Below are 72089 nucleotides of genomic sequence, written 5' to 3'. Positions count from 1 at the left end.
ACAGATGATGCATTAACCTTTTGGAAAACTTTCTCCTCATGCATAATGATAATGAATGTTATTTCTGGTATGCAAGTCTACCCTTAAGTAATTCTGGCTTGGCCATGAGCCGTAAATCTTGGATGAAAATAATGATTTCTCCCAGGCATAGTCCTTGTATGTATGGCTACGTTTATGAGAGTTGAGTATTGTGTAGATAAAGAATGCTTAATACAGTAACTGGTAAGCACTCAGGATACGTAAAATTTTATTATGGAAACTTTGATAGTCAAAATACAGAAATCAAGATGCATTACACATTAGGAATTAAACTACAAAATGTGAATGTTTTATTTTATTTCCCCAATGACACTCAAACTACAGTCAACATGAAAAGACAACATTATAATTGAATGATTATAAAAAATATATTATATTATAAACAATAATAAAAATATTAAGAAGACAGAAAATCACAGGTTTTGGTATTATGCATACCTACCTGTTTTAAGTACAACAACAAAAAATTAAGCCTAACAGAAACAACATGTTTTATTATTTTTAGTGGTATAGCAACATTTTCAATATATATAAAAATATACTCCAAACATAATCTAAATAGATATAGTTAGAATTGTTTTTAAAGCCTTAAAGAAATAAGTATACGATTATAGAAAGAAGTAAAGGAGAAAAGATATTGAAGTTGACAGAAAATGTTTGCATAGACTATTAAACATTTTTATTGTCAGGACTTTTGAATCTGGCTGGTATTATATTCTGTGAGAAATCAACTTTGCTTTCTCATGTAAACTAATTTTCAAAACAGATATCCATATATCATGTTACTATCACTGTGAAGAAATCAGATTATTTTCTATCAAAAGCTAAACCAAAGCATAAGATGGTGACTTTCTTTTCACTTGGTCCTAAAGATGTGAAGGCTATATAAAACATAAATATTGAAAATCTATTCAAGTTGAAAAAAATAGAAGTTACCAGTCCATATTATCTGCTAGCATAATTTTATTATTTGTAATAAATACATTACTAATGTCAAAAACTCAATCTCACTCAATTGCGTTTATACTGAAGAATGATAGCTAGCTATCATTGAATATATTTAGGATTGTGAAAGACAAATAAGACTATTAACATATCCAAAGAGAAAAATGACTTTTGGGCTTGCTACAGCAATGCTTATGTAAATGGAGGAAAGATTTTGGACTTAAATAGGTTGAGAAAGAAGACAATAGTGTCTCATTCTTGACTTCTGAATTAACATACACTTAAGAGAATGAAGGCAAAGAATGTCAAAAAGGTCCTGACTGGATGGTTGGTAGCAATTGGAGTGGGGAAGAGTAACAGGAGAGGGTATAGGAGGGTGAATATGGTTAGAATATTTTAAGTACCTATGTGAAATGGAAAAATAAAGAAGTAAGTTTGGGAAGGGCGAGCAGCACCGAAAGACAATGATGCTTGTGATGAATCAGATCAAGGTATACTATCTACATATATGGTCTTGTCAAAAGGAAATCCCTTCTATAACTAATTGATATTAACAAAAATTGGGGAACAGAAAACATCTCAATTAGCAAATATCGGCATGCCAATGATAGTGGTTTTATTGTTATCTCTAGTGAATCGTACAAGACTAAAGCTCATCCAAGTTATTTAACAAAGAGTTGTACAAATGCACTGTGGTTAAAGTATAGTCTTTTGGCCAGTTCTGGGCTTGATCTCTTCCTGGCACTGTCCTTGAGCTTCTTTTGTTCAAGGCTAGTACTCTACCATTTAAACCACAGCATCACTTCTGAATTTTTCTGTTTATGTGGTACTGAGGAATCAAACCCAGGGCTTCATGCATGCTAGGCAATTCCACTATCACTAAGCCACATTCACAGCACCAATGACTGTCTTTTTTTAAAACATTTTTTACCACACGTTCTGACAGTTTTATGTGACCTTGTTGCTACACGTGAAGATAGCATGGTAAATCATTTGATTGGGATGAAGGTTCGTGTGCAAAAAATATAAGAGCTATGTTAGCAAGTTGAGGGATAAAATTTAAAAGAGGTACCAACGATAAATATAGTTGTGCTGATAGCTTTAGTGTGGTCTTGTTTGTGATCATGGGGGTAAAAGCCCAAAAGTGTGATTGCTGGATCATAGGGGAGCTCTTTGTGGAGACTTTTGAGGGAACTCCATACTGCTTTCCAAAGTGATTGAACAAGATGACACTCCCATCAACAATGCAGTAAGGTTCTCTTCTGTCCACATCCCCTCCAGCATCTGTTGTTATTAGAGTTCTTGATTATAGGGATTCGAACTGGGGTGAAATGGTATCCTAATGTTGTTTTGATTTGCATTGCTTTTATGGCTAGGGAGGTTGAGCATTTCTTCATGTGTCTATTGTCCGTCCTTCTTTCTTCTTCAGAGAAGTTTCTCTTTAAGTCTTTAGCCCACTTATTTATTGGGCAGTTGTTTCTTTGAAGATTTGTTGTTGGAGGATTTAATTTTTTGAGTTCCAAGTATATTTTAGATATGAGATCCTTGTATGTTGTATGGCTAGGGAAGATCTTCTCCCAATCCATGGGCTTTATATTAATCTTGTTAGCTATGTCCTTTGCCATGCAGAAGCTCTGCAATTTTATGCAATCCCATTTGTCCAACCTTTTTTTGATTTGTTGTGTTTCTGGTTCTCTATTAAGAAAATTTCAGCCTGTGCCAAGGAGACCTAGGGTTTCTCCTATTCCATCCTGTAATGTTTTCAGAATGTCTGGTTTGACTCTGAGGTCTTTGATCCATTTGGAGTTGATTCTATTGGAGTGTGACATATAAGGATCTAACTTTAGTTTTCTACAAGTAGTTAACCACCAGCACAACTATATTTATTGCAGCATTATTTACCATAACTAAGATATGGAACCAACCCAGATGCCCCTCAGTAGATGAATGGATCAAGAAAATGTGGTATATATACACAATGCAATTCTATGCTTCCATCAGAAAAATGACATTGCTCCATTTGTTAGGAAATGGAAAGATGGAAAAAATTATATTAGTGAAGTAAGCCAGGCCCAAAGAAAAATAGACCCCATGGTTTTCCTTATTTGCAATAACCAGTGTATGTCTTGAGTCAAGCAGAAAACGGCAGAAAAGTTCATCTTAAGGCAATAAACCCCAAGAAAAGTAGTCAAATGTTTTTTTTCTTTCCTGCGATTGTATCTTACATATTTATAAAATGATTTCTTTGTAGCTTTGTATGTCTGTCCCCCATCCTATAACCCCTGCTTTGACTGTATTTGATGTTGGTATAATTTGTAGAGGGGAAGGGAAAAAACAAATCGTTTAAATAGGGATAAAGGTGGACCCATTGCAACAATGCGTCGTTATGTAGAAAAATGAACTTTACAACTTTAGTGGGGGTGAGAGGGTTGGGTAGGGAGGGCAGGGTGGGGGTACAGGAAGGGTTGGGAAGGGGAAACAAAGGAGGAGGCAACAATACTTGATAAGAAATGTATTCATTATCTTGCATGTAATTGTAACCCCTCTGTACAGTATTTTCTCAATAAAAAATTAATTATAATTAAAAAATTAAAAAAGAGATACCTACAAAGCTAAACAATGTGATTCACACATTCACATTCCAAATATAAAGACACAACACTGGACATGTGCATGTATTGTAGTACCCAGATTCTTGGAGGCCCCCGTAGACCACCAGAGACCTTGGACAATGCAAGTGGCAAAGAGTTGTTTATTAAGGAACTCACGACCACGGACCTCATGCACACCGTTTTAGGGGTGTTAACAAGAAGCCCTGAACACAGGGTTACAGCACTTTTTATACATTTTAAGGTAGGGGCAGGGCCCAGGTAAACACTCACAGCAAACCACTATGCCACACGGGAACTTTTGTAACACTGTAAAATGATTGGCGTGGGGTGACTCAAGGGGATGGTTGCTTTGGATGATAAGGGTTAGGGGGAATTCCCATAGTTACAGGCTTGCGATTGGTTGACATTTGGCCTAGTTTGCTGGTCCTGCCAGATTGTCATTATCTCGGGGTCCAGTTCCCAGAGGAGGATCCGGAATATGTGTTAGCCATTGTTCCCGACTCTGGGAATGTCTGGGCCCGAGGTCAGCAGTTAGTTTTCTATCATGGCAGTTACATTCTTTAGAGTTTGTGGACACAGACCTATCTTTATACTTTAACATTAGCAAAAGCAAGTTACAGAAGCGAAGTCAGCAGTTAGTGACTACAAAATGGTGAATATAATTTTTAGTTCTTCAGTTCTTCATTCCCCCCTTTTCTAGAGCATCAGGGACCAATCATGGTCCCCTACTTGGCACAATCTTTTATATTTACAGTTTGGTATTGGGATCTCAGAACTAATAGATGGACTGCGCTGATCTTTTTCTTTTACAAAGGTCACCAGTGTGTTGAGTATACAAGATCCAATTGTGACAAAATTAACAGTACCAAAGGCCCTTACATTCTTTTCTTCCACCAGTCCTGAGTCTGTATATCACAGCTAATTTAATACCAGCTATATTCATAAGCTGCAATTTCAAGACATACTCATACCATTTGCTACATATTTATACTTTTTGAGGTTTGTGTCTTCTTTTTTTCTTTTTCAAACATTTAAAGACAATCCTTACTTTTCATATCCTTTCTTATCCAGAGGATACCAATTTTCCCCCAATTCCTTTCCCAAGGCTTTCTTTACCACCCTCCTCTTCTTTTCAGTTAAGAGTAAGGCTGGGGTCTCATTTACTACCTCCATTGATAACACACTCAGGTTATTACCATACCAGAGCCAAACCAGGCTGTAATTGTAGAGTGGATTTCCAGTCACTATGCACTGAAGTGCCTAAGGTAAGCAAGCCAGTGATATCCTTGTCCCCAATATCTACTGTGGGAATAGAGAGGGTTTTTGGATATCACTCAAAAGAATGTCCCACAGATCTTAGTTTTAGCAGCTTTTAACAAGGATGCAGTCTCAAGTGATGGAACCAGGCAGGAGTTCAGTCTACTTTTACCACGGTGGAGGTGGTCTCGATAATGACATAGATTTCCTCCAGGTGACTGTGAGGCTGTCTTCAAACTCTACCCATTAGGATATGCAGGAACAGCAGCAGCAGCAGGATCTCCCAGTGGCTCCAAGGGACTGTCACACCTCATGCTGCACTGTAAATTCCTACACAGACTGGTTTAGGATACACTGCATAGGCTTGACAGGCTTTGATCCTGCTGGTATTTAAGACCTTTAAACAATAGCCCAGGACAATTTACCAAAATTACAACTTTTTTTTAACCAGATATTTTTGTAAACAGACACAGAAGGATTATTCTTGTAACCATCTCCTACAGATGCAGTCTCCACACTTGCACACCTGTTAACATTATTTTTTATGCTTTTTTCAAAAAATTTTTTTTATCTATTTTGTCTCATTTTTCTCAAACTGACTCTGGACTCTTGATCTTAACAGGGGGTTGATGGGCGAAGGTCCATCTTCTGTAACTTCTTCAAGCTGACTTCAGGGGCGTTGATCCTACCTAGCCAGGAACCTATACCCTTAGCCTATTTTACAAAGAGGCTATCAGGGTTAGATGTCATTAAGAACAATATTTTAACTTTTGACAACTGCACAGACCTTTTTTCTGGCTACAGCAGTGTAGCTTGTTTAGCACTCTGGTTTGCAAAAGCATCTTTCTAGATGGCTTAGGAATGTGATCTCTAATGATCCCAACAATGCCTAAGTTATCTTTGCAGGCCTCTAGACAGATATCAGTAGAAATACACTCTCAGGTTTACAAACATTTTCTGAGCAGATGAATTTCATGTAGCTGGTGTCATCTCACTAGTTACTGCCAATTAGAGCTTTTGGCACATAAAGGGGTTGAGATTTAAACTATTCCCCACATTTTGTAACATTAGCTTTTACTATCACAGAGGACTGGCAAGTTCCTGTTCCTTACAAGGTAGTCATTAGGCATGCTTACAAACTATCTTTCCATGACCTCCCGGCTCTGACCAGTTTTGAAGGGCCACACACAAATGACTCTAGGATCTGGCATTTCTGCCATCCAAGCAGTGGCTTACTGCCTGTAGATGTTCCTCCATTGCTTTTGTCCCAGGAGTGTCTTCTCTACATTGGGATAAATGCCTCATTGGCATTTCCCTTTAGCTGGTCGCTGGACTTGAACTCGGGGCCTGAGCGCTGTCCCTCAGCTCTACAGTTCAAGGCTAGCACTCTGCCACTTTGAGTCCCAAAGCATATCTGCTTGCTCTTTCAGCACTCTGCTGGCTGAGTAGAGGTGACAATCTCACAGGGATCTTTTTCTGCCCGGGCTGGCTTCGAACCAGTTTCAGATAAATGAGTCTTACAAAAGGCCATCTTACTCCAATTAAAAGCAGAAGGTGGTCAACATAGAAGTAGCTTTTAAGCATGTGCTTACCTGAAACTTATTAAAAGTCAAAGTTACATCTAACAAACTTGTAAGAATCCTCTGTGCTTTGCTCTGGGCTTTGCTGGAAACTTTTTAAAAAAAAAAAAAAACCTATAAGAGCAATCTAGAATAGCAATTCTTTTGGTAATCCTAATTTTTTCTTTGTGCACTTTGAGACAAATGTTAAAAACAATTTTACTTTTAAACTTTACATCCAAAATCCATTCCTAATTTTTAAGCTTCTTATTAATCTCCTTTACTATTTTATACTTTAGTTTTCATTTGCATTTTGAAAAGATCCCTTGAAATCTTGAAGCCAAGTGTCACTCATTGTCTCTTGGCTGCTTGTTTTAAAACAGATACACATTAAAAATCTTGAACTCAAATGACAATTTTTTCCTTAATGCAAAAATTACAATCACCATAACTTTACCAAAAAGGTAGGCTTAACACCTTTATAACTTTTAAAAAACATCCTAATTGTAGAACATAATTGAAAGCAAGTCACATTATACAAATCAACTTTTTAACTCTCTTTTTAAGTCCAAGGGGCAGTTTTAGCAATACTACAGATCATCACATCACTAATTTTAACCATAATATTTCCAGTGTCTATCTACAGGGAAAAGGGACAGAACAAAGATGGGCCACTTGGCTCCTCCTATGGAATGGGCACGTATCCAATCTGACTCTTTAGGGTTAGATGAACTGCATTTGTGCCAGCTTGCCCTCTTTCACCATGCATGGATTCCTCCCAGGGCCTGTCCCACCATGCATGACCAGCTGAACTGCACTTCTGCCTGTTCACCCCTCACCCCTAAAAATAGGTCTTCTGTTGGCTTCTACATTTTTCCCTTTTCTTATCTCTTGGTTCTCGAATGAAATACACAGTTTTAGACAGACAGAAGAGGTAACATTTTTGACAGTGTTAAATTAACCTTTACACTTAAATTTCTAATATTTATCCCCAAATTTTAGCCAAGGGACCTGAATCCCAAACTGCCAATGCATTTTTGTTAAGCCAGATAACTTGCTTACACTATAAACAGTCTTATGCATTCTCAAATACCAGATTTTCTATTTTTCAAGGTAAAGAATCCTTAAAAAGTCATTTAAAACACTATAAAGATTCTTTAAAATTTTGTTAATGTCCAAACCTCATAACCTTTTACATTTTAAATTTAAACTCACCCAATTGTTACAGCATGCTGACAATTCTTATCTTCGAACATGTTTACAAACACATACAAAACACTTATACAGATCTTAAAGCACGCATAAATCAAAATCAGTTGTACGTACACTTTCTAAAGTTTTTAAACAAAAAATTAAGACACTATTTCTTTTAAACTAGGTACCTTTGTTGGGCTTCATTTTCCCAGAGCTTGCTTGTTTAGCAAGGCAATTCACTAATCAGTCTTTTGAATCCCTTCTGTTGGAGGAGAGCTGGGGAAGGGGTCACCTGAAACTAAACTGGCCTGATTTTTTTTTTACCCAATTTTAGACAAGAGCACTTTACAAATTGTTAAGCTGTCTGGAGCAGCTGAAAGTCCAGACCAGGCTCACTGCTATCTACACCCCTGCTTCTCCTCCAGCAGCCTCCACTGGAAGAAGGTGCAGCCTGAGGCTTGTCCATGCCCCACCTCTTGGCTGCTGTAACACAACGGGGGGATTTAGCAGGTCTGTGACCAAGCCCAGTGGGAGGCTGGAACTTTTATTCCACCAGAGATGTTCAAATAAATAACAAAAACAGATAAACACAAAAACCAAGGACCACATTTAAAACTGGTACCAATTCTAAAACAAGACAAGACAAGAACTGAAGGCTGAGTTGGGGACTAATGGGAACCAGTTTATACTTACCAGAACTCTGTACTGCTCCCACTCAGCAAGCTTAATCCAGAGTCTGCTGAGTGAGCCTGCCACATTCACCCAGAACTTCCCCACCTCAGAAAACATAAAAGAAACACACACAGTGATGTAAACAAGACAGACAAGTGGCTACAAAGACAAAATCAGGTCTCAGTGAACGGGGTGACATCTCACCACTTACCAGGATACTCAAACCCCCTCTACTCATTCCAGAGAATTTTTCTTTTTAGATTCTTCTGAGATTTCCAATTATACTCAAATTATACTCCCTCTCTTTAACCTCTTTGAAATGACCAAGCAGGAGGTTGAGAGGAGTAAGTTTGCTTTGTCCTTGCCCCATCTCTGCATCAAGGAGTGTCCAAATTAGTAAAACCGAGATGAGAAAGAAAAAGAAGTAAATTAAAATTACACACACACACACTGCGTATGGGGATTGGTAATATACGTGTACTTGGTCATACTTTCTTGGGGGAGGGGGGAGTGATCCTGTCCACTGGCCCCAGGGCTGCATGCCTAAGATTCAAATTAGAGTTAACAGAAGACATATATGCACACTCAAGACAGACAGCAAGCGTGTCAGGCTGCTGGTCAGAGAGTTTGTCCAGAAGGGCTTCCAACCAGAGAGAATTGGCCAATCATGGGGACTCGAACCCCCTCTACCTGATCTTGAGGACAGCCCCACCCAGGGTTCCAGGGGACGTCCCCCACTGGCCCCTCTGGCAGTCTTATAGCGTGTCTGCCAAGACTCTCCGCCAGCCCCAAGACCACACCTGCAGGCTTTCACCAATTCCCGAAATATGAAAGTGGCGCCACGAAAACTCACCGATTTGTTCCTGAGATGACTCACTATGCCGGTATCTGGATAGTCTACAATGGAGGGCTTCCCGGCCAATGTACCAAATGTAGTACCCAGAATCTTGGAGCCCCTGTAGACCACCAGAGACCTTGGATAATGCAAGCGACAAGGAGTCGTTTATTAAAGAACTCGCGAGCACGGACCTCATGCACACAGTTGTAGGGGTGTTAACAAGAGGCCATGAACACAGAGTTACAGCACTTTTTATACATTTTAAGGTAGGGGCAAGGCCCCGGTAGACATGGTAAAACTGAGGTGTACTTAGTACTGGCAATAGCTAGTGGTCTTGTTTGGCCTTCTAGTGTAGAGAACAGAAGGAAGTAAAATGATGAAATAATAGTTGAGGGCACAGTATGTATATCACATTATGCCATGACAACATATTTGTTCTTAACCTGTAGGCAAAAGAGAAAAGGTACATGCTTCCTATCAAGGATTAATATCACCTCAGCAGTCACTTCTCATTCCTCTTTACAAACAAATCCTGATTTTTTCCCATCATTCAAAACTGTTGGTTTCTGTGTTTACATAGGATGTCTGGTGCTGCAATAGCCAACTTGTGATGATGAACTTTAGCTGGGGAGAATATACCCAATATGGTCAATTCAAAAGATAGTAGGAATATAAATATAAGAAGACAGGCTGGGTGCCGGTGGCTCATGCCTGTAATCCTAGCTACTCAGGAGGCTAAGATTTGAGGATCACGGTTCAAAGCCAGCCCGGGAAAGGAAAACCTGTGAAACTCTTATCTCCAGTAAACCACCAGAAAACCAGAAGTGGCACTGTGGCTCAAGTGGTAGAGTGCTAGTCTTGAGCTGAGTTGCTAAGGGACATTGTACAGGCCCAGAGTTCAAGCCCCATGACCGACAAAAAAGAAAAAAAAGAAGACAGTACTGAGCCATTGAATTAATGAATTCTAGAGTTACCCTTGTGCCATGGTTATTATTATGTGAAATAATAAATCTTCCTATCACTGAAATGAGTTGGACCTTCTATTAATTATACCTAAAAGCAGCCAAAATTATGCATGAGTCCTAAAGGAAAATAAAAGGCACCTAGAAGTAATATGAGAAGAAAAATATAGGTGAAAAATAAAAATAAAGACTAAAATACATTAGGTGCATAGGGCCCTAAAAAATTCTGCCAGGTCGGCAGAAACTCACCTGGAGTTTCAGAAGCTAGCTCCAATTTACATGTAATCATCTAAGTCTATCTGCTATCAAGTTCTTAAAGGCAGTGATCTCTTCCTCTGGGAAGAGGAAGAAAAATGAAAGGGAAATAAAATTGAACAACTCTCTGTGGAGAAACCAGCTGTACATGATCAATTTCCTTCCATGGAAGCTCTATTTATCAGAAGGGAATTTCTTTATCAGAAGAAGGTATATGAGGAGGAGACAGAGCAGGGCAGCTTAGAGATGGACAGTGACTCATCTAGGATGGAAGCAAGAGTTAGCATGTGTCAGACACTGAGCCCAAAGCTGAACCTGACTCTGAATCCAGAACCTTCCCAATGCACTATCACGCCAGAAATGAAAGCCAAGCTGCAAAGCCACCAAGAGCTGCTTCTAAGCCATTCTGAACACAAGCTGGTATTTCTGTTATTAATAATAATGGACAGTGAGACCAGGGTGGCCACTGTCTTCTGTTCCTCCTCAAATGGCCATCACCTGAGAGAAAGTACCCACATTCACCCATGTGTTTTACCAGAAACTCCAGATATAGTGGAGCAGAGCACTTGAAAGCAGTAGCCCAAGAAGTAAAGCAGATGGCCTGCATCCAAATCCAAGAAATTTAACTCACTGAATTGTCACTGTGGCCAGGCCTGAGCTTTTCCAGCCAGTCACTTAGACTCTAGCCTGAGGACACTATCTATTAGGATGAGATCATATAAAACATGGATGAAGGCCCCATCTGACTGTCACTGCCATTAAGAACAGTATTGTAGGATGGGTGCCAGTGGCTCATGCCTATAATCGTAATCAGGAGGCTGAGATCTGAGGACCTCACTTTGAAGCTAGCCTAAGCAGGAAAGTCAATGAGGATCCTTATCTCCAATAAGGCAAAAAAAAAAAAAAAGCCAGAAGTAGAGCTGTGACTCAAGTAGCAGAGTGCTAACCTTGAGCAAAAAGCTGAGGGACAACTTCTGGGGTGGGAGTGGAGGGAAGACTTACAACAAGGCCCTCTAGGACAGGTACTCTCGCTTTTGCCCATTTCCTTCAGAGCACTGTAGAGCTCCACCTTACTGACTTGCCTCTCCCTATTTTAACACAGGATATTCACTTGGCCAGTTTTCCAGGGCTACCTGGCTATCTTGTAGCCTCCACAGCAAAGAAGCTTTTTCTCTGGGATTTAACCAAGGTGCCAGTACTGTCTGTGATTGGCTAACTGTGCACATTCCAGAATCAAGGATACCTGGGTCCATCTGGCTTGGCAATCTACTGTTGTGGCTTACAGCATATTGTTCAACACCTCTGTTTTCTTGTAATAGTTCTTACTCATGGGTCATAACAGTCACAATAAAACAACTAATAGGGTTACTTGTATACACACACACACCATGCACACTGCAACAGTACTACAAAGGAAACAAGGCAACTCAACAGGGACCTTCAGGACTCAACATCTACCACATCCTAAGTATTTCCTGCTTCTTAAGTAACTATTAATATTATTCCTATTTTGGCGCCAGTACTGGAGAGAGAACTCAGAGCTGGGGCACCGAGCCCCACTCAGCTGGGGACTGACCTATCCCTTAGCTTTATCTGCTCGAGGATAGTGCTCTACCATTTGAGCCACACCTCCTGTTCTGGCTTTTTGAGGTTAATTGGAGATAAAGACTGTCCCAGACTTTTCTTTCCAGGCTGGCTTCAAACCAGGACCCTCAGATCTCAGACTCCTGAATTGCTAGGATTACAGTACTGAGCCACCCGCACCTGGCTGCAATCTTTTTTTTTTTTAGCTTGAATGTTTTTTATATCTCTTAGATATGGAGATCAGTAACCTCTGCTGCCCTCATTTTTCTTAGCTGCATTTTCTTTTTCTTAGCTCCTTCCTTAAACCATTACTTTTTATTTCTTTATTTTTTATTTATTGTTTATTTTTTGTCAGTCATGGGGCTTGAACTCTGGGTTTGGGTGCTATCCCTCAGCTCTTCAGCTCAATGTGAGTGCTCTACCTCACCACTTCCGGTTTTCTAGTGGTTTATTGCAGATAAGAGTCTCATGAACTTTCCTGCCCAGGCTGGCTTTGAACCAGATCTCAGCCTCCTGAGTAGCTAGAATTACAGGTGTGAGCCACCAGCACCTGGCTCTAAAATGATTTTTGTAGGAACTTCATTTCCTATCTGGTAAGAGGAACAATAATTTCACCTACTAATAAGTAAGTTGTCACAGATAGCAGTCTGAGTATGAGGCCTGGCATATAATATCTGCTTACTGAAACAGGCATGTCCTGCAAGGGCAGAAAGAGAGGGGGCCAATGAATGGGACCCCAGGAGTACAAGGCATCTCTTCCCTGATCACACTAAGAGCTCCCTGAAGACAGGGATAGAATCCTCAGATTTATTACCCCACATGGACAATAGGCTGATTCTATACATGACTGATGTCACAGAGACCTTAGTACCCAGGACTGATGTCACAGAGACCTTAGTACCCAGGGTAGCTCCTCTGTGCCAGGACAGGAAGGAAGGAAGAGGACAGGGGGCCTCATAGACCGGCAGCTCTTGAAGCAGCTCACCAGGAGACAAAATGAAGACAAGAGTGTAATGAGGAGACCATCACATCATCTGGAAGCTTCTCCCACCAGAGGTTAAGACTCCAAATATCAGCTCTGACTTTTACCAATCTTGAGATTGCTCCTCATGAGCCTTAGTTTCCTCATCTGTACAAGGTGGAAAATTATTGTCTTGATCAAATACGAGGACAGGGGAACCCTTGTTCCACAGAAAGGGAGAGATTTTTTTTTCTGAAGGTAAAAACTAACCTCCTAGCCAGCTACTAGTGTTTCACACCTGAAATCCTAGCTACTCAGGAGGCTGAGATCTGAGGATTATGGCTTTCAAAAAGCTCAGAAAGAATGGTAAGTCCTTGAGTCACATAACTCCAAATTATCACTAAAAAGGCAGATGTGGAGCTGGGACTCAAGTGGTAGAACACTAGCCTTGAGGGAAAACAAACAAATGAAATCAAACAAAAAATCTCCTGGCATTGCATGTAAGACCTTGGCCTGCATTCATGCCATAGGACCAGCAAGAAGGATAAAAAAAAAAAAAAAAAAAAAAAAAAACTCTCCTCAAACAAGAACAAAACCTAAGAGGCTTTCAGCTGAACGCAACTAAAATAAAAATGGGAGAACCAATTGTTTCCTGATGATGACTATTTATGAGGCCAATTTCACTTTCAAGTGATAAAAAAAAAATGAGTCCCCAAAGCAGCCTATGTACAGCCTCGAGTCCAGAAGAGAGGGAATGCACCCAACCCGAACTTTGATTAACTCTGATTAAGTGTCACAGACACTTGTGGCACTTAACCAGAGTGATAATCAGAGTGATAATCCAAATAATGATCAAGATAAAGTGTGGCAGAGGGGAGGAGAGAGATGTAGGTGGAAAGTAATAGCTCTTGTTTTTTTTTTTTTCTCAAGAAAAACTTCTGCCTGGAATAGATTAATTCTATCTACATATTAATGTGGATTACTAATTAATGACTTGAAAATGCTTTCAACACAAAATGCTAAGCAAATGCTTAAAAAAAATGAGTCTCTGGATATGTCTCCAAAAGAAATATGCTAGCTTCCTTAATTTTCTCTCCCTTTTGTAACATTTAAAATGTTATGGTTTGAAGGAAATGGAAGGGAACTATAGAAATTCACTTAAAGCATAAAATCAGGAAATTGGAAAGCCTTGTCAAGTAACTAACTTCCTTGGAGCCCCTATGAACACTCTCACTGCACATTCCCCAGTGCACTAAGAGAGCTGTTGACACATCTGTGCTGCAGTTCATTCTTGGGATGCTTAAGCACAGATCATGTCTTGTTTGTCTTCATAGCCCTGCACACAACACTGTACCAGGTGCACAGCAAACATCCAATAATGTGTTACATCACCAGGCCTTCTCAAAAGAGATGGGCATGCCTAGATACTCAGGAAGCTGAGATCTGATGATAGAAGTTCAAATCCAGGGCTGGGAAGGTGGCTCAGTGGTAGAGTTCTTGCCTTGCATGCTTGAGGCCCTGGGTTCGATTCCTCAGCACCACATAAGCAAAAAGAAAACAGCCGGAAGTGGTGCTGTGGCTCAAGTGGTAGAGTGCTAGCCTTGAACTGAAGAGCTAAGGGACAGCGCCCAGGCCCAGAGTTCAGGCCCCACGACCAGACACACACACACACACACAAAAAGAAGTCCAAATCCAGCACAAACAGAAACATCAATTTGGCCCTTATCTCTTATGAATCAGCAAAACCCCAAATTGGAGGTATAGCTAAAGTAGTACAGCACCATCCTTGAATGAAAAAGCTAAGGGACAGCACCCAGGCACTGATTTCAAGCTCTAGTACTGGCACAGAAAGAGACAAATGGGGGATGGGGGGGAGTAAAGTTTAAAAAAGGATGAAAAAAAGAGATTCTTGACATTGGAGAACTATGAAGGCCCATGGACTAGGTGATCAAGGTCAAAATGACCATATAAATACATCAACTTTGTGCTAAGAATGGCATATACTTCTCTAGTTTTCTTCTCCCAAACCCATGAAATTCCATCTAAAATTGAAAATACACGAGATGAATCCCAACAGATTCTAAGGCATGTCTGACTAGGGCTCCTCAAAACCATCCAAGCTGCCCCCAAACAAGGGCAGTGTCAGAAGCTGTCACAGCCAAGGGGAGCCCAAGGTGCTATAGCAACTCAATGTGAAGAGGTTTCCTGGAAGGATTTCACAGAAGTAGAAACAAGCCTGAGAAGACCAGAGCCCAGCTAAAGTTTCACAGACAGATCAGGAACCCCAACCTTCCCTCAGATCCTCTTGATGAAGACATTCTCACTGACAAGGCCTATGTAAATTTGTCATTGAAATGCAAATCCTCCTTCTCTTGAACACAAGTCCTGTATAATTTGGCACTGAAGCACCTCATGGACCACAGAGCACCATGTAGCAAGAGTCAAAACTGAGACCCAAAGTGGGAACCAATGTCTTTCCAATTTCTAGTTTAGGATCTGGTGCTCTAGTGAGTTTGATGCTTCCACACTGGCCAGATCCAAAACTCTCCTTGCTATCCTGGACACACCAAGAACCAGCTTAGGACTCTTGAATAAATTTCTGTCAAATCCCAGCTTCTGGTCTTTGCTAGCACTGTGGCTGGTGTGGTGCAAGGACATATGTGTAGAAAGTGGTTTGGATTTAGCTACATGTCCTTTTGCCATAGGTCACTATGCCAGGGCTACACAGAAAGTCCATCCCTGGCAGGGTAAAGATCCAGACATAAACAAACAGCTTCCAAGGGACTGGGAAGGTGGCTCAGTGGTAGAGTGCTTGCCTCACATATATGAGGCCCTGGGTTCAATTCCTCAGCACCACATAAACAGAAAAAGCTATAAGCGGCACAAGTGGTAGAGTGCTGGACTTCAGTGGATGAGTTAAGGGACAGCGCCCAGGCCCAGAGTTCAAGCATCAAGACCAGAAAAAAATAAAATACAAGCAACAACAACAAAAACAGCTAACTAGGGTGTGTGGAAAAGGCAAAGTTCTGCCAGGCTAGCGAGATGGCTACACTTCCCCTGTGCGGGCCCCATCCATCAGCCTCCCTGAGGGATCTCATTTTCCAGCTCCTTGTAGGGCACATTTTCTAAATATGAACCTGTTTCTGGTATGAGAATCAAAGTGCTCCAACTGCAAGATCATAAATACTCAAAAGCGACTGCTAATAGCAGTGGCAGTTTGCAAAATGCCAATTGGATCAAGAAATGGATGTCATAAATGACATTCCTTGCTCTCCCATAATCACAGAGGTATTGTGCAGGGTTTTGGTTTTTTTTTTATTTTTTGTTTTCTGGTGGTTTTCTTTTTCTTTCTTTTTAATTGATGAGATATTCTTTTAAGTAGGTTCACAGGGGTTCCTTGAGATTTCAGGTAGAACCTTGAAAATTACTTTACAGAAGCCTACAATTCAAGCATACAAATAAGTAAAAAATATGCTTAATTAGCCAGGCGCCAGTAGCTCATACCTGCAATCCTAGCTACTTAGGAGGCTGAGATCTGAGATCACGGTTCAAAGCCAGCCCAGGCAGGAAAGTCCGTGAGATACTTATCTCCAATAAACCACTAGAAAACCAGAAGTGGTACTGTGGCTCAAGCCTTAGAGCACTCATCTTCAAAGGAAGATTTGAAGGATAGTGACCTGGCCCAGAGTTCAAGCCCCACGACGACCACCACCACCACCACTACCAAATATATATATATTTATGTATGTATGTATATATGATTAATGGCCAGATGGTAGCGGTTCATACCTACAATCCTAGCTACTCAGGAGACTAAGATCTGAGAATTACAGTTTATAGCCAACCCAGGCAGGAAAATCTATGAGACTCTTATGTCTAACTAGAAAGTGGAGGTGCAGCTTTAGTGGTAGAGCACCAGCCCTGCATGAAAAAAGGTAAGTTTACCATTCTTGTACACATTAAAACATTCAGGTCCCAGGCCACTCAGCTATAGAAGGACAAACTGGGAGATGTGAATACAAGCTAACTTTAGAACTCAGGGCTTGGCTCTCACCCTGCTACACTCCCAGTCAAAGCGGACTAAAGAAAGATGGAGGACCTCAATAAAACCATCCCTATGGCCATGTATTGTGGCACTCAGGAAGCAGAGGCAAGAAGAATACTAAGAGTATGAAGCAAACATGGGCTAGATAGATGGATCCTGTCTTAGTAAAACAATCCTTGTGCACAGGAGAAGCCTAAGGACTATGGGAACTTGTCATTATTACCTCAATGAACAAAAGGATAAACATTTAGAAAATAATCAAGATCCCTATATGAAACTGTGGACACAGAGGCCTAGCTTTGCCATAAACCATCTTTCTGAACTTCATTCCTTTATCATTTAAATGTCTCAAATACCACCTTCTGGTTGTTAAGACAACTTTGGTGAGATCCCTTATGTGAAAAGTTCTTTGAAAACCTCAAAATGCTGTATAAATTTTGTTATTAATGAGAATCCCTAAAAATTGTCTGAGTCAACTTGCTAAAATTCATTCTCTCAAGTCCCCTTTACAGGGACAGAAAAGAGGTGAAAAGAGATGAAAATAATTGCCTAAAGTTCCAACACTGAGAAGGAATGTTATATACATGGCAGGAAGTCTGGAGTGTCATTTTCTCTTCCTGCTTTCCAGTCCATCCTGTTCACCACTGTATTTACATGCAAATACACACACATCTCTTCCGCAAACAAAGGTGCTGGGAAGTAATTGCTAGGTCTCAGAAGGAGGACACTAGCACTTCTAGGCTCACTATAACACTACTGTGACCTTTGACCCAGAGGAGAACTTCCAGCATTAGGAACACAACTCCTCCCTTATAGATAACATTGGGGAAAGCAGAGGGTCAGCAGCCCAGTACTGCCAAAAGTCTAAGGAAATAACTCCAAGTTCCTCATACTTTCAGAATCCTACACACTAGACCATTTCCCTTCTTCCCCCATCTCCTCTATTTTCTGACATTCAGCAACATTGTGGAAGGATAAGTTACAGAATCCTAGAATCAGGGCTCATAGGAACTCATATCCTAAAGACTGCCTACTCTAACTTCTCCCATCTGGCACTCCAACTTCCTCCAGTTTCAACTTTGAATTCTTCGAAGGATGGGGAGCTCACTACTTCCAGGACCAGCAGACACTCCCCCAAACATACCCAGATGGCATGATACAGCAAGCACATAATATAGCAGGGATGAGGCACATGGACCTTCCTCAGGAGTAGCTACAGAGTAGAGGGGCCCAGTGCAAAGTGACAACACAGCACCTTTTGTTCAAATATTAATATTTTCCAGATAGCAAAAGGAGAAGGTTAAACTAAGAATAAGCCTTTTCATGTGTCATCCCTAGAAATTGAACTCAGGGCCTGAGCACTGCCCTAGATCTTTTTTGCTCTAGGCTACCACCCTACCATTGAACCATAGCACCACTTACAGTGTTTTGTTGTTGCTGTTGTTGGTTGTGAGGCTTGAACTCTGGGCCTTGGCACTGTCCCTCAGCTCTTCAGCTCAAGGCAAGCACTCTACCATTCGAGCTACAGTGCTACTTCTGGTTTTCCATTGGCTTACTGGAGATAGGAGTCTCACGGCCTCTCCTGTCCGGGGTGGCTTTAAAAGGCCATCCTCAGATCTCAGCCTCCTGAGTAGCTCGGATTACAGGCATAAGTGACTAGCACCCAGCCTAATTATAAGCCTTGCTTCTGATGTTCAAGTCAGTGGGCCTGAATTCATCTATTGGCTAATACTACTAGTCATTTCCTTAGTTGAGGTAATAATTTCTATTTGTGGGGCATAAATGAGTTAACTCTGTAGGAATCTTAGAATTCAGAGTAAACACCATTTTTGTGCCTCAAAATAAGTACTACAAGTAGCATTTTAAGATGTACTCTGAGGGGATGGGAAGGTGGCTTAGTGGTAGAATGCTTGCCTTGCATGCATAAGGCCCTGGGCTTGATTCCTCAGCTCCACATATGAGAAAAAGCCGGAACTGTAGGCACTGTGTCTTAAATGGTGGATCACTAGCCTTGAGATGAAGAGCTGAGGGATATGGTTAAGGGAAGGCAGGGATTAAAGGGGAAAAACAAAGGAGGAGGCAACAATGCTTGATATGAAATGTACTTATTACCTTGCTCACGTAATTGTAACCCCTCTGTATAGAATTTTCACAATAAAAAACAACTTATAAAAAAGAGGCAGAGGGATAGAGCCCAGGTCCAGAGTTCAGGACCCATGACCAAAAAACAAAATTGTGCACTGAAATGCATGCTAGAAGTTACACACTTAGGTACAGAGAAAGTTTGAGGAGTAATCTCAATATCACTTCATTTCAAAGATGCAGACTGCTCTTCAGCTGCTGGCTCCTGACCCCTCTGTATATCACGAAGGCACCAGGCAAGAAGAATCACAGCCATCACTGAGGCTGGAGCCAGTTTTGTGGGATCCAATGTTGAGGTGCTGGAGGGCAGGGAGAAGCTCCTTAAAAATTATGAAATTAAGGCACTCTTAGAATACATCAGTAAGTGATAACATGTCACCCCGTCTGGACTCTCCCATTGCAAAGATCATAAAAATGCCTGTGGCCCCTGCACCACAAAAGAAGAGGATCCACCAGTGTATCAGATGGCCAACTGTTAAGAGATCCTCAAAGTGAAAGGGAAAGGGCTCAGACCTATGGTGAATCTGACACTGGCCACCACCCAAGCTCAGAATGTCAAAAGTCATGGATTAGACTGAACTGGTAAAGAAAGTAGTGCTAGACCAGTACTGGTGGCTCACACCTGTCATCCAAGCTACTCAGGATGCTGAAGGCTGACAATCATGGTTTAAAGGCAGTGTGTTCAGAAAAGTCCATGAGCCTCTTATCTCCAATGAACCAGAAAAAAAAAGCTGGAAGTGGAGGTGTGGCTCAAGGGGGAGAACATCAGCCTTGAGAAAAAAGCTGTGTTGACAAGTAATGCCTGGAGTTCCAGGCTCAACATCAGAAGGGGAAAAAAAAGGAAGGAAGAAAGGGGAAGGGGAAAGGGGGAAAGGGAATGAGGGAAGAGGAGGGAAGGTAGAAAGGAAGGAAGGAAGGAAGGAAGGAAGGAAGGAAGGAAGGAAGGAAGGAAGGAAGGAAGGAAGGAAGGAAGGAAGGAAGGAAAGAAGGAAGGAAAGAAGGAAGGAAAGTAGGAAGGAAGGAAGAAGGGAGAGAGGGAGGGAGGGAGTAGGAATCCAGGACACAGGAACTGTCCTGGATATGGAAGGGGCTAGTGTGGATATGAGACATGAGTTTGAGTTCCAGTATCTCTTGAACAGGCATCTTGTTCTTCCCCATAGAGCCTTCCTGCTTCACAGCTGGCTGCCTACCTGGCACCCTGCCCCCTCTGGGCTTGTTTCCACAGAGCAGCTGCAGCTGCCACCCTGGCAGAACACAGAATCGTGTCACCTCCTGCTTCACTACCTCTGCAGGGAAAATCCAAAGTCTTCAACTTCTGTTTGAAGGCCCTGCACCTTATCAAGTGTTACCTTCACTGCTCAAAACCTAGGAGCTGGCCAGCAGGGCCAGATAGGCCAAGCCTGGGTGAGAGGAGCTGCTCTGCCTGCAACCTCTTTCTCACCAATGCCTCAAGCACTACTGCTCCTCCAGATATTTGTTTATACTTGCTTTCTCCAGCGCTGAAGACAGAAATCAAACTTAAATCAGCTTAGCTCTAGCTAGCTAGGAGCTTCCATTGTATTCTCCCCAATGTGTCCTGGGGGTATTTCCATCAGGTCTTGCCATTCGGCTCCACTGTAACAGCCCAGCCTTGCTGCCTAGCCCTGAGGGCAGAGATGGGGGAACACCCTGACATCTTGATTGTCCTTTTCAGAAATGCGGCAGGCACTTGATCAGTCACAAATTGATGAATGACTGCTACACAATGCCAGAGGTAAACAAGGGCTGGGGTACAAAGACTGATTGGGGTGGCATTCTGAAAAAGCCAAATCTCTGGGAAGTAGAAGTGTGGCTCCAGTAGGAGAGCACCAGTAATGTGCATAAAGTTAAGTGGGAAGCCCTGAATTCAAGCCCCAGTACCAGTATACCAACCAATCAATGAGAAAAGAACTACAATGTGCTCTCAGTGCCACTAGTGACCTGCAGGATAATCCAGCACCAGAGCTTTGGTGCCACACACTGTCTCTAAGAAGCCAGCAAACATAGAGATAGCAGACACCATCTCCTTTTTGCTGAGCTTCTTGTAACACAGACTCTTGCAGGAGCAGCCTAAATTCATTTCTTATTCATTTCCTTGGAACACCACTGCTGCTAAACTAGGACAAATCCTAGAAGAGGCCGCCCACCTGCCCACCCACATGAAAGGCAAAATGGATTTAACCTAACACCAGGAGATCTCATCTGAGAGCATCCAATTATCAAAGACAAAAAAAGTAAAAAAAAAAAAAAAAAAGCCCAGGACAGAAAAGATAAATCTGGAGTCAAGATATGCTCCTTCTCACCAGGCCCAAAGAAACATAGGTCTCCTGGTTTCCCTTATTTGCAATAACTAGTGTATGTCAGGGACAAGCAGAAAAGGTCAAAAGCTATGTACTATGACCAGATAAGATGATGTTAAGGGAAATGAACCCCAAGATAGGGACAAAAGTGTTTTTTTCTTTCTTGCTAATGTATTTATAATGTACCGTGTGTTTTTTTTTTGTTTCTTTGTATGCTCCTCCCCCAAGGTATAATCCCTATTTTCATTGTATTTGATGTCGATGCCCTGCATCTTGTATATACATTTTTCTAATTTGGGGAGGGAAAGGGAAAAAACAAAATGCTTAATGAGGGATATAGGTTGACCCATTGTAACAATGAGATGTACAAAGACACTATGTTGAAAAATGAATTTTACAATTTAGGCGGGGGTGGGGGTGTTGAGGGTGTGGAGTGTAGTTGTGGAGGTGGGAAGGAAGGGATGGTAGAGGACAAACAAAGGAGGAAGCAGCAATGCTTGATAAGAAATGTACTCATTACCTTACTCATGTAACTATATCCCCGCTGTACAGTATTTTTACAATAAAAATGTATTTAAAAAAAAAAAGATGTACTTCTCATCAATAATACTCTTTTCATTTAGGTGTTTTCATATCTATTATTTCAAATATTCTTATAAAATTTTCCTGAAAATACTCCAAATAATAGAACTCAGAGATAATTGTCCTCGTTTTCCAAATAAGGGCAGTGAGGCTCAGAAAGGCTAAATAAGTGGGCTGGGGCATGGTTCAATTAATAGAGCAACTGAATAGTAAGCAGCGGGCTCTGATTTCAAATGCTAGTACCACCAAAAAAGGAGACAGAGAGGAAGGATGGTATGGAGGAAAGGGAAGGGAAAGAGGGAAGGAGGGAAGGGAAGGGAAAGAGGGAAGGATGGAAGGAGGAAATAAGGGAAGGAGGGAAGGGGTCAGGGCTGACATGAAAGGAGGGTAATGAATGATTCCCCCACATTAAACACTCTACAATTATTCTCCATTCTGCATTCCAAAGAAGTTTGAAAGAATGGTTGGATAGTACCTACTAGGGTTTCAACTGTGAAGGGCCTGTGCTTGATAGGCTGGTACTCTACCAAAGATTGTTACTCTACCACTTGAACCATACTTCCAATACTGTTATTCATGTTTTATTTCAAGATGGGAGTCTATTCACATCTTTTTAAAAAATTAATACTGGTACTGGGGCTTGGACTTAGGGCCTTATGCTCTCACTTGGCATTTTTCCTTAAGTCTGCTGTTCTAGCACTTGCTCCACACCTCCCCTTCTGGCTTTTTAATAGAGAGAAAAGTCTCACAGATTTTTCTGCCTGAGCTGCTTTCACACTGTGATCCTCAGATCTCAGCCTCCACATTAGCTAAGATTATAGGCATGAGCTACCAGTGTCCAGCTTTTTTCTATTCTTCTACATCAGCTCCAAGGTCTCCTTGAGATTTAACTACCAGGTAAGAAAGCTAGGAAAATTCTGTCTTCATCTTCTCAGAACCTGTCACCACCTCCCCCACAGACTAGGGCAACCTTGTCCCAGACTCCCTATGTTAGTGAAATGAACTCCCTTCTCAGTTTAGTACACTCCTTCCCCTCTCCAAAGCTTAGCATGCTCCCTTCCTAGGCAACACTAGGCCCATTTAAAAAGACAGTAAATAATCAGCCTCCACCCCCCTTTACAAACTTGAGATGGCACTTCTCTGGGGCAGCTACCACCATATAAGGCAACAAGAGCCCCTCAGTGTGACCTTCAGGTCTGGGCAGATGCAGGGCCTCTTACCTACTATTTGGACAGCAGCCTAGTCTGCCATGATGAAGCCCCTGGCTCTCATGTCCACACCAGGTCTCCACCTCCTAGCCACTTGTATCACCTCTTAAAACTCTGAGGTTATACAGGTCACCTCAGACAATACCTAGTGATTCTTCTCACTTCTCCCCTGTGAGAAGGGGTCTTGCCAGCCCCTCTCCCAGCAATAAAACTTCCTTTATTCTCTGTACATGGCTGTCTGTGTGGTTCTCTGGCAAAGGGCAAATACTGTTCTTTTACCTAAAAATCATTTACCATCCCTCTAAATTACCTATACTCCCCCACTCCATGGTGCAGAGCATAAGTTAAATGTTTTTTGTTTTTAAATCTCACTGGATTGTGGATTGATCATCTCCAACAACAAAATAGGATGAGTGTATCTTTGTCTCAAGTTCGTTGATCTCAGCAGACTTAAACCTTTGGAAGGAAAAAAGGTTTATCTGCATCCTATGTGCTTTTCAGAGACCACCTTACTCTGAAGTACCAGTCTGGTTAGTTTCTTAACAGTATTCTTAATTTTTGGGTGCCAGTGGTTCATACCTGGAATCCTAGCTACTCAGGAGGCTGAGATCTGAGGAGGCTGAGCGCTAGCCTTGAGCTGAAGAGCAGAGGGACAGCACTTAGGCCCAGAGTTCAACGCCCATGACGTACAAAAAGAAAAAAAAACGAAAAAAAAGAAACAACCTGAGAAGTCTGTGAGGCCTTACCCCCAATTAACCACCAAAAGCCAGAAATAAGATGGGGCTCAAATGGTAGAGCATCAACCTTAAACACAACAACTAAGGGAAAATGTTCTGGCTCTGTGGTCACACCCCAGTACTGGCACAAAACAACAACAACAACAAAAAAAAAACGATAGTTCTAATACCCACTGTCACTGTCATATTTATTAATTTGCTTGTTTACCACCTAGAGGTCTCTTCTACAAGAATGTAAGGCACATATCTTGATGGTTATATAGCTGGTACAACAATAAATGTACTGAATGAATGGATGAATGACTAGATTCATCAAACAACCAATGAATCAATCTTATTTGCATTTGACCACTGTCAAAAGCCCACAATACTCATTTGCAATAACCAAATTAGGTACAATAGTCAAATAACCTCATGAGTAGGATAGATAGTAGCTTCCTATTTTTCTTCAGCATAAAAATAAAACAAATGCACAGAAATAGAGGGACAAAGGATGAACAAAAAGCAGTGGTAATCCTGGCGCCAGTGGTTCACACCTGTAATTCTAGCTAGTCAGAAGGTTGAGATCTGAGGATCATGGTTCAAAGCCAGCTGGCCCTTATCTCCAATAAACCACTAGAAAATGGGAAGTGGTGCTGTGGCTCAAGTGGCAGAGTGTTTGCCTTGAGCTGAAGAGCATAGGGACAGTGCCCAGGTCCAGAGTTCAAGCTGCACAACCGACAAAAATAAATAAAAGAAAAGAGGGGAAAGCTGCAAATATATGAAGGCAGGAGCCACCTCCTCCCTAGAGCCTCCCTCTGCTACCATCCATTCTGATTTTCACTTTCTCAGAACTCTCTAAGAAGTCTGTCTCCCTTCTCATCATCAGTTATAGAGCAGAGCATAACTTTTCTGGCAGATGTAAACTTCTAGAGTGTAGATCAGGGGCTGCACCTTGGATCCCTTGTACCATTCATGATGTCAAGCACACAACAGTCTCTCAAATGGCCTCCAATTCTGTCACACTCCTCCCCTGAAGAGCTGGAGTCTGGTGCTCTTTCTGCACAGAGGCAGCATTTCAGGTATATTTCTAACTAAGAGAAGAGAGTGTCAAGTATTATGGACATGTTCAGACTACATTTAAGTCAAAGAAGGAATGGAGCTGTCAGCTTGATCTCTTCCTCCTTCTGAATAACTTGCTATAGGGAAATCAAGCTACAACACAATATTGTAAGCAGACCACCCAGCTCCATTTGAGACACCAGAAGGATGAAGAGCTAGACATCATGACTATAATTTCACATGACCCAGACCACTTCATACAGCACGGTGCAAATCCCGGAACCATAGAAACTATGAGGTGTCTGTACTATAAGTCACCAGATTCTAGAATTTGTTAGGAAAGGTGAGAAGAGCAGTGGAAGGGAAAGAAGGGGAGGGGAGGTAAAGGGGAAGGAACTTGAACTTGGCCTTGGTGCTGTCCCTGAGCTTCTTTTGCTTAAGGCTAGCACCCTACATGAGTCACAGCACCACTTCTGGCTTTTTGTGTTTATGTGTACTGAGGAACCCAGGGCTTAATGCGTGCTAAGCAAGCACTCTATCACTAATCCATCTTCCCAGCCCTGGGAGCAGTTTTTTGTACCTACCACACAGTATTTAGTTTGGATCCAGAACAAAATTGTTTGTGTCAATGTTGCTGGAACTCAGATCAAACTGAGAGATATTGCAGTCAAGTAACAAAGAACAAGGGCCATGTATTCACGCACAGGTATTCAATGCTTCTGGTGGAGCTCTATTAATCAGGAGAGTGGCTTTAGTTAAAGAACATGCATGGGCAGTGGGGTTCATTAATCCTCTGCGGAAGGGAGGATCTTTTCTAAGAATTAAAAAAGGAACAGAAGGATCTAGAAGAGATTAAGACAGTTATCCTTGCCTCTGGGTCCCTTGGTGTGCTATGGCTGAAGGTAGCATAACAACAATCTCTGCCTCTGTCTGTGCAGGGCTAGTCTTTCCAGCAAAATAGGATTAAGGCCCCACTCTATTCCAGCAGGAACACCCCCTTAACTATGTAACTACAATAACCCTATTTCCAACTAAGGCCATATTATGAGGAATGAGGCTTAGCATTTAAACAAGTTTGTTATTGTGGACCGGGTTCTGTCGGGACGACGGAGGACACCTAAGGGAGGAACCTGGAATAGGTGGGGAGATGGCAAACAGACAACTCACACACATTAGGAGTGGATGCTGAGTGCGATTTAATGCAGAGGATAACAAACTTTTATAGCAAAAGTCTCCATGAGAAAGGGCAAAAGGTTACACAACCTTGCTGCAGGGCTTCATTCTTGGGTGGTCACCAGCTGGTCACCTGATAGGCACTTGTTTCTGGCTTATCTCTAAGAAATATAATGGGTTTCGATGTTTTGTCATCAACTAACCATTACCTTATTTCTATAGAGGCCTTAACTGTCCCATAAGATCTTTCCTGTTCTTTCCTCAATAGCAAGGTCACCGAGGCCTACATCTAGCAAGTCTTTTAGTAAATGAAAGAGAGTAACAAGAAGTTCTTTCTCCTAAGTAGTTATCTCAGCAATTGCCATACATTCCTTCTGTTCTAGCCGCGCCTACAGCTTCTTGTAAATCTCTTACAAACAATTCCTTCTGCTGAAATGACATCATGAAACCCCCAATATTTACTTATGACTTGTCTACTAGCCTCCATAAGAGGGGTTTTAGGTTAGCACTTAACTTTGGTGAGTTAGTCATATTTTTAAGACACTCATCAGATATTGGAGTCGTCAACACTCTTAAGAAAGAGCTTTGAATAATGGAACGTTGACAATGAGCAAGTACAAAGAGCAGTAGAAGCAGTAAAAGATTAATAGGCACTCTTATGCAGTGAAGAAAGGCAGAAACACATCTTTTCCCAGGGGTTTTTCCAGCCTTTTCCCAGGAGTAGGCCTCTTAGAAGCCCTATTCTCCGAGGTAGACTTCGGTGAAGTCCCAAAACTTGGAGATAGGTTTCTGTAAAGCCCCATTCTCTGAGGTAGACTTCGGTGAAGTCCCAAGACTCAGAGATAGGTCTCGAAGCCCCTATCACGGTCTGATAGATGGTTTCCCATGCTAAGCAGACTCTACTGGGGTCGGCGTGGCATTTGCCCCTTTTTTTTTTTTTTTTTTTTTTTTTTTTTTTTTTCACCAGTCCTGACTTCGTGTATCACAGTTAACTCAATTTTATACCAGCTGTACTTGTAAGCTCCAATTTTAAGACATACTCATACCATTTGCTACATACTTAAACTTTCTGAGGTTTGTCTTCTTTAAAGACAATTCTTACTTTTCAAATCCTTTCTTATCCAAAGTGGATATCAATTTTTTCCCCAATTCCTTTCCCAAGGCTTTCTTTACTACCTTCTTTACAATCCCTTTTCCAAGGCTTTCTTTACCACCCTCTTTCTTTACAATCCCTGAGCATCTTTGTAGCTGTAGTTTAAAACTGCACAATTTTCCTTTTGCTTGCGGAACCTTTATCTTAGAACAGCCTTAAGGCACCACTGTGATGTAGAAGCTTGCTAGATTTTAAGGCTAAGAGTATTACCTCCATTGATAACACACTCAGGTTATTACCATACCAGAGCCAAACTAGGCTGTGACCATAGAGTGGATTTTCAGTCACTATGCACTGGCAAGCAAGCCAGTGATATCCTTGTCCCCAATATCCACTGTGGGAAGAGAGGGTTTTTGGATATCACCCAAAAGAATGTCCCACAAGATCTTAGATTTAGCAGCAGTTAACCAGGAAGCAGACTGAGGTGATGGAATCTTTAGGCAGGAGTTTCTCCAGGTGGCTGTCAGGCAGTCGTTGAACTTTAACCATTAGGGTATGCAGCAGCAGCAGCAGCAGGATCTCTCAGTGGCTCCAAGGGACTGTCACACCTCATGCTGGGCTGTAAATTCCTACACAGACTGGTTAAGGATACATTGCATAGGCTTGGCAGGCTTTGATCCTGCTGGTTTTTAAGATCTTTAAACAATAGCCCAGGACAATTTACCAAAATCACAACTTTTTTACTAACGAGATATTTTTGTAAATGGACACAGAAGGCTCAGAAGGTTTAGTCTTGTAACCATCTCTGACAGATGCAGTCTCCACACCTTGCATATCTACAACAGTTAACTCTGACTCTGGACCCTTGATCTTAAAAATGGGGGTAGAAGGGCGAAGATCCATCTTCTGTAACTTCTTCAAGCTGACTTTACGGGCGTTGATCTTACCTAGCCAGGAACCTATAACCTTAGCCCATTTTATAAAGAGGCCATCAGGGTTAGATGTCATTAAGAACAATATTTAACATTTGACAACTGCACAGACCTTTTCTCCGGCTACAGCAGTGTAGCTTGTTTAGCACTCTGGTTTGCAAAAGCATCTTCCTAGATGGCTTAGGAATGATCTCAACAATGCCTAAGATGCCTAAGTTACCTTTGCAGGCCTTTAGACAGATATTAATAGAAACACACTCAGGTTTGCAAACTTTTTCCTGAGCAGATGAACTTCATGTAACTAGTGTCAGCTCAATTAGAGCTGCCAATTAGAGCTTTTTGGCACATAAAGGGGTTGAGATTTAAACTATCCCCCACATTTTATAACATTAGCTTTTTTACTATCACAGAGGACTGGCAAGTTCCTGTCCCTTACAAGGTAGTCATGAACATTAGGCATGCTTCCAAACTATCTTTCTATGACCTCCCGGCTCTGACCAGTTTTTGAAGGGCCACAAAATGACTCTAGGATCTGACATTTCTGCCATCCAAGCAGTGGCTTACTGCCTCTGGATGCTCCTCCATTGCTCTTGTCCCAGGAGTGTCTTCTCTACACTGGATAAATGCCTCATTGGCATTTCCCTTTAGCTGGTCGCTGGACTCGAACTCAGGGCCTGAGCACTGTCCCTCAGCTCTACAGCTCAAGGCTAGCACTCTGCCACTTTGAGTCCCAGACTCGGGGCTTGAATACTGTCCCCTGACTCTTCAGTCCAGGGCTAGTACTCTGCCGGCTGAATAGAGATGACAGTCTCACTGGGACCTTTTTCTGCCCGGGCTGGCTTTGAACCAGTTTGCAGATCAGTGAGTCTTATAAAAGGCCACTTTCCTCCAATTAAAAGCAACAAGGTGGTCAACATAGAAGTAGCTTTTAAGCATGCTCTTACCTGAAACTTATTAAGAGTCAAAGTTACATTTGACAAACTTTTAAGAATCCTCTGTGTTTTGCTCTGGACTTTGCTGGAGACTTAAAAAGACCTATAAGAGCAAACTAGAATAGCAATTCTTTTGATAATCTTAATTTTTCCTTTGTGCACATTGAGGCCAATGTCAAGAACAATTTTACATTTAAACTTTATATCCAAAAATCCATTTTTTAATTAATTTTTTAAAAAGCCTCTTATTAATCACCTTTAATATTTCATACTTTAATTTTCATTTGCGTTTTGAAAAGATCCCTTGAAATCTTGAGGCCAAGTGTCACTCATTGCCTCTTGGTTGCTTGTTTTAAAGCAGACACACATTAAGATTTTTAAACTCAAATGACAATTTTTCCTTAATGCAAAAATTACAGTCACCATCATTATACCACGAGGCTAGACTTAACACCTCTATAACTTTCAAAAATATCTTAATTGTAAAACATTAAAAGCAAGTCACATTATACAAATAACTTTTTAGCCCTCTTTTTAAGGCCTTTCTAATTTTAATGTTAACTCATCCAAGGGGAAGTTTTAGCAATACTAATCAGATCATCACATCACTCATTTTAACCATCATGTTTTCAGTCTGTATCTGCAGGGAAAAGAGAGAACAAAGATGGGCCACTCAGCCCCTTCTATGGAATGGGCACACACCCAATCCGACTCTTTAGGGTTAGATGAACTGCGTTTGTGCCAGCTTGCCTCACCATGCGTGGACTCCTCCCAGGGCCTGTCCCACCATGCATGACCAGCTGAACTGCACTTCTGCTTGTTCACCCCTTACCCCTAAAGATAGGTCTTCTGTTGGCTTCTAAGTTTTTCCCCGTCTCTTCTCTTGGTTCTCGAATGAAATACAGTTTTAGACAGACAAAACAGGTAACATCTTTGGCAGTGTTAAACTAACCTTTACATTTAAATTTCTAATATTTATCCCCAAATTTTAGCCAAGGGAATTAGATCCCAAACAGCCAATGCATTTTTGTTAAGCCAGATAACTTGATTACAGAATAAACAGTCTTATGCATTTTAAAACATTAGTCTTTTAAAATACCAGGTTTTCTAATTTGCAAGTTAAAGAATCTTTACAAAGCCATTTAAAACAATGTGAAGATTTTTTAAAATCTTTGGTAATGTCCAAACCTCATAACCTTTTTTTTTTTTCTTTTTTTTTTCTTTTTTTTTAATTTTATTTTATTTTATTTGAGAACATACTGTACAGAGGGGTTACAATTACATGGGCAGGATAATGCATACATTTCTTACCAAGCATTGCAGCCTCCTCCTTTGTTTACCCTTCACCTCCCTTCCCGGCCTCCCCCCTCCCTCCCAACCAATCGTGCCCCCCCTTCCCCCCCCCCCCACCGACATTGTAAAGCTGGTTTTGACATGACATTTTGTACTTCTCATTGTTGCAACAGGTCCACCTGAATCCTTATTGAATTTTAAATTTAAACTCACCCAATTGTTACAGCATGCTGACAATTCTTATCTTTGAACATGTTCACAGACACACACAAAGCACTCACACAGATCTTAAAGCGTGCAAAAATCAAAATCAGTCCTACGTACACCTTTTAAAGTTCTTAAACAAAAATTTAAGACAGTATTTCTTTTTAACTAGGTACCTTTGTTGGGCTTTATTTTCCCAGAGCTTGCTTATCTAGCAAGGCAATTCACTAATTAGTCTTTTGAATCTCTGTGCTGTTCTCATTCAGCAAGCTGAATCCAGAGTCTGCTGAGTGAGCCTGCCATACTCACCCAAATCTTCCCTACCTCAGAAAACATAAAACGAACACACACACTAAACAAGACAAACAAGTGGCCACAAAGACAAAATCAGGTCTCAGTGAATGGGGTGACATCTCACCACTGACCAGGGGGACTCGAACCCCCTCTACCCGATCTCGAGGACAGCCCCACCCAGGGGTCCAGGGGACGTCTCCCACTGGCCCCGCTGGCAGTCTTATAGCGCGTCCGCCAAGACTCTCCGCCAGCCCCAAGACCACACCTGCAGGCTTTCACCATTCCTGAAATATGAAAATTGTATCAAATGATCTAATTGTTTCTTATTCTCTTGGGGAGGGGCTGGTTGCCCCTCTGCCCGTTTTTTGTTTCCTCTCGAGGAGGAGTTCCGTCTATGGAACTTAGATTTACATTCACTTTTTCAATGGTTCCCTTTTTCCGTTTTTTTGTTTCCTCTCGAGGAGGAGTTCCGTCTTTATGGAACTTAAGATTTACATTCACTTTTTCAATGGTTCCCTTTTTCCGTTTTTTTGTTTCCTCTCGAGGAGGAGTTCCGTCTTTATGGAACTTAGATTTACATTCACTTTTTCAATGGTTGCCTTTTTCCTGTGGGAACCGAGGACTAGTTTGTTCTCCCTTTGCTGCTGTGGAAGCTTTAGTGCCTCTTGCTTTTAGCATATGTTTTAAAATAGAGACAAACTATCCTTATTCTTAGAAGATGAACTCCCCATAATTTACTCGTTATCTTTCTCAGTCACAACTGAGGGGCCTGCAGCACCCCAACGAGCTTCTGACTACTATTCCAGGTGAAAAGAAAAGAAAGAGATGCTTACCTCCCAAGGTTCCTTGACTAAAGAGACTGCTTCGTGCCCCGCTCTGAGCCTCAGCCTCTGCCCCACGTTGGGCGCCACCTGCCGCGGACCGGGTTCTGTCGGGACGACGGAGGACACCTAAGGGAGGAACCTGGAATAGGTGGGGAGATGGCAAACAGACAACTCACACACATTAGGAGTGGATGCTGAGTGCGATTTAATGCAGAGGATAACAAACTTTTATAGCAAAAGTCTCCATGAGAAAGGGCAAAAGGTTACACAACCTTGCTGCAGGGCTTCATTCTTGGGTGGTCACCAGCTGGTCACCTGATAGGCACTTGTTTCTGGCTTATCTCTAAGAAATATAATGGGTTTCGATGTTTTGTCATCAACTAACCATTACCTTATTTCTATAGAGGCCTTAACTGTCCCATAAGATCTTTCCTGTTCTTTCCTCAATAGCAAGGTCACCGAGGCCTACATCTAGCAAGTCTTTTAGTAAATGAAAGAGAGTAACAAGAAGTTCTTTCTCCTAAGTAGTTATCTCAGCAATTGCCATACATTCCTTCTGTTCTAGCCGCGCCTACAGCTTCTTGTAAATCTCTTACAAACAATTCCTTCTGCTGAAATGACATCATGAAACCCCCAATATTTACTTATGACTTGTCTACTAGCCTCCATAAGAGGGGTTTTAGGTTAGCACTTAACTTTGGTGAGTTAGTCATATTTTTAAGACACTCATCAGATATTGGAGTCGTCAACACTCTTAAGAAAGAGCTTTGAATAATGGAACGTTGACAATGAGCAAGTACAAAGAGCAGTAGAAGCAGTAAAAGATTAATAGGCACTCTTATGCAGTGAAGAAAGGCAGAAACACATCTTTTCCCAGGGGTTTTTCCAGCCTTTTCCCAGGAGTAGGCCTCTTAGAAGCCCTATTCTCCGAGGTAGACTTCGGTGAAGTCCCAAAACTTGGAGATAGGTTTCTGTAAAGCCCCATTCTCTGAGGTAGACTTCGGTGAAGTCCCAAGACTCAGAGATAGGTCTCGAAGCCCCTATCACGGTCTGATAGATGGTTTTCCATGCTAAGCAGACTCTACTGGGGTCGGCGTGGCACTCTCTCTCTCTCTCTCTCTCTCTCTCTCTCTCTCTCTCTGCGTGTGTGTGTGTGTGTGTGTGTGTGTGTGTGTTGTGCTGGTACTGGGGCTTGACTTCTGGGCCTGGGAGCTGTCCCTTAGCTTTTTCACTTAAGGCTTGTTCTCTACCACTTGAGCCAGACCTCTGCTTCTGACTTTTTGGTGGTTAACTAGACACTAATTGGACATTGTTGCTTGAGTAGGATTTGAACTATGATCTTCAGATCTCAGCCTCCTGAATAACTAGGATTACAGGTGTGGGCCACTGATGCCTAGCTTCACAGATCTTATTTGAAGAAATAATTCCATATGTGAATCCTTTTATCCCTTCGTGGGAGCTGTGGGCCTAAGAAAAGACGGAGTCACTGGACTGCAGCCTTTCTGCTTAAGACCTATCTCTGGACCCACAGGACATTCACACCGGCTACAGCAAACACGTTCCCCCCAACACAGTAAACAGAGCTCCACATTTCCAGAACAAAATCTAACCCCAAAGAGACTCTTTTGTGCTTTAAAATACCATCTGACTTATGTAACTGTAGCCCTCTATACATCATCTTTATTATAGTAATAAAAACTGGTTTTAAAAGACATCTGAAGGGAGAGAACTAGACAGATCCTCACTCGGAGACACCACCCACAAAGCCATGTAGGCCAAAGGGATGAACAGATTGATGCTAATGGACAATTTTAAGAGGAAATCTCCAATCAAAGTTCAGGCTAAGAACTAGCTGCTCCTCCAGAAAGCTCATTCTTCTGAGGCCTCTGATCTCACCAGAGGAGATGAGAGCACAAGAATGCAGCCTCTTGAGGGAAAATGTGTAGTGTCACCTAGCACCAAGAGCAGAATAACTTCCAAATGACATACCAGGGAACAGCAGCAGACAAGAGTCCTGGAGGGCCAGGCATCCATGGCTCAACCCTATAACCCTAGTTAGTCAAGATGCTGAGATCTAAGGATTGAGATTCGAAACCAGATAGGGAAGACAAAGCCATCAAACTCTTACCTCCAATTAAAAACCTTAAAGCCAAAGGTAGAGTATAGCTCAAATGGCAGATTCACAACCTTGAGCAAAAAATGCTAAAGGCAGATGGGAGCCGGTGCCTCATGCCTGTAATCCTAGCTACTCAGGAGGGTAAGATTTGAGGATCACAGTTCAAAGCCAGCATGGGAAGGAAATTCTGCAAGACTCTCATCTTCAATTAATCACCAGAAAACTGGAAGTGGTTCTGTGGCTCAAGTGGTAGAGCAATTACCTTGAGCTGAAGAGCTGAGGGACAGTGCTCCGGCCCAGAGTTCCAGCTCCACGACTTACAATAAATAAAAGAAAGAACTGCTTAGGGACAGTGCCTAAGCCCTGAGTTCAACGCCCAATATTAAGAAACACACACACACACACACACACACACACACACACACACACACACACGCACACACACACACACACGCACACACACACATGGAATCTCAGCAGGAATACAGCAGTCAGTCAAGATATTGAGTGATACTATATGCTTGTCTTTACTATGGAAGAAGCAGTACATAAGACAGATGAGGTCCTGAATCTTACAGTGCTTACGACCTACTGAAGCAGAAAAACAAACATGTAAACAAACAAGGAAGGTGATTCTAGTCAGTGTATCATTCACAGGTATGTTGCAGAGTGATAAAGGAATTTCCAAATGTCAGCTCTAACAGATGCTTATCAAACCAGATGTCTATGGTTCATTTCTGTAATCCAAGTTACTCAGGAGGCTGCTATATAAGGGACCATGATTCGATGCCAACCCTCGTAGGAAATGTCCATGAGACTCTTATCTTCAATTAACCACCAAGAAAGCCAGCAAGGGATCTGTAGCTCAAGTGGAAGAGTACCAGCCTTGAGCAAAAATGTTCAGGGTCAGCACCCAGGCTCTGAGTTCAGGACCCAGGATGAGCACACACACAAAAAAAACAATAACAACAAAAAAGGCTGTCTGAGATGACACTAGAGCTGAGACCTCAAAGGTGAAAAGAATCAAGTCAAAGTTGTTAGGAAGAGCATTATTTCATTCTATGAGTAAAGACCTAAGGGAGGAAGTGAGCCTCCTGTGTAAGACAGCCAACAGGCTGGAGTGCGATAGTGAACACAACCAACACACACAAAGTGAGGCTGGAGGGATACACAGGAGCCAGACAAGGCAGGAACTTGGACTTGAGCAGTAGCTGCAAGGCACTAATGAATTTTAGAAAAGAGAAAGGAGCCTCTGATTTTACTCATAAATGCATTCTCTGGCTGGGTATTAAGAATGGACTGAGATTCCAGCAGAGGTGGTGAGAAGAGCTGGGAGCCTTGAGCTGGAATCCAGGAAATCTAGACAGGGTAGGAGGAGAGAAATGGATGGAGTCAGAATCAAGGTTTGGGCCAAACTCAGTAGGGAACTCATATCTTAACTAAGATCCCAGGGCTGAACTCACTCTCCCAACTCACACAAAATACAGATAAGGACACAGAGGCTCTGCCAATTCAAGGGTCTACCCAGAGTCAAACACTTCAGGATGACCCCCACCTCACAATGCAGGACTTCTACCAGGAAGAAATCAGAAGAGGAGTTCGCAAATAAAGCATTATTGAAACACAGCATATTCAGGTGATGAATGTACTATGTGCAGCAATACATACTACAGTGGCAGAAGTGAGTGGCTATACTGGAGACTGTATTATACACAAAACCTAAATTAGGCTGTGGACTAAATGATCACAGACAACATACTGGTTAAATTTGGAACTAGAGCTTCCAGAGACAAAAGAAGTGTAAGGTTCAGAGGGTAAATCTTGGGGATCCTCTCTCCCCAGCCAAAGGCTCACCAAAGAGGCTGTCCTGCTGAAAAGACTCCTTCAACATTACTTCACTCCTGGGAAGGCCTTAGGAAAATGACAAGCACACCATAACATCCATGCCACTATGCGTGTACAAATTATATTCTATAAGCATTTCCAAAAGACAGAGATGAATTCTACCTGCCAGGAAAGATAAAGGAGACAAAAATGATGAAAACCTCTAAATCACTATGGGCCACAGCAGATTACCTAAGCCTTGCTGAGATTTACTGAGTGAGATCCCCAACACTGGGGTGTATTCAAGTCAAAGATGGCTGTCCATCTGACAGGGAAAAAAGTTAAGAGAGATAGAGATTAAGAGAGATAGGACAGGGCTGGGAATGTGGCTTAGTGGTAGAGTGCTTGCCTAGCATACATGAAGCCCTGGGTTTGATTCTTCAGTACCACATAAACAGAAATAGTCAGAAGTGATGCTGTGGCTCGAGTGGAAGAGTACTAGCCTTGAACAAAAAGAAACTCAGGGACAGTGCCCAGGCCCTGAATTCAATCCCAGGACTGGCACAGAGAGGAGCTGGAGGAGGTTGGAAGGGAGAAGGAGGGACAGGACATGGAGTGAAGAAATTGTGGGTTCCAGAATGGTGTCTTATAGCCACTACACACACACACACACACACACACACACACACACACACAAACACAAACACACAGCCTAACATCAACTGGGAATGAGGGGGAAGGAATGACACAAATACACACAGAGAGAGGAGAGGGTTGAAAGTAGGATTGGGGTAAAAGAAGCACAGTAACACCACAAAGAGAACCCCACAAGCCCAGGGGGAAGGAATCCATACCTGGGCTATCCTGCCCTTTACCTGCTGCAGAGGGAAAGAGTACTAAACCTGATGATTCAGGTTAAGTCATCAAATGTCCCTTTAACACCTCTGGCATGGCACCTGGCAGCCCTTCTTAATGTGGCCCCTTGTTCCCTGGCAAGGCCTTGGTGGCAGGAGCAGTCAGCTGTCTTGCCAATTGCCAGGGGAAAGCAGAGAGCAGAGGGAGGAGACGGCATGGAGGAGGGAGAAAAAGGCAGGAGCACCCAGACCCATGCAACGATGCCTCTAGAAGACCCTCTTCCCACAGCCCACCCCACATGAAAAGATGACTCACCCCCTTGCAACAGCACCTGACAGCTGCCCCAAGGAAGGCCAGGTGGGAAGAGGTATGGGTCAAAAAACGAAAAAGCCCCACACTATCCTTTCTTCCTATGATAGTCCTCGGGCTTAAACACAAGGGCCTGCCTGGGCACTGGCCCTAAGCTTTTGTGATCGAGGATAGTGCGCTATTACTTAAGCCACAGCTCCACATCTGGCTTTTTTTGTTGATTCATTGGAGATAAGAGTCTCCCAGATTTTGAACCATGATCCTCAGATCTCAGCCTCCTGAGTAACTAGGATTACAGGCATGAGTCACTAGCTTCTGGCTCTGACAAGCCCAATTTTAGCTGTACTCTGCTAGTATGGGAGACAGGTAAAGCTCTACTTTACAGGCCAGGAAACAGATGGTCCAGGGAGGTTAAATGTCTGGCCTCCTGAAATCAGTCAAACACAGCAACCAAACAAGCCAGGCACCAGTGGCTCATGCCAGTAATCCTAGCTACTCAGGAGGCTGATATCTGAGGATCATGGTTCAAAGCCAGCATGGGCAGGAAAGTCTGTGAGACTCTTATCTCCAATTAACCACCAGAAAACAGAAAGTGGGCTGTGGGTCAATTGGTAGAGCAATAGACTTGAGCTGAAGAGCTGAGGGACAGCTCCCATGCCCAGAATTCAAGCTCCACCACTGACCAAAAATCAAAACAGAAAAAGAAGTGATGGGCTAAACGAATGGCAGCTAAATGAATAGACTTATATATTATATATCCTCCTCATTACGATTCTTACCAGTAGTATTTTATGTTGTGTCTTCCATCATCTAAGAAAGCTGAGGAAAATTCTGCATTCACAGCTTCAACTTCTCAAAAACCCAAGAAAAAGAAGAAAAACTGGGGCTGCTTTTTGTTTGGCCCTTCCTTCTCCTATCTCTATTCAGCAGAGGGCAGCAAACAGGAAGCATGGAAAGATCAAAGAGTGAGAAAGAGAGCCACATGGAGAAACAGCTACACATTCATAAATACACATCCACCCACCCACAGCAAGCAGAATTGTTTAGCTTCCTCTAGCTTTCAAAGTATGAACATTCCGCCTCCTCCAGCGGAGGGGACAGGGGAGGGAGGGGATGTTGGAAGTTGAAGAGACAGAAGCTCTTTTTCAGCTCAAGAGATTTTCAGTGAGCTGACTTTGCATGCAAATGAGAGAGGGGCAACTCTCAGAGCAGAGAGAGGAAGGCAGCCACAGAACTGACAAGATAATTCACAATGAAGACAGCTTTCAACTACTCATCTTGAGGGAATAAGGCTGGCAAACCTAACACCCAAGCTCTCCCCAGTGAGAAACTGAGGCCCCTGCCATTAGCATCTCAGCCCAGGGGTGTCAGAGAGTGCTGATCTACAGGATGCAGGTTCAGTGCTCCACAAGGACAGGGCTAGAGTGGCAAACGGGTGGCCTCTTGAGGGTCAAGTCTAGTCTCCTCGATATCAGCAGGGATCTGGCATGGACATCTGTAAGCCTCTTCTCAACTATCTTTCCCACCCCCACAACCAGGAGTAGCCAGCCTATCTGTGTAAATGCTCTTTCAATATGACCGGGGTGGCCCAATCCCATCCCTAGTTCTAATGTAGGATAAGTCACCCAGTACAGCCCATCTTCCTGACTAGTGATTGAGAATGAATCCTATCATAATAAACACATCAGATCCAAAGTGGACCAATAAGATTTAAGCAGATCATGCTAAGATAATAGGAAAAGACATTTCTTATCTTTTCTACAGAGGCCACAGAGACAGATTCTCTCCTCTAGGTTCTACATATGGATATAATGTCAAAAAGCATTATCATATTTTACCACCAAGGTGAGGAGGTGTGAGAGGAGTAGAGTGCTCAGTCTAAGATAAAGGCAGAACCAAGAGAACTCAGAGAGAAAAGCCCATGCCTTGACAGTCCCACAAACCTCCAGATCATACCATACCTGAAGCCAACTAGAGCTAGTGTGTCTTCTTAATCATTTAAGCCTGCCTGGCTCAATTTATTACTTGCACCTGATAGTGAACTGGACCTACTTTCCATGCATAGCAGTGACAGTTCCACATGGCACGTGTGATTTACTTTCTCTACTTTCCTATTGAAGCCCTTCAGGTTATTCTGGCTTCAGGTTATTGTACTTTTCCTTACTTTAAAAGTAAATCCAGGCATGGTGATTCAGGCCTGTAATCCTAGCTATGGAGGAGGTAAAGAGTGAAGGATCAGAGTCAACCTTAGTCAAAAAACCAAAACAAGAAGTTTGAGAGGCTTCATATCAACCAACGACTTGAAGCAGTGGGGCATGCTTGATATCTCAGCTATGGGAGAAGCACAATGGCACATGTTTATCTTTCCTAGCGACAAAAGGAAGCAACAGAATCACATTGCAGGCATAAAATGAGACCCTACCTTGAAAATAACCAATACAAAATAAGGCTAGAGGCATGGAGTAAGTGCTAAGCTCCTACTTAGCAAGGGCAAAGCCCCAAGTTTAATCCTCAATATAACCAAATTAAAAAAAAAAATTATAAGCCAAGTGCCTATAATTCTAGCAACTCAGGTGACTGAGAGCAGGAGGACACAGTTTAAGGCTACAAGGAAGCCGGGCGCCAGTGGCCCACACCTGTAATCCTAGCTACCCAGGAGGCTGAGATCTGATGATCACAGTTCAAAACCAGCCCAGGCAGGAAAGTCCGTGAAACTTATCTGCAATAAACCACCGGAAAACCGGAAGTGGCACTGTAGCTCAAGTGGTAGAGTGCTAGCCTTGACCTGAAGAGCTGAGGGACAGCGCTCAGGCCCAGAGTTCAAGCCCCACAACTGACAAAAAAAAAAGGCTAGCAAGAGCAGAATCATTCATGAACCCTCATCTTAAAAATTAACCAGCAAACTAGCACAACTATGTTTATCACAGCATTATTTACATAGCTAAAATATGGAACCAACAAAGATGCCCCTCAGTAGATGAATGGATCAAGAAAATATGATATATATAGAGGGGGGGCAGAAAGAGAGAGAGGGAATGGAATTCTATGCCTCCATCAGAAAGAATGACATCACCCCATTTGTTAGGAAATGGAAAGACTTGGAAAAAATTTATTAAGTGAAGTAAGCCAGGCCCAAAGACACATAGGTCCTATGGCTTCCCTTATTTACAATAACTAGTATATGTCTAGGACAAGCAGGAAAGGTCAAAAGCTATGTACATATGACCATATAAGATGATGTTAAGCAAAAGGAACCCCAAGATAGGGACACAGTGGTTTTTCCTTTCTTGCTATTGTTTATAACGTATTTATAATGTACTATGTTGTTTTTTTTGTTCTCCACCCTGTTTTCACTGTATTTGATTCCAGTGCCATGCATCTCATGAATACATTTTTGTAATTTGGGGAGGGAAAGGAAATAATAAAATGCTTAAATAAGGATACAGGTTGACCCACTGTAACAATGAGATGTAGAAGACACAACTTCGCTGGGAGGGGGAGTTGAGGGAGGTGGAGGGGGAGCTGAGGGAGGTTGGGAGGGGAAGAAAGGTAGGGGATAAACATAGGAGGAGGTAACAATAATGCTCAATAGGAAATGTACTCATTACCTTACTCATGTACCTGTAATCTCTCTATACAATATTTGTATAATAAAATACATATAAAAATAACCAGAGGGGCTGGGAAGGTGGCTCAGTGGTAGAGCGCTTGCCTTGCATGACTGAGGCCCTGGGTTTAATTCCTCAGACTACATAAGAAAAAAGAAAAAAGCCTGCAGTGGCGCTGTGGCTCAAGTGGTAGAGCGCTAGCCTTGAGCTGAAGAGCTGAGGGACAGTGCCCAGGCCCAGAGTTCAGGCCTCACGACCAGACCCCCCAATAAATAAATAAATAACCAGAAGCCGGGCGCCAGTGGCTCACGCCTGTAATCCTAGCTACTCAGGAGGCTGAGGTCTGAGGATCGCCATTCAAAGCCAGCCTGGGCAGTAAAGTCCATGATAATCTTATCTCCAATAAACCACCAGAAAACCAGAAGTAGCACTGTGACTCAAGTGGTAGAGCACTTGCCTTAAGCTGAATAGCTGAGGGACAGCGCCCAAGGCCAGAGTTCAAGTCCCACGACTGACCAAAAAAAAAAAAAAAATCAGAGAGAAAGAGAGAGGTGTGGGGGAAGAAAATCTGCAAGCTGAAGGTGTGGATGAAGTGGTAGAGCCTGGCCAAGCAAGCAAGTGAGCAAATGCATGGCACTGAATTCAAACCTCAGTACCACCGAAAATAATATAAAGTAAAAAGGCTGGAAAGAAAATTTTAAAAAATGGATCTGTAAAAAAGTCAGGTATCACTAGCTACTCAGGAGGCTAAGATCTAATGATCATGCATGGTTCAAAGGCAGCCCACGTAACAAGACCATGAAACTCTGATGTCCAATTAAGTACTAAAAGTGGGAGGGAACCCACTGGGAAACAGAGATGTGGCTCATATGGTACAGCACTGGCGTTGAGCAAAAACATCTCAGGGTCAGCACCCAAGCCCTGAGTACAAGCTCCAGGACTGGCACACGTTTGGGCACATACACACACAGACACCCTCACACATACACACACATACACACACACAAAAGGTAGTGTGTGTGTGTGTGTGTGTGTGTCTGTGTGTGTGTTGGGTGGGGATGTTCCAGCACCAAATGGTGTAATTAAGTACTGGCTACCAAAACTGCGGCATGAAAATTTGATTCATGAGGGAAAGTCTTTGCAGCAGAACACAGATGACTTGAAGAGCACTGCATTCATGTTTGCATTCCTCCTGTGAGAACTCGAGTAAGTGATTTTCCTTTTGCTGCCTGTTTCCATAATGGACTAGTGAATTCTCAAGCACCTCCCTCCCACTTTAACACTCACTCAGCAAAAATCCACTTTTCCAAGTGCTACACCATGTGCTATGTACTTAAAAAACACACTATGTCAAGACATCTTCATCTACTGAGGCCACGATGCACTTCTTTGCCACAGGAACTACAACAGGCTACATCCTTTCCCCATGCCATTGTGGTTGTTGGAGAAGCAAAAGTCTCATTCAAGTCTTTCTCTTTCTGACTATGATCCAAGTACAAGATGCAGAAGGTCAAGTATACGCAAAATAAAAAAGACATGCACACAACTGGCTTATATAGCTCAAACATCATTAGGAGCAATTAACTGGTACAGGACATATTTCCAGTTAACCAAGTTCACCTCGAGGTATTTCTTTACATGGCTGGCTTTCCTACTTGGTTTGCAGCTTTCTGAGAAGCCAGCTGTCTGACCACATGAATTCAGAAACCCTAGAAGCATTATGTGTCCTTTATAAATCAGATGTCTTGCCCAGTTCCAGAGATACACTGAGGATGAACTGGGTGGCAGTTCTGTGACTTATAATCTAGCAGATGACAGCTAAATGCTCTTTTAATCTACAGTGGAGGAATCAAAGAGTTAAGAGGACTGTTCAAATAGTGGGTATGTTGCCCTCAGATAAACTTCTCTCAAATCCACAAGGAACCTAATTTTCTTTTGGACAAAAGTCCTGTCAAGACTTCCTTCCAGAGGCTCTGTGGTTACTTCTGCCAGGAAGATCAATGAGGAGGTACTGTGGGAAAGTTCTCAACAATTACCAGAGTGACAGACTGAGCTTAGAACCAACTGTTCAACCCTTTATAACAGCGCAGAGTTCTCCAGATAGCAGATTTCCCAGACAGCAGCCTGATGTGTTACATGCATGCTCAGGGATAGTGTGGAATGAGGACTGGAAGAAAGTCAGCCTCTTCCTTCAAGGCCAGCTGCCATTTAAACAAGGAAGTAACTGGGAAGGCCAAGCCCAGGGCTCTGACTCTGCAAAGAGAATAGAACACAAAAGGGCTGTGTGGAAATTTGGCAGGATCTTCCTGAAAGGCAGCAGCTGAATGCTGCATCCTATAGCACCTAGAAAAGCCTATCATTGCCAAAGAGCTCTTCTGCTGCACCCAGGAAGGAGAAATTTCCTGTAAAGGAAGAACAGCCAGTTGACAAGACTTGAAACACCAATCCCATTCACCACTTCCTCCTCATCCTTTTTATGATATTCCAAAGAAAAAGAAATTAAACAAGAATTAAAACTGCCCCATGAGCTGTCAACACACTGCAGGTCAGAGTTCCAAGGAACATCCATCCAGCTGTTGCTCTCCACTCTTTCTGCCCCAAAGGCTGCTTTATTCAATCAATACCTTCTTGTACATGTGAGTAACTTTCTTTGAAAGCTCAGGCCAAACTGGCAGTTAACCTTGACCTTCTCTCTACACATCTAGGTCAATAGGAAATGAAAATCAGAACTTCTTTGGCACCTGCCTTAACTGAAATATGACAACTTTCTTTAGGCAGACTGTCAAGAGCTCTTTTAGACCTGGTCACAGCTATTCCATAGGAGACATGCACTTGGGCAGGACACACCCCCCTTTGCCTGGGGCTTTGCCAATATAGAATCCCTGAACCTAGGGAGGCTGTCAAAGACAAAAACCCAGGAAAAAGCAGTAGCCCTATGTGCACTCACTAATCACATCACAGAATACTGGCAACCGAACCAAGAGATGGAGTTGGTGGATGATAAGCACATACAGCAAGTTAATGACAAAGCCAAACACAGCCCTGGCCTCTTCACCCTGATACTGGTACAGGATAGGAAATGAAGGAGATTTCAAGAAAGAAAAACATACAAGACACAGAATTTAAGGGGGAAAAGGCTAGGCTGGTTATCAGGGTTTGAACTCAGGGTTTAGGAAAGGCCATTGCTAACTTTCCTCAGTTTCTGAACAGTTAAGATGTACCATAAAGATCAAGCCAACTCCTCTTGGATGGTTTGCAACAATTAACTAGAGTAATTGTTAAGCTCCAATTGATCCACCTTGTGGCAAAGAACTGTCTGTGCTCAAGATACCAGAATGGCCAGGCAGCAGCCTGACACTGAGGAGAAAGGAAAACCCATCAACCTCAAAAGTCAGCCTCTTCCTGTGAGGGCAGCCAACAGTCAATTCTGACCCTGATATGAACATTACCCACTTCCCATGGGACCACAAAAATCCCCTAAGCAAATCTTAAATGTCCCAATATACAAAGCAATTCAAGCGTGCATAGATTTGCCAGGAGATGAGAGAGGTAGAGTGATGTGATTGAGCAGGAAAATGTTAATCCAAGCCAGGAACTGGAAACTCACACCTGTAATCCTAGCTACTCAGGAGGCTGAGATCTAAGAATCCTGGTTCTAATCCAGCCCACTCAGGAAAGTCTGTAAGACTCTTATCTCTACACCAAAAAGCCAGAAGTGGAGCTGTGGATTAGGTGGTAGAGTAACAGCCATGAGTGAAAAACAACTAAAGGAGAGCACCCAAGGCCTGAGTTCAAGAGCCACGATCTGAGCATGCACACACATGCACATGAAAAAAAATGCCAATTTAGTCCATATACATGTACAGATACGTGAGACATGAGTGAGTTTCAAAGAGGCAAAACAATTATTATCACAGTTTGGGCTGCAAGAAATACCACATCCTATCAGAAAGAAGTAGAGAAGGAAGGTATGTGGCATTCTGCCCTCAGGGGACAGAGCTCTGGGACATTTTGGGGGATCCCTCCAGCTGTACACCTCTATATTCCGGGAGGGTCAAAGGTGGCAAGTTCCTCAAGAACCAGAAATTCACCTTTCACCCCATCCAAGGGACTGGAAGCTCCAAGAGCTTCTTTGCACTCACTCCCCAAGGAATTCACAGGACCTGAGACAAAAATAGGACAGCGAAAGAAAAGGGAAAAGGGGCAGGGAGTTCCAGAGGTCCCTGTGAAAATGGCAAAATGTGAAAGGGACTGACCTGAGTAAATACAGCAGGATCAGCAGGGGGGTTGAGGGAGGGGAGCAGAAGTGATGGGCGAACCGGTTCTACAGAAAGCCTCACACTCTGGGGATACCGGCATGTGCAAAGAAGGTACTACCCAGAAAAAGAACTCTGGACCAGGTGAGACAACAGGAGAGGGCATCGGAAAGGCGGACAAACTGTAAAGTATGGAAAACAGAAATAAGAGTCCCATAATGGGCACTAAGGGCCCTGGGTTCTAATTCTGACTCTGCCGAGTGGGCAAATCCCTGTCCTTGGAGCATCAATTTACCCCATCTGGGGGAGGGGATGGATAGAAGGGCAAACTCTTCAGGGGCTGCCTCTGACGACACCAACAGGAGGAGGAGGAGAGAGAAGGAGCCGAAGGTCTGAAGTAAAACCAGAGAAGGGGGAAGGGGGACGGGAGCATCCCTAGCCCCACCACACCCAAGGGACTCACCTGTCCCACTGCAGGGACCTCCTCCACTCCCGACCTCCCGGGGATGCCTTCCGGCTGCTGCTGGAGGTACAGAGCCCACACAGCTCCATGTTGGGCAGGAAGACCAGGGCCGCCAGTACCAGAGCCACTGCCTGCAAAAGCCGCTTCTCCTTGCCTCACCTGGGACAGTCAGCCCCACCGCACCTGCTGGCCCCTTTGCGCAGCGCCCTCCAGGCTCTGTGCCCATGCATGCGTCCACCTGGCAGGGCAGCAGCAGCTCCAGGAGCACAAGGGCCAAGATGCAGGCCCGGGTCCAACTTTGCTGCACTTCTGCCATTCGCTGGCCAGGGAGCTGGATGCTACCACTAAGTCACCGCCATGGGGGGGGGGGGGGAGTCTCCACCTCCAACATCAATGTCGGGCACAGTGGAGCCATCAGGCCTACAACACCCTCTTACAGACTTCCTAGAACACACCTGTAGATGTCAACCTACATCTTTTCGGAAGGGTTTCAGTCTACCCGGGGCGACCCTGACATCCGATGTTAGGTCTCCTCCCTCCTGAGCTGCAATGGTGCACTCTGCTCTGCCCCTGCTGCCCTACTGGGAGGAGCAGTGAAAAAGTGTAGGAGTTGGGTTGTTGGGCGCTGACTGGTGCACGCTGAGCCGGGTGCCTTTCATCATGGGACCTCAAGCTAATGAGGCCAAAGCCTTCAGCCAAATGTTGTGAAAGAAGAATGGATCCACCAGGCTAGAGGCACTTGTATATGTATCAACATGTTTTTAACATATTTTATTGATTAATGATTGATTGATTGATTGTGTGTATGTGTGTGCTGGTACTAGAGCTTGCTCTCTTAGTTTTCTGCTCAACCACTTTAGCCACACCTCCATGTCTAGCTTTTCGTTGCTGTTGTTATTTAACTGGTTAATCGAAGATAAGGTTTTTTGCCCAGACTGACTTTGAACCACAATCCTCAGATCTCAGCCTCCTGAGTCGCTTTGATGACAGGCATGAGTCACCAGTGTGTGGCTTGTTTTTAATATTGTTTAACAAACTGCTTATTCACAGACTGTGTCTCCAGTTTCCCACCTAATCATCAGAAATCTTTAGCCCCCATTTCCTTATCTACTAAGTAACCACTCTGTATGGTATTTTCACAATAAAAATTTTTTAAAAAGACAAAGGCTGGTTCTATTCATTGTTCTCTCTTATGGGAACATGGTATGCTAGGTGTGGGATAGAGACCTGGCGGCCAGGGGAACAGATTCAGACCCAGATTAGATACTTGCAGTAAGGAGTGAGTGAATTTTGGGACTAGCACAGTCTTGCAGTCTGGAGGATTGGATGGAAATTAATTGCACGGTATTTTTGCGATGTAAAAATATGTGGATCAAGATGTAATATGAGGAAAGAGACTGCAAAATGATGCAGTATCCAGTATCCCTACTTTCTGTCACTCACTCATCCCCTAAGCTCTGGGTCTGATCCCTCCATAGTCCCAGCATAAGAAGGACTATGACAGTGATCTGAGAACAACCACTCAGGATCACTTGGTGATTGTAATTGTGGGATGGACGACATTGTCTTGAGCAGTCTCCAGTACAACTGTGGAGACACCCAACTAGAGCTAATCCTAGTTACAAGCCCAAGTGGGGAGGTTTGATGGGGAAGGCAAACAGGAGCTGGTGCTGCCCTGCTCCCCAAGTAATATGTAGATGGGGGAGGACTGTAAGAGCAGGTCTGGGGTGACTCCACCCACTGTGTCTGGATCACAATGATCCCACAATGCATACCTGTTTCTCGCTGACCAATAAGATACAAGAATCGAGGCCACATCCACATTTTCTGCTGCCTAATACCACTGTCATTTTCCTCTATTGACTCATACCACTACCAGCAGGTGAAGGAAGTAAAGGTGCTATGTGGTGACTGAGTGAATTTCAGAGATCCTGTAGGAAGTGGGTGATTGCAAGAATAGAAGTGATTTCAGAAAGCTTGGGAATATGGCCCCTCCACCTTCCTCATCCCAGTGCTGGGATATCTAACCAAACCAGAAACGCATGCACAATAAAATTTTCTTTAGGCAAGAAACAACAGCAAGAGTATCTGGAGAGGAATTGACCTGGTGGACCCACTAACACCAACATAAAGAAAACTGAAAACAGGTAACCTCAAAACAATCATAACTGTGGACTGTAAATCAACCAAGGGTGAGACCAAAGACTATGCAGATCTGGAATCTTCCTCTGGTTCCTTTCCTGCTAGTGTCCTTTCCTCTGACACTGGAATCACTAACAATATGCAGAAGCCCTACGTCACCCCAAGAGAGTAACCAAAAGATAAACAAAGGTAATAAGAGAGAAGGCATGGGTGGAGAAAGCTAGAGACCATGAAAGTATTAATGACCAAATTAAGCCTGGAGAGAGACCATGTTGCAGAGGACTTGAAGTTGGAGAGGTCCATGAGGAAAGACAAGGTTCAACAGATGAACCAACTAAGAGATTAGAAAGAGCAATGGGTGTGATAAGTGTTTGACCCAGAGGTAAACATGGTGGAACTTCAATGACAGTTGGCAGAGCTACCCTCCAACAGCTGCCTGCAGGACCAACTCAGCCCAAGCTACAGCTGCCATCCAAGACCTATTAGTTGCAGAAGTAGCAACAGAAATGTGAGAAGCAGTGTTACATTTAAAGGCAGGAAAACTAGAGCCTCAGTTTCCAAAATGTGAACGAGCAGGAGTGGCTGTGGTAACTGGAGCAGCAGAGAAAGGCCTGGGATCTGCATAAGCTCTTCAAGACAATGGGAAGATTATACATTAATGAGGCCATGAGATGCACAATTTTGCATAACCTAGAGATCAAAGAGCAGCTGGGCCAGCTGCAGGTTGCCTTCCACAGACTAAGAAACAGAAGGAGGAGCTCTCTAGTGTGCTGCACTCAAAGCTGCAGGTGAAGGAAGAAGCTGGACCAGCAAGAGGAGAAGTTAGAAGAATGGAAAGAGATGGCTGAGTTAAGGATCCAAGTGGCTCAGAATCTCAGGAGCTTCATAAACAGCTGCAGGAGCTCAGAGCTACCTGTGAACAGCACAGGGCCTACAATTTTCAGCTGACCTTAAAGAATGAGGCATTGCTGCAGCACCCGCAGAAGCAGACACAGTTGCTGGACAAAGTTGGAGGACCAAGAAGGTCCATCAAAAATTACACAACATTTTTGATGTGCCTTAAAACCACCAGAGAGAAGCAGGAGCAGATATGGGCCTCAGCTGAGCTTTCTGGCTTTCACTAGAGAAGGAGGAGTGAGCAAAAAGGAAAGGGGGTGATTCTACTTGTTGTGACTGTCCTAGAAGACAGACAACCCAAAGACTAGGAGGGATTTTTATCTTTATCCATTGATGAATTAAAGAAGGTGAAGCTTAGCCAGCAGCTGCATGAGCAACAGACCTACTATGGGTACCTGGCCAATATGGTAGTCAAAAGCCAGAGAAAGCTGAAGCAGTAGGGTTTCTTCTCCAGGAATTGAAACCATGGGAAAGGAAGCAGGACACACAAGTGCCCAAGAAGACACTGAAATTCTGCTTCATCCACAAGCTGCCTGGAAAAAGTGGGCTACTAGAGGCAAGTGGATAAACTCCAACATGGATGCAGCCAGCTGTCAAAACCTATCAGCACCATTGAAGACTCCCTAGATTTCTATAAAGAACAGATGGAAGTACTGGATGAGCTATATCAGAAGAAAGATGAGTGTGTCAACCAGCTCTTCCAGGAGGAGAAGGAGAAGAAGAAGCTGCTATTGCTTCTTACAGATGAAGGCACCTGAGTTTCAGGACAAGATCCTAGCAGCCATCCAGACCCCTGCGGATGAGGGCCCCTCAGAACTCTCAGGCTTCAGGAAGAGGGAAGTTATGAAGAAGCAACAAGATTTTGAAGATTTAAAGCTTGAAGACTATGTGGATCCTGCCCAAGGAGAGGCTGGGGTACCTTGGCATCTCAAGGACCCCTACTACAGAGCAGATTGTGCTACAACAGCTTGCTATTCAAACACCTACCTGAGCTTACATGTTTGGGCAATAATGGCTGCAGGACTGAGACAAATGACAACTTGGAGATCATTTTTGCATGAAGACCTGGAGGCTTCCAGCTGGGGAACAGGGCTCTTGTCCTCTAACTTACTTTGTCACAAGAGGATCAGGTGGCATACTCTCAGGCCTAATTATAATGAATGAGAGAGAGGAGGAGCCAAACATACCAGAGGCTTCTGGGAGCTGGCCCAAATTCTAGAGACATTTAACAGTCCATTCATTACCAGGAAAGGGGCTCAGGTGTAGGTTTCCACAAAGTGTAAATGCTTTACAAAGGAAGTTGGAGAGTGATGACACGGTTTTATATTATTATGATGATAATAGAAAATGTTTGAGGTCACAGTTTAATAATAGTGTATTTCAATTTCATAACATTACATTTTTTACATTTTATGCAATATTTTGATATTACTGTATTGTATACATTATATCAATCATTTCATGATGTATGTTGTATGTCACTAGCGTCACTTGGCTTTTTGAAAATGTAAGGAATGCTGAGCTGGGCAATAGTGAATTTTCTTTTTTGTATGTTAAAAAGTTACAACCGTGATAGTGAGATGAAACAATAATAAAAACCACGGAAAACAAGAAAATATTAATGCTGAAATCCTGGAACAAAGCAAAGATATGAGATGAATAATTGGAAGTCTAACACAATTGGAGTACAGACACATGGATTACAGAAATGTAATCCAAAAATAAGAATATAGAATTATGAAATATCTGTAGATATGGCATATCCTAATAATTTTTCAGTGAAACCTACTGAAATGATACCTCTTGAATATTATTGTTGAACAAAAAAATAAAATTCAAACTAATATGTTACTTAACTTTGTACAGTGGACTAGATTCTGCAAGTGTAATGATATACCTTTGACTCAGGTAATAAATTGAAAATTCAGAAACAACTATTCAGTATTTAAATAAAAAAGTAATTACACAAATTGATCTAAATGCCACATGTACCATCTGTCTTAGATTTTCTGTGTATTAACTTAAAATTCACATTCCTTATGAAGGAGAAAAATAGCTGAACTAACATTAATATCTCTAAAATACTCTTAATAAAAAAAATTCCTCAAAGAAAAAGATTAGTGTAAAAATCACCTTTGAGCATACTCTACAACTGAGGTGGGAAAAATTAAACAAAAGTAATGAATTATATATAGCTCCGTATTCATAGCTTTTTAAAGAATTATTTCAAACATCCTTCATTTTTGAAATCAGTTCAGAATTCTTGCGTATATTAAAATTGGGGAACTACATTACCACTAGAAAATTAATACAGTATTTTTTATGAGATTAGAAGTCCGATGAGAATAAAAAGATTGAAATGGCTCAAATGGTGAAGCACCAGACAAGCAGGAGGCATGAAGATTTACAAATAAAAAGACTTGGATGATCATATAATAACTCCACAATGAAGGCTCAGCTAATTTTCAAAACCACCTACATTCAAAACCACCTACATTTCAAAACCACCTACATTTCAAAACCACCTACATTTCAAAACCACCTACATTTCAAAGTCACCTACATTCTGGTGGAAAAGTAATTAATTCATAGTACAAAAATAAAAGATTCAAATAGGTAAGAAAAAAAAAAACGGTTTTCCAATCCTGTTCAAATTTAACTTTCACCTAGCCAAAATAAACACTTGTCACTGTCTAAGAAAATTATAATATAGCTAGCAAGACCAATAGAAAGCCCACGGATTGGGAGAAGATCTTTACTAGCCATACAACGGACAAGGGTCTCATATCTAAAATATACTTGGAACTCAAAAAATTAAATCCCCCAACAACAAATCCTGAAAGAAACAACTGCCCAATAAACAAGTGGGCGAAAGACTTAAAGAGAAACTTCTCTGAAGAAGAAAGAAGGATGGCCAATAGACACAATGAAGAAATGCTCAACCTCCCTAGCCATAAAAGAAATGCAAATCAAAACAACATTGAGATACCACCTCACTCCAGTTAGAATGGCAAAAATCAAGAACTCTAACAACAACAGATGCTGGAGGGGATGTGGACAGAAGGGAACCTTACTTCATTGTTGGTGGGAATGTAAACTTGTTCAACCACTTTGGAAAGCAGTATGGAGGTTCCTCAAAAGACTCCACATAGAACTCCACTATGACCCAGCAATCCCACTTTTGGGCATTTACCGAAATGTTTACAAACAAGACCACACTAAAGCTCCCAGCACAACTATGTTTATTGCAGCCTTATTTACCATAGCTAAGGTCTGGAACCAACCCAGATGCCCCTCAGTAGATGAATGGATCAAGAAAATGTGGTATATATACACAATGGAATTCTATACCTCCATCAGAAAGAATGACATTGCCCCATTTGTTAGGAAATGGAAAAACTTGGAAAAAATTATATTAAGTGAAGTAAGCCAGGCCCAAAGAAACATAGTTCCCATGGTTTCCCTTATTTGCAATATCTAGTATATGTATGAGTCAAATGGAAAAGGTTAGATAATGTGATGTTAGGAAAATAAACCCTTTGATATGTATCTTAATGTTTTTTTCTTTCATGCATGTGTTTCTAACGCATTTATAAGATTATTTCTTTGTTGCTTTGTATGTCCCTCCCCCACAGTATAACCCCTGCTTTCACTATATTTTATGTCAATATAACTTGTGGAGGAGATGGGGAAAAACAAGTCGTTTAAGGATACAGGTGTTGCAACAATGAGAAGTACAAGTTGTCATGTCCAAAACGAGCTTTACATCGTCGGGGCAGGGGGGGGGGGCTGTGGGGGGGGAGAAGGATTGGGACTGGGGGGGAAGGGGGGAAGCTGGGAAGGGATGTGAAGGGTAAACAAAGGAGAAGGCTGCAATGCTTGGTAAGAAATGTACGCATTATCCTGCCCATGTAATTGTAACCCCTCTGTACAGTATGTTCACAAATAAAATAAAATGTAAAAAAAAAAAAAAAAAAGAAAATTTTATGAGGCATTTCCATGAAAGAGGAAGTTAAAGGTGTGGTTTCCAGGATGGAATTTCCAACTCCAGATGATATGTAAATCAACTTCCCTAATTGAGAACTCATGTATACACCCTTTTCTTGGCCCACTGCCCTGAATCAGAGGACCTATTCCTCCACTTTTTGTGAAAGGGAACTGTCTTTACACTTTTTTTTTAACACCTCCCCATTGCTGACACATTATATAGAGAAGTCTCTTGGGGTTGTGGTGTTTCTTTATCTTGACAATGACAGTGTGAGTTTTTGGAATGTGGTTAAGAGTTCCCTTCTCTGGAGATACACCATTGGCTATTTCCAACTTCCTGTCAGACCCTTTTTCTCCAATGATAAACCACTATTAATGAAGATTCTATACGTTGGGACCTCTATAGCAGAGAACCTTTCTCAAATGAAGCAAACCATTAATACTGTACTAATTTGAATTTTATGCACAGTAATCCCATTTTGTTATGAAATATGGAGGTAACATATAATAAAACATAACATGTAAACAATGAAGATAAGATAAAGTAGCAACAATGCAACAATAGAGCCAGAAATATTTAAAAATTGCCATAAAAATAAACTCATGCAAAAATGAGACCCCAGTGACTGCTTTTCACCATGAAAGAAGGTTGATCTCAGAATAACAGCAAAAAACAAAACAAAACAAAACAAAAAAACATTTAATTCAGTGGGCATTGTTGTTTTCCCAGTAATCCTTGCTACTCAACAGGCTGAGCTCTGAGGATGGCAGTTCATAGCCAGTTCATATAGGAAAGTCCAAAAGACTCATCTTCAAATAACCACCAAAGTGGAGCTGTGGTCCAAGTCGTAGGAGAAAAAAAAAAGCAAAAAACAACAACAACAACAAACCCACACGAATAGTGCTCATGCCCTAAGTTCAAGCCCCAGTAATTTCGAGAACAAAAAAGCAGTACTGGTTTCAGTGACACAAAGTTCTAGAGCAGACTTTTGATTACTAGATCCTTGGAAGAAAAAAAAACAGAAACACCTCTATACTAGACCATTGGGGTGTTGAACTTTCTATTAGATTGGATTGTTTAAGTTTCACTACTAATTCCTAAAAATAAAATAAAATAAAATGAATTGGAATACTTAGAGAAATAGCTGGTAATATTGGAGAAGAAAGAAAATGCAGGGTTGAACACTAAAGATGAAAGAATGGTTTCAGAAAAAATAAGTCATAATTTTTGGGGTAAAAATGAGGAGAACATTAATTCAGGCTAAGAGATTAATAATAACAATGGCAAAGCTCAATTTATCCATTAGGCATACTGAGTGGTTAACAATAGTCAACAATTGTAACAATACAACAGTTTGCTGTCCAGTTGTGATGGCTCTTTGTTGGTGTCCGTTTTTCACTCTATGTACCCAATTATTGTGCATTCATCCCCACTGTCATTATCATATGAAGATAAAAAAATAATGCTTAGCCAGCACCAGTGGTGCACCTCTGTAATCCTAGCTACTCAGGAAACAGATCTGAGATCTCAGTTCAAATCTGGCCCGGGCAGGAAAGTCGTAGACACTCATCTCCAATAAACCACTAGAAAGCTGGAAGTGGTGCTGTGGCTTAAGTGGTAGATGGCTCACCTTGAGCTGAAGAGCTGTTTCCCTCAGACCCAGAGTTCCGCAGCACTAATGACAAAATTTTTTTTAAAAAGAAAAATTTCAAAAAAGATTGAGAGTTAATGCCTGAGAGTCAAAGATGCAAACATAGTTAGGCTACTATTTCTCTGCTGGCAATTCAGATAGGGGATTATGCTTTCAAAGCTAATGGATCAACAGCAAGAAAGGTACAAGATTGGTTATAGTAACAAAACCACAAATGGGAAAGGTTATGACAGGGACACTCCAGAACCTATAACCCTAAAGAGAATATTCTGATAGGATAAAATTTATAGCGAATTGAATATTAATAATATGCTCTTGAAAGCCAATGTATATAGATATATGCATATATATGTATATTTATGTCTATGATAAATTTTTAGATCATTCTCAATAACGGCATTGAGTTATTAAATTATATATCAGAATACCACACCATTTTATAATAAAAAGGCATAAATGATATTTGAAATAAAGATAAGAGAAATAGAGTGGAAGAAGAGCTCAGGGACAGATCCTCTACCCTGAGTTCAAGTCCAGCACTGACAGACAAACAACAAGAACAACAACATCGTAAGGATGAGTCAGTATAGACAATAGACAAGAGGAAATGATCTCCGAGCCTAGGATCTTTGTTCACTCATAGTCAGGTGATCAACGACAGTCAGGTGATTACTGGTATGATTCAGGCAGGTGATGGGAAAGCTGGGAGGGGCTGGTCTGTGGGCAGATTTAATCCTGATCACAACTCAAGCAAGAGATAATTATGTCATCTCAGCTTTGTGCAAAGTGTGAATTGGAAGAACTCAGTCCAGAAGAGCCTAAGAATAAACACAAGTTTCTATTCCAAAAACAAAAGCAAACACAGAGAGGACAAGGCTTAAGTGGTAAAGTACCAGCCCAACATCAGGCCTAACAAATTACAAATAAAAAAAGTATAGGATGATAACCTGTTAAGAAATACGAACTCAGCTACTTTTGAAGACCCATAAGATACAGTGGATAATGTCAGTAATACGGCCTACAGTCCTGTGGAAAAGTAATAAAAGCATAGTTCCATTATAAAACATACACAGAAGTAAAAAACAAAATAAAAGAAACACAATAAACTTTTCCAATCCTGGACAAACCTACGTTGCACCTAACCCAAATAACCTAACCAAATTGTAAGAAGTAGGTCCTTGAAAGAGGAAGTGAACGGTGTGGTGGACAGGATGTAAATTCCAACTCCTATTGATATGTAAATCAGCTTCCCTAAGCAACCAATCAGAGACTTCCTTTCCTGGGCCCACCCTCTTTCAGTATAAATAGAGTGGAGGTCTGAGACTCAGGCATTGCTGAAGATCCTACATCAGCAGGCTGGAGGCCATTTGGAGCTTGGATACTCCAGGTGAGGATTAGAGTGAGAGAATCTACTCCTCTTTTAATTCTTCTCTCCTTGGTTTGGTGGTGTTGGTGGTGGTATTGTTTTGTTGGTTGCGGGGATTGAACCCAGTGGTAGGGCAGTGTTGCTGGGTCACTTTGTGCTCGAGACTGGGCATTGTCCCTGGGCCACTTTGTGGTCAAAGCTAGTGCTTTACCACTTGAGCCACAGCTCACTTGTGATTTTGGAGTGGTTAATTGGAGATAAGAATCTGTGTCAGGGGGACTTTTGTGGCCGAGGCGGTTTCAAAGCTTGATCCTTAGCTCTCAACCTCTTGAGTAGCTAGGTTTCTACAGGTGAGCCACCAGCACCTCATTAGATTCTAGGAATGATGGACCCTGACACTGCCCAGGCCTTCCAGAAGGAATTGAGATGTGCCATCTGTATAAATACTTTTATAGAGCCAGTCACCCTAGAGTGTGGACACAGTTTTTGTCGACCTTGTCTCTGCCTCTGCTGGGAAGAGACCCAGATTCCAGCCAGGTGCCCTGTGTGCAGGGGACCCTGCCAGCAGAGAGACCTCAAAACCAACGTGGTTCTGAGGAGCCTGGTGGCCGTTGCCAGAAGAGCCAGCCTCAGGCATTTTCTGAGCTCTGAACAATACATGTGTGGGACACACAGGGAGACAAAGCAGATGATCTGTGAGGTAAACAGGGCCCTGCTCTGTAGGAGCTGCTCCCAGTCTCAGGAGCACAGGGCTCACAAACACCATCCCATAGATAGGGCTGCTGAGGAGCAGAGGGAGATGATTTCAAAGCAGATGCATGCTGTATGGGAAAAGACTCAAGAAAACCAGCACAATTTACAGGAGAAGAGGAGACTCATCAACCGATGGATTTGGTATGTGAAGCTATTCCGAGGCATGACTAAGGATGTTTTTAGAGTGCTGTTTTTAGAGCTAGGTGTCCAGGAGGAGGAAAGACACCATTCCCAGCTACTGATCAATGAAGGAAGAGCCATGTTACTGCAACTCAGAGAAAGGGAAACCCAAATGCTTCAGAAGAAGCATCAGCTCAGGAATATGTATCAGGAGCTGATCAAAACATACCAGAAGCCAGATGTGGAACTGCTTCAGGATGTAGAGTTGATCCTAGAAAGCTGTGAGTCAGTATTGTTCTTCCTGCCTCTTCCTCTGAGGCCAGAGCTCAGTGCCCCTCCCATTCCTGGACTGATAGAGAGGCTCAGCCAGCACCAGGTGGAGATTGCCTTCAATGATGCTACGCGGAACCAAGATCTTGGGAGCTGTGTTAGACACAACAATCCCTATGCAGTTTTGAATTCTGAAGAGTCCTTCCACTTTACTGCTTTTGGACGCCAAGTCTTCAGCTCTGGGAAACATTACTGGGAGGTTAGTGTGGATGACTCTTCCACCTGGGCCCTGGGAGTTATTAGGGATTCCTCCATAGGGAGCAACCTCACTGAATCTAATGATCTTTTCCTCCTTTTGTTTGTGAAAGAGAACACACTTTCCACCATTTTTACCACCTCCCCACTGCTGCCTCACTATGTAGAGAAGCCTCTGGGCCGGGTTGGTGTGTTTCTTGATCTTGACGATGGCAGTGTGAGTTTTTGGAATGTGGCTAAGAGTTCCCTTATCTGGAGATACCCCACTGGCGCTGTCCAATTTCCTGTCAGGCCCCATTTTTTCAGTGGTAGCCTGGAGTCCTAAGTGAAGAGACTGTCTATGTGTTGGGAACTCTATGGCAGAGAACCTTTCTCAAATGAGGCAAACCACTAATACTGTACTAATTTGAATTTCTCGGTGCAGTAATCCCATTTTTTTATGAAATATGTGGGTAATAATAAAATGTAAAATGTAAAATGTAGAAACCAATACTAAATGAAGATAAGATAAAGTAGCAACAATGTAACAAGAGAGTAAATAAATATTTTTAAAATGCTATACAAATAAACCCATGCAAAACTGAATCCCCAGTGACTGCTTTTCACCCTGAAAGGAGTTGGAGCTCAGAATAACAATATAAAACAACACTTAAAGCAGTGGGCACTGTTGTTTTACCAGTAATCCTTTCTACTCAGCAGGCTGAGTTCTGAGGATAATGCATAGCCAGGACGAACAGAAAAATCCAAGCGACTCTTATCTCCAATTAACCACCAAAGTGGAGTTGTGGTTACGTGGTAGAAGAAAAAAAATCCCACAAGAACAGGGCTCATGCCCTAAGTTCAAGCCCCAGGAACAGCTAGAACAAAAAAGCAGTACTAGTTTCAGTGACACAAAGTTCTAGAGCAGCCTTTTTATTAATAGGTCCTGTTATCCATCCTGGGAGGAAAAAAAACAAACACCTCTCTCCTAGAGCATAGGGGTCTTTACACTTTCTATTAGATTGGATTCTTTAACTTCCAGTATCATTTCCTAAACAAGGGGAAAAAAATGTATACTCAGAGAAAGAGCTGTTAATAATGGAGAAGACTGAAAATGCATGGTTGAACACTAAAGCTGAAGGCATGTCTTTAAATAGAAGAAGTAAGTCATCTTTTGGGGGTCTACAAATGAACAGAATACTATGGTAGGCTAAGAGATTAACAATAATAACTATGGCAAAGCTTAATTTATATATTAGGCATACTGAGAAGTTAACAAGAGCTACCAATTGTAACAATATAACAGGATGCTGTGCAGCTGTGATGGCTCTTTTTGGATACTTAATTGTAGTTCTTTCATCCCCTGTGATTATCATATGGAGTTAAAAAATGCTTACTTTTGGGAAGGTGGCTCAGTGGTAGAGCATTCCCTTGCATGCATGAGGCCCTGGGTTTGATTCCTCAGCACCACATAAGCAGAAAAAAAGCCGTAAGTGGTGCTATGGCTCAAGTGGTAGGTACTAGCCTTGAGCTGAAGAGCTCAGGAACAGCACCCAGGCTCAGAGTTCAGGCCCCCCGACCGGACCCCCTACAAAAAATAAAAGCTTACTTTTTTGTTTCCCTTTCACTCTAGATACTTAATTGTTGTGTGTTCATCCCTTCTGTAATTATCTTATTGATCATGAAAAAAACTATTACCTTGTGATTCAATGATATGTATGTAGTGTTAGACTGCTACTTCCCTGTTGGCAATTCAGATATAGGAGAGTTTGCTTTCAAAGCTCATGGTTCAACAAACAAGAACAGAATACGTTCAAGATCCTGGAATGTGGAAGCTTATGTCATCGATTCTACAGAACTTACTACCCTAAAAATAACATCCTAGATAATTTTCTAATGTTTATAGTGAATAGAGTATTAACAGTGTGCTCTTATAAACACACACACACACACACACACACACACACACACACGAGCGTTAGTAGGTTCTCTTATCAGTTTACCATATATATATTAATTTACCATTTCATTTTAATATAAGCTTAGTCATATATGGTGTTTATTAGCATTTTGATCCAACATAAAGCTCAGGAGAGTGCATAGATCCTTAGTTTAAGCCCCTGGAATATTTCAGGAAAAAAATTAAAATGGGTAAGTTACAATAGAAAATAGACTTGGAGGAAGTAATCTCAGATCCAAGGATCCTTTCCTGACACACAGTTAGGTGATGGACATTCAGGTGATTACTGGGTTCAGACTGGTGAAGGAGATGGGCGTAGGGGGTAGGTTCCCTGTAGACTTAACAATGATCACATCTCATCCAATAGCTAATCAAGTTGGCATCTGTCTGTCATCTCAGCTATGTACAAAGCTTTGATAGGAAGATCTAAATCCAGGAAAGGCTAAGCATAAACACAAGATCATATTCCAAAAATAAGCTAAAAAATGGTATGTTTTATCAGTTCTGGTACTGTACTGTTGAATTCATACCATTTGCTTAAACTCTGCAAACCAATTTATTTAACACTAAATTAATCTATAACAATGCAATGATGTTGGTCCAGTTTTTCAATTTAGAAAACCATAGGCAGGTGTTAATAAACATAAGGTGGTGCTGAGTTTATTAAAAGAATGTTTGTGTGGTCATTTTTCACTGTATAAATGTGAGTATAGAGAACTCAGTGCAGTCTTTGTTTATCTTCCCACACGTGATTTTTAGGGTGACTTCACCTTCCTATTATAGGACTAAAAGTAGTATTTGTGACTTTGACCACTTTTGGTAGTTTTTGACTGTTGTACTGTGCACTGTTGCTTTTATTTTTCTCTCGTTTCCAGAAAAAAAAGATAAATCACTTGCTGTAATACCCAGGCTTATACATTTAAATTTCTATTGTTTATTTCTGTGATATCAATGTTACATTCAGACATCATTCTGGCATTTTATCTAATCATACAAACATATACTATTCCATGTTTCTTTGCATTATATTTCTTTGCATCTATCTTTGCATTAGTAATTAGTAATATCCTAGATACTGTGTTGCTCATTTCATAACTTCGTGATTATTTTTACTACTGGCATAATTAATGCCATTGACAAAAGAACTCAATAAATTAGATGTAGTCAAAATTTTCTAGCTTATATATCTAGAAGCACCAACAAAACTACTTTATTCTTGTTTGTGTTTTAAATTTCTGGCCTATATTGTTATAGATCTATAGTTTATTTTTATTGTATTTTATTTATCTATTCATTATTTATTTTTGTTTAATTAATTATTTTTTGCTAGTTTTTAAAATATTTTATTTGAATAGTTGAAGAAAGGAGCTGCCATTCATTAAAGTAGTTTGTGAATACAATGCATCTTGATCACTTTGATCCCTTTTTAACATTTCCATTCATCTCTCCCAAACACTTATTCTCTATTTTTTAATTTTGTAGCATATGCATTGATTTTTTTTTACTTGCTCCTGCTTTCTACCACTTTGCTATATTATATGTCTACTTTCATGGTAGAACACTTTTGCTGGTTAAAGATTATCTAGTATCCCTTTGAAAAATCATTTTATGTGTAATTGAAAAATGTTATATTTGTTAAATTAATTCTATAAAATTTAGGGATTCTTTGAATTCTGAAAGTATATTCAATCTTCATCACCTTGGAATATTCTCAAATATTCATCATTCACAAAGAAATCTCATACCTGTCTGCAGCTATTCTGAATTCTCCTTAGACTTCCAACCCCAAAGAAACTAATGTTATGCCTGATTTTGATAATTCAAAATTTCATTAAAATCAAATCATTTTATGTGTTATTTTGTGTCTGGCTCTTTCCATCTAGCCTGTTGTCAGTGTTTCCACTAATATCAATTCTCCATTTCTCTTTTTTACTTGATAATGGACTATTTCATGAGTATAAAATGTTTTGTGAACTGTTTTCCTATTGGTCAGCGTGAATTTTTTTTTCAGTTCTTTGGCTGTCATGGATAATATTGCTGTTTTGTACTTAAGTGTATAAAAATTATAGACAAAGTTTCTAGGCTGTTTGGTATTTCTGTAACTAACTTTGTGAGGAACTTTTACACTAATTTCCAAGATGAATGTGCTATTTTACAATGTATGAGAGCTTCAATTTCTTTACTTTCTTGTCAAACCTTCTAATGCACATCTTTTACCCATTCTGGTGAGTATGAAATGACATCTCATTTCTATTTTATAAGTGATTTTACAGGTGCTAATGCTTTTGTCTGTTTACACATTGTTCGATTAAGAAATTTCAAGTCAAATTCTTGGTCCATTAATTGAGTTACTGATCCATTTTTTTCCTTTTTCTCCAATTCTTCTGTTTTGGAATAGGAATGTTTACACCATGTTATTATATATTGAAGATATGGTGCTCCTCATCCTCTCTGTCAACCTCTTCCTCTTCTTCCTTTCTCTTCTTTCTCCTCATTGTTGCTCTTTCTATACTTCCTTTTTCTCCTCTTCCTCTTCTTCCTTCTTCTTACTCCACCTCTTTGTTTCCTCTTCTTTTCTTCCTCTCTTCCTCTTCTTTATTAGACCAAAGCTTCATACTGTCCTAGTAAACACTCTACCACTTAAAACTGGACCATCCTAGTTTGTTTTTCACATCGGGTCTAGTGCTTTTACTCAGGCTTCCCTAGAATTTTCATCCTACTGTCGTCACTCTGAGTAGCTTTAATTAAAGGCATGTGCCTTTATACTTGGCATATAATTGGTCTTGCTTTTTTTAAAAAATATATATTTACTTTTTTTTTGTTGGTCATGGGGCCTGAACTCAGCCTGGGCACGGTCCCTCATCATTTCAGCTCATGCTATCACTCTACCACTTGAGCCACAGTGCCCACTTCTAGCTTTTTCTACTTATGTGGTGCTGAGGAATTGAACTCAGGGCCTCATGCATGCAAGTCAAGTACTCTACCACTGAGCCACCTTTCCAGCCCTATTTTGTTTTATTTTCATGGCAACTCTAAGCTAAGAATTTTCTTTGTGTCTCTGTGGACATTTTGAAGCTGGAATTTTGAATGGTGTTGGAAGTCAAAGCAACAAAGAATTTTGGAGAGAGGCAATGCATTCTGTTAGCTCTCCATTTATGCTAGTGTCTGAACATGAATGTAGGTCTTTTGGAGACAAAAGTGGAGCGTTTTTGTATAAGGAGGTGTGTTTGGGTGCTGTGTTCAAATGAAATGGTTAAGTCATATTGTCACTTTGATTGGATTGAAAAATATGTAGGAGAGCAATAACATACACAACTAGGTGTATGGGCGACTGAGTTCCCAGAGAAATTTAGCTAAAGTGGAAAATCACATGCTGATTGTGCACTATCCTGAAGTCTGAGAACTTAGAATCAAAGGAGGGAAAATGAGAAGCACACTTGTTCAGGAGTTCTTTCTCTGCTCCGAAATCACCATCATGTGTTACTCTTGGCTATTGTCTCTCAACCAAGATCAACTAAAAGTCTGAACCATGAAGCAACATAGCCTTCCCTTCTTTTTTCTTTTTTTATGTGCATTGTTAATTTTTTTATTATTCTGAAAATACTATGCAGAGGGGTTAAAATTACATGGGCAAGATAATGAGTACATTTCTTATCAAGCATTGTAGCCTTCTCCTTTGTTTCCCCTTCATAGCCCTTCCTATCTCACCCCGCCTCCCCCCACCGAATCCTCCTTCCCCCCTCCCCAAAGTGGTAAAGTTCGTTTTTCGACATAAGGACTTGTACATCTCATGGTTGCAATGGGTCCACTCGTATCCCTATTTAAACGATTTGCTTTTTTCCCTTCCCCTCCACAAGTTATACCAACATCAAATACAGTGAAAGCAGGGGTTATAGTGCGGGGGAGGGGGGTGGAGGGACATACAAAGCAACAAAGAAACCAACCCCCCTTCCTGCAGGCATGCTTCCTTGAAGCTCTTTGTCTAACAGGATCTCTCACACAGCCTCTGCACAAGGTTGCGTGGCACCTACTGGCCACATAAAGATGGCCACTCAGCTGGAGATACCAGGAACCACTGGAAGTGCAGAAACTTAAGCATTTGACCTTGTTTCTCTGGCTAGAGACTATTCATTGTATTTGCAGCCCCTTATTCTGTTGCCGATGTCAAATCAGAAGCCATCTATCCAACACAGGCAGCTTTATTAGATGTTCAAATTGGTTATGGAAGTGTCCCGCCCACCTGCGCTGGCCTCTCTTTCCTGAACCCAGCTAAGGACTCCTTGCAGACACATCCTCATGGCTGATTTGCCTGCTGTGATCTCTGCTCCTTTCCAAATGCTTGCTTTGGCAGCTTCCCCTCCATTGTGCCTGTGCTTCTCGGACTGGGTTCCCATGGTGGTTGGATATTGAGCTGCTTCTTAGAGGAGGAAACAAGGGTTGTTGTGTACAATAGCAGGCCTGAACTGGCCTGGAGGCAGGACAGACGCTGTGCTAGGTGGGACTTGTCAGGGCACAGTGCAGGCATCCTGCCACTGGGCCCTGGGTCACTGTGGTGAGCAGCAGTCACACATGGCCCAACCACACTTTTTGGCTTTACAAAGGGCTGCTCTCTGTTAATAAATGAGTTTTTCTTCCTGCTTGATTTGGCTCCCCGCTGTGTCTGATTGTCTCCCGGGATAAGGGAGGCTAGGGAACGGGTGAGCACTGCACTGACCTTTCCTCATACCCCGTCTATCTTTGGTGGGACAGATGAAGTCCCAACACCTAGGTATATCTTTGCCAGTTCTTGGGTTGAACTCAAGGCCTGGGCACTGTCTGTAGCACTCTACTACTTGAGCCACAGTCCCAATTCTGGCTTATTCTGTGTATGTGCTACTGAGAAATCGTACCTAGGGCTTCTTGCATGATACACAAGCACTCTCTCAGTAATCCACATTCCCAGCCCCCTCATCTTTTTCTTAATGGTAGTTTTTTACATCAGTATGCTGCCATTTTACATCCCCAAGTTTAATTTTCTGAATACTGGTTACTTCTATGAAACCTGATCTTCTCTTCTGCTGCCTGGTTTCTTACTGTTCCTGCATTGGCCTCATAATAAAATCTAAGTAAAGGCTGCTGAGAGCGTCAGTGTATCATATAAGTACCCAGGCCTGGAAACCTGGAAGAGAAAAGCCATGGGCGTGAAATGAAGAGAATGAGGCAGTATACACAAGGAGCATATCTGAAAAATAAATGAGTAAATATAAGGAGAAGCATTGCATAAGGTCTGTTTGCATTCAGGGAGGTAGTATACAGAATAAGTAAGTAGGGTACTGAAAATTTTTTGTGGCATTCTAGTGCTTAAACTCAGGGCCCGATGCATTCCTCAGCTGTTTTTCCCAAGGCTGAGGATTTACCACTGCCACAGCTCCACTTCGAGCCATCTGGTCATTAATTGGACATAAGCGCCTCCCAGGCTTTCCTTCCTGGTCAGGCCTGTGAATCCTGCTCGTCTTTCTCTCTTAAAGCTGGAGCACTACTCTCTGGACCACTGTTCCACTTCTGGTTTTTTGGTGGTTTATTGGAGATAAGAGTCTCACAGAATTCCTGCTCCGGCTGAATTTGAACGGCAATCTCGTGAACAGGAATCAAGCGGCTTTCTTCAGGAATACACCAAGGAGCTCCTCCACACAAACCCTTAGTCTAAATCTCAAGAGGCACTAGAGAAAAAGAGATACATGAAGACGCGTCTAGTTTGTTCTAGATACTTAAGGTTGGAGACACACAACACTCATAATTATTAGATCATTTTATAGGAGCAATGAAGACAGTTTGAGGATCGCTCCAGCTTTTGGGCCTCTCATCTTAAGACAACAAATTCACTGCAGCTCAATGCTAAGTGACAGAACTGGCATGTCCTGTGGACATTTGCTCCCAAATCCTGTGACACTCATTTCTAACTTTTGGCTTCAAACCTGTGACTGAGAGAAGATGAGGAGAGAAAATCCTTCTCAGAGAAAACAGCTATAAAGAACATTGGGTAGTTAATTTATAAATTCAAACCTTTGGAATGACCTGTTAAGAAGTCAGATTGTCCAGATTAAAAAATGAAGAAGAAAAGAAAGAAGGTGCCAGTGGCTTCTCACTGTAATCCCAGCTCCTAAGGAGGCTAAGGTGTAGAGAATCTGAGTTTGAATCCAGCCAGCATAGCAAAATCCATGACACTGTTATTTCTAAGAGATCACAGAAAAACCCAGATATGGGGCTGTGATTCAAAGTTAATGCACTACCCTTGAGCAAAAGGAGCTCAGGGACAATGCCTAGGCTCATAGTTCAACACCAGGAACTGCCTCCTCAAAAAAAAAAAGCCTGTATCTCCATGTTTTTGGGTATGTATGAATGTATTCCTATAGGTGAAGCTGAAGAGTAGTTATGATGAACGGCACCAAGCTAGGAAATTTGTATTCAATAAAATGATTTAGTAACTGAGACTGCTTTCATGACAATGCATAATCCAGGGCTCCCCTCACTGTTCCCAGTGTAGCCTGAGGGTTTCTCTGCATCCCAGGCCTGGTGGAAGAAGTCTCTCTCATTGTCTGGACAGGCAGACAAAAGGCCTCACTCCTGTACAGCTGTACAACAACTCCATCTGGGTCAGATAGTGAGGATGATTTTGGGCGGGCTCTGAAGGTCAGCAGAAAAATGTCTCTTTGTACCCCAAACTATCTCTCCCCAGTGCTCTGGTTTGATAGGAAGCCTTCATTTGTGCCACCTCCTGTGGCAGGCCAAGTCCTGTGCACATTTCCTTCCTTTGTGAGACTATATTCCGGTGTTCAGATACAGTGCTCAAGAGTCCTGCTGGCAGACAACTAGGGCACTGAACTTAATTAAATGTTTCATTGCCTGTGATGATGGGCCTATGATGCCTCTCCTAGGTTTCTGGAAGCTTGGGAAATCCAAGCACATATCTGATATCACAAAGCTTCCTGTCATCTTGGGCTGGTGAATATCATCAGGTTTTGAAACATTTGACCTCTCCTAGTTAGGCCCTGGGTGGCTAGGTTTTGGGGTTGAACACAGGGCCAGGGTGCTGACCATGAGCTCAGTGCAGAAGCCCGGTGTTTCACCATTTTGGGTAGCAGCATCACTTTTAGTCTATCTCTCTCTCTCTATCTGTGCATGTGTGTGTGTTTGTGTGTGTGTGTGTGTGTGTGTGTGTGTGCGTGCATGTGTACACACATGGGCACACAGGGGCACGGGCACATACACCATTCTTGGAGGTTGAACTCAGGACCTGAGCACTGTATCTAGTTTCTCTTGTACAATCATAGCCTTCTCCCACTTGAACCACAGAGCTACTTCAGGCCTTTTTTACTGTTGTGGTCCTGGGAAATCAAACCCAGGGTTTCATATTTGCAAAGCATTTTCCCCTTAAGGCACATTCCCAGCCCTAAACTTCAGATTTGTTAGTTTGTTTCTCTCTTTTCTTATTATTGTAGGAGTTGATGTTTGGGCCTGGGTGCTGTCCTTGAGCTCTTCAGCTCAAGTCTTCCGCTCTACCACTTGAGCCAAACACCATTTCAGCTTTTCTGGTGGTCCATTGGAGCTAAGTGTCTCAAGGACTTTCCTGCCCAGGGTGGCTTTGAACAATGATCCTCAGATCTCATCCTCCAGAGTAGCTAGGATGACAGCATGAGTGACAAGCACCTAGCTTCCACTTCAGGTTTCTTAGTGGTGAATTGGAGATAATAGGCTCATGGGACCTTTTGTGTCTGGGATAATTTGGAACCCAGATCCTCAGATCTCAACTGCCTGAGTAGGCAGGAGGAGAGACCTCAGCTATAGACCCCTAGGCTGTGGCATGTGCTTCAAGGGGGTCCATGGCTCCATGCGGTGGAGTGCTAACTGCGGGGAGCCGGGGCGAACGCCATTACAAGATGGCGCCCACTTCCTTGCAGCTTTGAGGTAAACAACTCCATATTAGGCAGTGCTTGGCAGGACTGTGGGTCCCGGGCTTTGCGCATGCGCAAGCCACGTAGAGTCCCCAGCCAATCCCGTGGCACCTGGTGACGGTGAAAGGCAGACGACCAATGATAGAAAGACCCGTGTTCCTATTCCATATATAAGCGGCCACGTTTCTGTACACGGGGTCTCTCGCTCAAGCTCTCCCATCAACTCAAAAGCTCTCCAATAAAGTGTGATCTGAGAAGACTCCTGGTGTGGTGGTCGTTCTTCCTTGCTGGCCGAGAAGGCGTTCGCTGCAAGTGGTGCCGAAACCCGGGATCACGCGAGAGGCCGAACAGGAGCCAGAACTCAACACACGGAGAGGAGACGTCGGTAATTGGACTGGTGAATTTGATGAGATGCTGGATCACCTGCGGATTGCCATTGTTACAGTGAACTCAACGCGAGTGGACCCCGGATTGGTGGAGGGACTCCAGTCTTGGATCTCCTCTGCTGTTTCCTGGTTTAAAGAGTGGGTGGGAGTTGGGATGTTTTTGGCTTGCTGCTTGGGAGGATGCGTAGTCTGCCTATAGTTGGTCTGTCGCCTTCGAGCCCAAACCAGAAGGGACAAGGTTGTTATCTCACAAGCATTAGCCGCCTTGGAAAGTAGATCCTCACCCCAGATTTGGCTGTCAGCCCTAAAGGGCAATTAAGCCCTGCCATCCTGCATAGCCTTAGCACCCCGAGGGATCAGGGGATCCCATTGCACTGGGACAGGTATGCAGCTTACAATACGGGACAGGGTGCTAGGCGTATGCACTGCACTTGGGGAAGACCTCCATCTCCTCAAGAAGAGCAAGTCTGTTTGCATGTGGGTTGATGCCGTGCTTTCCCCACCCCTGAAAAAAAGGCATCGGACTGGTGGGCCATCCTCTGCGAAAAAGAAACCTGGAACGAAGGCTTTGCATTGTCCTCTTCTATTCAGGGAACAGACCTCTACTCTTACCTGTTGCCAAAAACAAAAAGGGGGAACTGCGGGGAGCCGGGGCGAACGCCATTACAAGATGGCGCCCACTTCCTTGCAGCTTTGAGGTAAACAACTCCATATTAGGCAGTGCTTGGCGGGACTGTGGGTCCCGGGCTTTGCGCATGCGCAAGCCACGTAGAGTCCCCAGCCAATCCCGTGGCACCTGGTGACGGTGAAAGGCAGACGACCAATGATAGAACGACCCGTGTTCCTATTCCATATATAAGCGGCCACGTTTCTGTACACGGGGTCTCTCGCTCAAGCTCTCCCATCAACTCAAAAGCTCTCCAATAAAGTGTGATCTGAGAAGACTCCTGGTGTGGTGGTCGTTCTTCCTCGCTGGCTGAGAAGGCATTCGCCGCAGCTAACCATGAGCCCAAGAGGTAAGGGTCAGAGCATAGGCCCCTATTTCAAGGTTCATGACAGAAAAAAACAAAACAGAACAATTGTCTGAAGTAGACAACTCACTAGTCTTCAGTAATACATAATTTTGTCCCTGCCATGGAGACATATCTGAGCTTCAATATTCTTGTCTGCAGAATCATCTCAGTGGGGAGATCTTACAAGGACCCAATTAAAGAATGCACCTGGTGAAGGACACAGCACATGGCACTCTTTGCATGACTCAGCACATGGCATCCTGTGAAAGACTCAGAACCCAGCACCCAATGCAGGATTCAGCACACTGCACCTTGTGAAGGATACAGCACATAGTACCATGTGCAGGACTCAGCACAGAGTACCCTACGGAGGACTCAGTACATAGCTCTGTCCCACAAGCTGTCATTAGACTTAGGGCGCTGTAATCAATATCACCATTCTTTGAGGAACATTTCACAAACCACACAAGTTCACACCTAACAGTTTAGTGGGATTTTTTTTTGGGTAGGGGAGATTAGTCATGGAGCTTGAGCTTAAAGCTTGGGGATGTTATTGTTCTAATAACATTTGCACAAGGCTAGAACTCTACCACTTTGAGCCATATTTCAATTGAGTCTAGCAGACTTACTACCAGGTTTTAAGGCCCCAGAGTGGGCAGTATATCCGGGGTTAAGCCAGGGTAAGCCAGGATGATGGGGGTAACCCGTGGAGCTGGGTTGCAGCAGTTTATATCCGGCTAAGTCAGGTTAGGTGGCAGCTGTCAGCACCAGACTCCTAGCTTGCTCTGTCATGTGGTATTTGAAGTCCTATCCTTCTATAGTTGCAGTTAGAACATTATACATCTTTTTGGCGGCAGTCCTGGGGTTTGAGTAAGGGTTTTGACACTGTCCCTAAGCATTTGTGCTCAAGGGTAGAACTCAATTGATTGAAAGACAGCAGAACTTCTGGGTTTTATGTTTATGTGGCACTGAGAAATGGAACCCAGGGCTTCATGCTCACTAGGTGAGCAGTCAACCACCAAGCCCCAGGAGTGAACGAGGTATAAATAGAGATTGATGTATATAAGCATTATATACACAGAAAGATGTCTGTATATTATTAATTTATAGATATTACTACCAATTATTACTTATTAAATTATGTCTCCATTTAATAATGTGTCCCAGTTAACAATTAATAAAGCATTAACTAAATTACTCAATATTTTGTTATGGTTTTCACATATGTACATACAGCCATACGCATAATTTCATATTTTATAGAATGAGACAGATATCTATATATTATTAAATTATGCATCATGTGTTACTACCAATTATTAGGTATTTATGTTTCCATGCAATTTTTATTCTGGTAATACTTAATAAAATGTTAAACTTAATCTACATCCTATAGTTTTTGTGTCTAATTTTATCCTAGAATGATTCACTACTAATTCGATCTGTTTTTCATTGATTGTAGTGACAATTCTTCCACCTATGACATTTTTTACATTTATGACATCCTATTACATATAGATTTGCATATATTACATATAGATTTGCATCTGAATTTATACATCCTACCTGTCAACGAGCACTTTCAAAAAAAAAAGTAAACATGTGTCATGCTCGGCTTCCCACTCCAAGATTACATTTTTTTGGCAGTGGTGGTATCTAACTCAGGCCCTAGAAGGCTCAAATCATGAATGGCTGACTGTCAGAACAGCAGCCTCTAGCCAATTCAGCTGCCAGGCACTTCCCAGGCCCTGAAATCGAACCCCGTATGTTGATCCCATATTGCGCTTAGTATACTTATTCATTTTATTTTTGTTTTATTCATTTACTTACCATTTATTTTATTGACTTTTATTACACATGAAATATTTATTACATTTATTACCTAGGATATAGATTTGCCTATATATGAAATTTCACACCTGATACCCAGGACATTCACAGAAAAGGAAAACATGTGTCGCCATGGGCTTCTTACTCCATGATTCAATTTTTGTGAGTGCTGGCATTTAAGTCACAGCCTACAAGGCCCAATTCATGAATGGATGAGTGTCAGTAAGCCAGCCTGAGGCATATTGAGCTGGCAAGCATTTCCAGAACTTGAGATCCAGCTCCAGAGGTTGACAAAATTAGAACAGATAGACATACAGATGGTAGTACACAAATAATTATTGATTTTTATAGAGTGCGAGAGATGTCTATACATTATTCAGTTACATAGGCTACATTCCTATCAATTCTTGGGTATTTAGTATACCTCCATGTAATTAAAATTATTGTTTTCATCGTTAATTATTAGTTAAATCAACCACTGTCCTGAAACTATTGTGTCCATGTAATTAATAGTATTCGTTGAATGTGTCAAAAATATTCATTAAAATCCATTGGCCTCCTAAAATCACTCTATTTATATAGTAATATTCAGAAACAACTAATTCAACCTTGCCATTCATAATCTTCCATTGGTGTTCCTATGAATAGGAAGGAGACTCTTAGGATCTCCCTCTATTGGTAGGGGTCAGGACCCGGCTTCAAACACAGGGCCTATATTTCCATGTTGGCCTATGGCTTCCCTGATAGCCCACCAGCCTTCAGCAATGCCAAGTTACCAACATTCTTCAACTGTGTCATTCAGACGCAGGATGGTCACCTTGCAAAGAAGACAAATGTAAAACCGGTAGCCATCTGCAAGTTGCAAGTTTTTATTTTTTTGTTTTTGTTTTTTTTATCTGTGTCGCATTAATTATTTATTTTCTTGTCAGCCTTTGAGTCCCAGGAACCCAGGTTCGGCTATGGGTCCGGTGACTGCACCCGAGGATAGAGTGATCAAAGCTGAGGCAGAATTGCCATGACCTGAGTTCAAGCTCTGTGCTTGACAAAAGAAAAATACATACATACATACATGCATACATGAATACATACATACATACGTACATATATTAAAAATATTTTAAAAAATTATGAGACTCCTTGGCTTAGAATTCATGCCATTTTTTCTGCCAGGCCTGGGATTTGAACTCAGGGTCTGGGTAAATCTGCAGTACTGTGGGGGATGGGAAAGATCACCATTCTGGAAGACAAGAAAGTCAGGCCTGTTTCTAGGGCCTGAATTCAAGTCTTGGCACTCAAAAAAATAATATATTTATATATTTTAAGTACATGGTTTTTATTGACCTACACATTTTTACTGCATACTAACTGCATATTGCAGTTAGTATATTCATTTTATTTTGTGTTTTATTTGTTTCTTACATATTTTAGTGAATATGACTACACATATAATATTCTTTGCATCCTATTACATAAGACATAGATTTGCCTATGTATTCTATATCATTCCTGAGTCCCAGAAATTTCACCGATAATGAAACCAAATGAGGCAATTGGCTTTCCTCAGGATTAAGTTTTTGGCAGTTCTGTGACTTGAACTCAGGGGCTAGCAGCCCACTTCATGAGTGGGTAACTGTTAGCATGCCGGTCTGATGCAAGAGAAGTTGGCAGGCAAATTTGAGGACCTGAGATCAACCCATAGGACTGGCCAATATATAAACAGATAGATGATTAGACTGCAGTGTGTGTGTGTGTGTGTGTATGTGTGTTGTGAGCTGCTTTTGATCAAGGATAGCCGTTTACCACTGGAGCTACACGGCTCTACTTCTGGTTTTGTTGGCACTGAAGTTGGACAGGGATCTCAAGGACTTTCCTGCCTAGTGTGAATTTGACCATTATCCTCCTATTACAGCCTTGTAAGCATCAATGAGGACTGCTGAGAGCCACTGGTACCTGCCTAATCATTGGTCTTGCTGTTCTTGGACAGACCAGTGAGTTCCCTATCCTTGAGTTAAAATGGTGGGAGCTGGAGCCCACAGTTGGAATCCTGGTCCTGCCAACTCCAAATGGAAGGAGATCTTTAGAAAGTCATTCCTAGCTATATGAATACCAAGGGAATGTGATGTATGTTATGATTGAATGGGCAGCTCTTAAATAATTCTAGGATAAAATTATACACAATTATATTATAGGACACTGGTCGATTTTAATCAATATTTCATGAAGCATTTAAACAATAATGTTCATTAAATGGAGGCATAATGAAATACCTAAGAATTGTGCTTCACATAGTATAAAGGTGCCATTTTTTTCTACTAGGACTGGGATTGGAACTCATAGTCTGGGTAACTCTGTTGCACTGTGTGGAAATGGAAAGCTAGCCTTCTTGAAGTCAAGAAATTCGTTTCTGTTCCTTAGGTCTGA

Source organism: Dipodomys spectabilis, unplaced genomic scaffold, assembly GCF_019054845.1.
Source record: "Dipodomys spectabilis isolate Male_0828 unplaced genomic scaffold, ASM1905484v1 ptg000121l, whole genome shotgun sequence".
In the NCBI taxonomy this organism is placed as follows: Eukaryota; Metazoa; Chordata; class Mammalia; order Rodentia; family Heteromyidae; genus Dipodomys; species Dipodomys spectabilis.
The sequence above is the reverse complement of the archived record's forward strand: the minus strand, read 5'-3'. Positions refer to the sequence as shown.